The 55666-nt window shown below is 37.0% G+C and overlaps 5 protein-coding genes across 7 annotated transcripts; all 5 read right to left on the bottom strand.

Annotated features, from left to right (window-relative positions):
- Positions 1-1363: 1363 nt before the first annotated feature.
- pde9ac (phosphodiesterase 9ac) lies at positions 1364-8469 on the bottom strand. Its single transcript, XM_060888593.1, has 16 exons — positions 8403-8469; positions 8270-8313; positions 8055-8109; positions 7870-7940; positions 7681-7768; positions 7490-7571; positions 7333-7407; positions 7137-7223; positions 6905-7009; positions 6718-6800; positions 6460-6616; positions 6224-6337; positions 5340-5444; positions 5121-5249; positions 4472-4567; positions 1364-2995 (listed from the first exon to the last, which is right to left on the bottom strand). Exons 1-16 carry the CDS (start codon positions 8465-8467, stop codon positions 2954-2956), a joined length of 1398 nt encoding a protein of 465 aa, XP_060744576.1. The 5' UTR covers positions 8468-8469; the 3' UTR covers positions 1364-2953.
- Positions 8470-15404: 6935 nt separating this feature from the next.
- On the bottom strand, positions 15405-27832 carry hepacama (hepatic and glial cell adhesion molecule a). Its single transcript, XM_060888594.1, has 7 exons — positions 27607-27832; positions 24646-24984; positions 23864-24145; positions 22012-22105; positions 21093-21157; positions 17867-17943; positions 15405-17733 (listed from the first exon to the last, which is right to left on the bottom strand). The coding sequence occupies exons 1-7, from the start codon at positions 27692-27694 to the stop codon at positions 17431-17433; spliced, it is 1248 nt and encodes a 415-aa protein (XP_060744577.1). The 5' UTR covers positions 27695-27832; the 3' UTR covers positions 15405-17430.
- Positions 27833-32998: 5166 nt separating this feature from the next.
- LOC132858055 (neurogranin-like) lies at positions 32999-39880 on the bottom strand. Of its 2 annotated transcripts, none has more exons than XM_060888227.1 (3): positions 39743-39880; positions 37268-37466; positions 32999-33898 (listed from the first exon to the last, which is right to left on the bottom strand). In XM_060888227.1, exons 1-3 carry the CDS (start codon positions 39755-39757, stop codon positions 33846-33848), a joined length of 267 nt encoding a protein of 88 aa, XP_060744210.1. In that variant the 5' UTR covers positions 39758-39880; the 3' UTR covers positions 32999-33845. The 2 variants fall into 2 exon arrangements, with proteins under 2 accessions (XP_060744210.1, XP_060744211.1); XM_060888228.1 differs by having other exon boundaries at positions 32999-33895.
- A 3021-nt stretch (positions 39881-42901) lies between these two features.
- Positions 42902-47543, bottom strand: LOC132858524 (otolith matrix protein OMM-64-like). Its single transcript, XM_060888908.1, has 6 exons — positions 47496-47543; positions 46799-46964; positions 45309-45379; positions 45162-45220; positions 42974-44426; positions 42902-42919 (listed from the first exon to the last, which is right to left on the bottom strand). The coding sequence occupies exons 2-6, from the start codon at positions 46950-46952 to the stop codon at positions 42902-42904; spliced, it is 1755 nt and encodes a 584-aa protein (XP_060744891.1). The 5' UTR covers positions 46953-46964; positions 47496-47543.
- Positions 47544-49950: 2407 nt separating this feature from the next.
- LOC132858021 (uncharacterized) lies at positions 49951-53463 on the bottom strand. 2 transcript variants are annotated; one of them, XM_060888183.1, is made up of 8 exons: positions 53332-53463; positions 52916-53236; positions 52798-52839; positions 52426-52707; positions 52201-52345; positions 50580-50626; positions 50389-50501; positions 49951-50281 (listed from the first exon to the last, which is right to left on the bottom strand). In XM_060888183.1, exons 1-8 carry the CDS (start codon positions 53384-53386, stop codon positions 50132-50134), a joined length of 1155 nt encoding a protein of 384 aa, XP_060744166.1. In that variant the 5' UTR covers positions 53387-53463; the 3' UTR covers positions 49951-50131. The 2 variants fall into 2 exon arrangements, with proteins under 2 accessions (XP_060744166.1, XP_060744167.1); XM_060888184.1 differs by lacking the exon at positions 49951-50281 and having other exon boundaries at positions 50389-50497.
- Between the last annotated feature and the right edge of the window lie 2203 nt (positions 53464-55666).

Genomic DNA, 55666 nt, shown 5'->3' with positions numbered 1-55666 from the left:
TGCTAACCTGATAATAAACTATCAAAATGTTCATATTTTACTATTTCTTTGTTTGAAATGTATCTAGATAAGAGTGTACAAGGATTTCAATGTATATAACAAGTAATTTGTATTTCGCTGGTGATGTAGTGATGATTAACATCACTAGGTGATGTACATAACAAAGGTGCTGATTATAGAAGGCACCTTTGGATGATCCACCACAGAATGCACCACACACACATGAAAAATCTATCCTATTGCACATGCACTTTTCTCCATAACAAGCAAAGCAAAGGCTTCACAAAGCTAGGTTTATTTATGGTTGTTTCTGTGGGAATGGTTGCTGATTTTATCATGAAGAGAAAACATAAGAATGCATCTGTGATGAAAAGTGTCAAAGACACAGCAATGCCCTATACAGTATCTGTACATGTGTCAGTGCAATAACCTGACAGACCTATTTTTTTCTCCTCACACCTGTAATCAACAAGGTAAACTTTTCACCATTTTATTTTGTATAATAGGGCAGGAAGTGCATGGTTGTATGCTGTTGTAGAACTAAAGGTGAAGCTACACTCATCATTACTGCCCCATTTGTGCTTCAAGCTGAAACCTGTCCTTACTTTTTAAAGTTTCTGGTAATAACACAGAAAGAGCCACATGATGCCAATAAAACATCTTTCATTGCAACACTAATTCACTCCAATAATTGCTACCCTCTGCATGTCGCCATGTTGGCTAAGAAGTACTTTTCAACAAGTGACAGTTTCACCAGTTTACACAGCCTAGAGCTACAGAAATAGATTAAGCTCAGTGCTCCCTGTATAGTGTTAAGCCTATTTTAATATACTGCTCACCTTCTGTAAGGTATTGGAGCCTATTGCCTGAGAAATAGTACTCACTATGTATTCAGACATTGCACTCAATTTACTGAATCTCGGGCAAATTAGCAACTAATGACAATTCTTCAAATGTTATCTACATATATTCTTACTAGCTTTTAAAGTCTCAGTAAAGCTATGTAGCTAGCATATCATCATTAGCACAAGTTTTAAACTCTAGATCAAAGTGACAAATAAAAACAAAAACTAAATTCAAGTACAAATCAGTGACTTACTTGTTCAGTAGGGAAAACATAAAAGATCCAAAAGATCGTTGTTACATGCTTTGGACTAACACTGCTGGCATACAACATACACATAAAAATGTTTCTGTTTGTTCCGATTGTTACCAATTTCTACCAAACACCACTGATATATGTCCTGATTGGGAATTACAGGTACCGGACTTTTTATTTAATGAAAACCATAAACAATGTCGTTTTGAATTATGTCTCAAATTACACATCGAAAATAACATTAAAATAATAACTGTTGAACGGAATAACATTGAACATCTCATTACATTGAAAAGTCAGTTCTTGATGTTGATGGGATGAAAGTGGCAAGCAAAAGGATCTGAGCAGTGTTCCTGGTATGAAGAGTGTAGAAACAGAAGTGGTCCAACAAAGGACAACCGGTGAACCAATGACAGATTCATGGGCACCTAAGGTTTCCTGATATGCTTGAGGAGTGAAAGCTAGAATATATGGTCTGATATAATGCTGGCAATGACAGAGAGTTTTCAGAACCCACGCTGCAAATGAGGCTGCATGTGTTGCAAACCAATTAGATTAACCATGCTGACCCTTGTCTTATGCCAGAAAACACCTACACAATATTAGGCAGGTGGTTTTAATGTTTTGGCCATTCAATGTATATGTACTTATAAGGAAATTTAATTGGTATATTACTGTGAAGTTTTTAAATGACTGCACTCAAATTAGTGGCTATTTAAGCGGGTATGATCAATAGAGACAGGAGAAATTGGGTGAGATCAACTTTGGGCCATGATGAATAAATAAACGCATGAATAATTTCAGCCTGAATGAAGTTTGGGTATCTTATAGGTTATTAGCAGGAATCTAGAGATTTAGTTCTGAGGGGTAAGGGCCAACACTGAAGAGGCCACGTGTGTTTGTCTGGTGTTAGACCAAGGCAAAGTGAATGCAGGGTCTTCTTCTGGAACATACAGTAGTATACTCATACGTCAGTATATGAACAAAAGCACAGCCTTTTTCAAGTAGAACTGAAGGAAAGACTCATTAGTGAGACTTTATTGTGCTATCAAGTAGGAGTCAACTAAAAAAAATCAGTATGACAGTAAGTAATGAAAGAAAACAGTAAGCATGTTTTAACCTCCTAAGACCTGAGCTTTTTAGATGCAGTGATGTCCACGTATGTCCACGCAGGTCGTAGGAGGTTAAATACAGATTATTATTTTGGATTTAAAACAAATGCAGTACAATCTAAACATAAATCTTCCATTGCAAACCCATATAATTATAATGAGTGCATCACTCAATGCCTTTTTGTTGATTTTTTTTTTTTATTCTCACGCTCAGTGATCATTTATATGCAACACCGTTATGGATTCTATTCTGTAATCACTAGTAAAACTAGGAAATTCAGACATCTTGTTAGGTGTTATTACACTGCTCCACAGCTTCTAGGAATTAGTACATTAAGCATTATATTATCAATTTCGCAGCTATTAAGAAGCACTTTTCAATAGGTGTACATTAAGCTGTAGCCTTGATTGTGCCTTCAGTCTGGCCTCGTTTAAAACATTAATCTCTAATGAAATCATACAATATAATAAATTTAATTTGTAACCTCTAACAGATGTCCCAGTGCAACACTGCAATACTAAAAAGCTTAAGACCTCACAAAAAAATGGAAGAAGAGGAAAAACCTAGCAGACCAAAAGGCTACTAGTCTATCTGTTTGCAGCTATGTTGAGAGAACCCTTGTCCTGGTTCCACACGCCTGAGTCGGTCAGATGTCTCTTTGGATTCAGCACAGGGAGAAACCATCTTGAACACCACTTCAGCTTCAGGGAAGACCGATGAATGGAGCATCTTATTAAAATCTTATACCGGCGCTCTGTGTAAGCGGGCCAGAAAACAAGATCCCTGGGAGGAAAAGAAAAAAAAGAAAATACACAGTAAAACAACCTTGTTCTGACATGATTTTCAGCTCTGCAAAGCTCTGCAAAACAGCCAGTCCTTAGGAAAAGGATTCAAGCTTGGTAGTATGTTAGTGTAGCTGAAGCAGAGAAGTGGAACCGGCTAGTTCAGAATACACGGAGGAAAAGTATAACGGCATACAGGAAGATCAGAGTAGATCAGTAGATCATCTTGCTCACTTTGTCACAGCAGAAAGTTGCTTATAATTAAAGACATTTAAAGTATACCAAAATTATTCTTCTAGCATTATTTGCTAAAAAATATATATTTCATCCCAAAGCAGTATGCTGTCACAAGGTGAAGCTTGATTTAGTAGTATATAGAATGTTGAGCATATTGGGTGCTGTTGACTAGAGAGGAAATGGAAAGCACTCAGCACACAAGCTACTTACACAGTGTCACTGAGCTCGCCCCAAAGCTTATTTCTTCTTTCCTCCTAATGACATATTTTCTGTTTTTTTCTTCTGTGCCTCATTGAACAAAAAACACACTTTTATGTTAGCACGTGCTGAGCAATATGGCACCAGGCAGCTAACCAGCACTTTCTAATGAGGATCAGCTACAAATGCCCTTTTCAGCAAACCTATTTCCAGTGTAACTATAACTTCACACTAGCAAGTGGTAGCTTCTAAAGTGAAATAGGAAAAGACCATTTAAATAATGTCCTAAATATTGTTAAATTTTGTGCAATTTTTGATTTACATGTTACATGATACATATTACAGGTTTTGTACTAGCATTGTTGGCAGATTGGCAAAGCAAGCAAAATTTACAAGCTAAGAACATATACCAGACTTAAACAGTAGTAGCTTATAACACTAAATAGTTAAACACAACTTAAATAATGTGCTAATTAGTGATAAAGTTAGTTGTTTGAATTGCATGTTACATGCTAGGATTTGAATTAGCATTATTGGACGATTAGCAAATCCAACTAACTGTAGAAGATGCGCACACACAATAGAGGTAAAAACAATATGGGCTAAACCTTTCCAAGCTTTATTTATTTATTTATTTATTTATTTGTTTGTTTGTTTTGCAATGTCTCAATATACATTTAATTATACTTTGAGAGTTATTTGGAATTAATTAAAAGAAATCTCAGGTCTGGTCTGAGGAATGATTTGTGTTTGCTGTAATAATTTACATAAAATTGATAAAATGTTTGATCGCTTGCTCCTTTGTTGCTTGCTAGTGGGAACACAAGGTAAATGTGCATGATGCTGTATGTGAACCAGTCAAAACGGAAACAAACATAACATATCCTTGGAAATCTTAGCTTATATTGTGAGATCAGATAGAATGTGATTATTCAGTACCGAATTTTTTAATATGAAGACCATAAACCATCATGAGTATGCATGTTAATAATAAAAATATGAACTGAATGGATATATATACATGAAGCCGTGGAGAGTCTACCTCAGTCATGGCATCATCGATCTGCTTGAGCTCCTCATAATGATCTCGGGAGTCTCTCAAAGGTTGTACCATGATCTCCTCGATCTGCGGGAACAGCTAAACAGACATGAGACCCAGAGTTAGAGCCACAGTGTCGTTTATTGAAACAAATGACTTCAATCTTGAATGTAATCAAAATGATTGAGTAGATCCTATTTCAAGAAATAAAAATTTAATCTTTATTATTAAATAAAAATTTAATCTTCTAAACTTCTAGATATATTTCACTAATTTTAAACTTCTTTTTTCTGAGATTATTTATTTCAATTTATTATTATTATTATTATTTTTAAAAGAAGCAAATAATCTGGCAATAGAATAAGAACACTAAAAATAATAAAATATGCCCAAAATAGGATTAATAATTTTATATTTTGTTTATTGTAATCTTTTGAGTAAATTAAAGATATTATTACTTGCTAAGATGTCATTTTTTTACAGTGTACCTAGAATGCTGATATTAAAAATATAATACAATTTTTTTATTTGAAGGCAAAATTCACAGTTGTGCCAAGACAAACATCCACTTGAAGTGACTGGAAAATATTATCAACTGAGTTCAAGAGCTATATCTGAGTTAAACATACACCAATAAGACACTGGTTCATACCTTCATGACTGTTTCAAACATGGGGATGAGGACAAATTTAATAAATCCAATCTGAGCTGTGGGTTTGGTCACTTTGTCTCGGTCCATAAACGGAGCGACGGGTAGACCCTCAGACTTCTCTCTGTCACTCTGAGCATAAATATGAATGCGTGACTCTATGTGTGGAGCAACTCAATTAATAAAAGCACCATACAGTGCAGGAGAAAACGTTGTGCTGACCTGCATGAAATATTCCTCCAGCAGACAGTCTACCCATGGCTCTGCAACTTCTGTGGGCCTGACTTCATTGGAAATGTCACAGCATTTGATCAGGACCATCTTCAGCTACACACACACACACACACACACACACACAAGAGAAACAAAGAGGAATATCTTGGACTGGGTCATCAGTTCTGTACCTTTAATCAGGTTCCATGCAAGAAAGACAAAAAAAGGCACTCATCACACTGGGCCATATTTGGAGTTGAGTGAAGCATGAGAAACTTAAACTGAAATTGTGTGCAAACAGAATTGGCCCAAAGGTGAAACAGGTATGTTTCAGTTATCCTACGGTATATTCACACTTGAAGCAGAAAATATACTGAGGGTCTGATGTTGGTCTTGAGAAGCTTGACTTATTGTTATTATTATTATTATTATTATTATTATTATTATTATTATTATTATTATTATTATTATTATTATCTTCTGCATACTACTGTAGTGTCTAGTATTTCCATATAGTAGCAAACAATAACGTAGGTGAACCGCAAACTGCAACATTTCTAAACTGATAAATAATTAACCTTAGCCATAACTATATTGACCAAGAGTTTAGAACACATGACACTGGACACTCCTTTTAGAAATTAATGTCACTTCAGAGAACATATCAATAATTCACCATATCATTTGGACTAAATAAAAAATGTTCCAGTGAATGAGCTGTTATTATAGAAATGATAACATATTATTATAACATATAACTTAATATAAATCTGTGATTCAAGATGCATCCACCTGAAAAATCTTTTGGACTTATGGCTATCTTTATTACTTTAACTCTGGATGTGGCTGTCACACATAAAGTGAATTTACATTCTGTGAAATTGAGTACATACACAGGTTACATGTTCCTCATTGGTGAAGTCAAAATTGTCCACTTTGTGCTTGAAAGAGTCCAGGATCTCTCCATGCCTGGCCATATCAGTAGCTAAAATCAGTGTGATGATTGCCTATAGGTGAAAGGTTAAAGAATTACAGTGCATTGTATACCTTCTTATTTGAAATGAGTCACTCCCTCACAGAACTCTGTAACTCACAGTTTCTTACAGAAACTGCACCTGCATGGACCAACCTGACGGATCTGTTTAAAAGCCTCAGAGTCCACGTTAGCAAAAATGTTGCACTCGGGCAAAGCCAGGATCTGAAAGGCCACGGCACAGTGGTGGTTCTCCAGAGGAGAGATGTCATTGTAACGTACGGCTAGCTCGGTGCGTGCATTTATCTGATACCTGAAAGAAAATTGGATGTTGTTTACACTCCACCAACTTGCTCTATTCATTTATATTAATGTAGTAATTTTGAGGTTTAAATGGCTTTTAAAGCTAAATACGTGTTATTGTAGCCAGGATGGTCCAAGTCATGACATACTGCAGCAGTCATTAAAATGCCCAAGTCCGTCAGTGTGAGTTTTTCCTGTTGAGCAAAAACAGCCACACATGCACACATACACAAACAACATGTTTATGTGCTTCTATCAAAGTGCAGCTGTCAAACCTTTAGTAAGCAAGAGTTCACACCTGAAGGTTGCAGAGGTGAATCATGCCATACATCATCTGGCTCACACAGAAGCAATGACGGAAGTTATGGAAAGGGTTGCTACGGTAATTCTCTTGAATAGCAAGCTGGGAAAATATGTACATTAACATTATAAACTCTATTCATTTTTCCCTATAACTTCACCTTTATAGACTCAATAACTAGAATTTTAACCATTTAGCATTTTAAAATGGCTTTAAATCTTTTTCTTACCAGCCAGCGTTTGAGAGTAATGGGGTTCATGTTGAACTCCTTCACCAAGCCTAAATCATGGTACATATATTCCAAGCAACTGAGCATCTGAAAAACAAAGCAAAACTCACACTGCTATCAAATTGCTAAACATAGATGCGTAGATACCAAGAAAATGTCATACCAAAACATTTACTTTCCACCGAAGCATACTTACCTCATTATGCTCCCAGTGCCAGACATCAAAAGTAGGCTTCTTCAGAGCTTCAATCGTCTCCTGAGAGAGTGTGTACTAAGGAGAAAGAAAATAAATGGTGTGATGATGTTTTTTCTTTTCTTCTAAAAACCAATTCAAATCATTTTTTTCAAAGCACCTTTGGATAGCTGGGCACATCACGTCGTGGAGTTAATTTCTTTCCATCGTCCGAGAAGTTGTACTTACACGGGCAATTCACTCTAATGAAGGAAAAGGTAATGTTATGCAATGTGTAACTGTTGATTTACAAAACATTTTAGTTTGACTGAATGACTGTAATTAAGAGTGAATGAGTCCCCAACTCCTTACCTTCCCCCTCCTCTGGAAGTCATCTCATCTCTCAGCTTCTTCAAGTCGTTCTTGCACTTTTCAATCTCTACAACCTTCAGGCCCTCCACTATGAGATATAAAACAGAGCAAAACTATATCATGAATATCACAATTGAAATACATCACACTCTTAATTTCTCATACAAAACAGATGCACAGAACACCTACGCTCCACTCGCTTCTCCAACATAGCCAGCCTATTGGTCACTTCAGTTTTCAGTTCATTGATCTTGAAGGCCCTAAAGAATGAGAAACTCTTTTCAGACACATGGTCCAAGAAATTGTCAGTGCACTGCATTTGAAATGTGAAAGAGTGCTGGTTCAGTCTCTGGGAAAACAAACACTGGCCTTACCTGCTGAACTGCTCCGCCACCTGCGATAACACGTTCTGAAACATGTCTTCTTTCTCTGCACAGGGAAACATACAAACCGTAAATCACATGCTTACCTAAATTACCTGCAAAATATAGACTGAGGAAACAGTCATCAGTCATAATAAATGTCAGTGGTAAAGATGGAAAGAGTCATAACAGTGTTGGAAAGTACAATGTGTTTTACTGTTTGTTACCTCCCAGCTGACCGGTGGAGAGGGGAACAACTTTATATAAGGAACTGGATGGGAAGAAATTATGCAAAATAATTAGTTACAATTACAAATACAATTTATGACAATTTAGTAACACGATAAATAATTGAGTTACTTGGGCGAGTTGGTGGGCATGGTGGGGTCGATAGATACCAGAGCGCCCTCAGGGTCCACCAACATTATAGCTGTGGTCCTGTGGAAAGAGATAATGTCTCTAAAACTTAGCACCCCTGAGCCACCATCCATTCCATGCATCCATCTATTCATTTTCTATACACAGGGAACCTGGAGTCTATCATAGTGGACTCAGGGCAGAAGGAGGGGGACACCATGGGTGCAGTCCCAACCCATCACAAGGCACAATCATGCACTTACACATAACAGACAATTTAGAGATGCCAATCAGCATAAAGTATATTTATACTGTAGTTATACTGCATGAGAACACTGGAGTTCTGGACAGGATGGAAGCAGCAATCAATCCCACAACTCTGGAGGTAAATGCTTGAACATGGAAACCACTAAAGCATCAGGACACCTCTATAAATATTCTGTTTTTTTAGGTAAATATATAGGATGTCATTTAAGGGTTGGATTTTGTCCTTTTCAATTAAACCCTTACCGCTCAAGTATGCCTTAAAAATTTTGGTTTTCAATAGTTTACTAAGGCCTACATCATAATGTGTGAACAGCATTCTATAATGTCTCGCTTAATATGTAATTTGTGCATTCTAGTGCTTAAAAACATGTCTCTAATTAACCGTATAGACAATAATAAGGTAATTATAATCTATAATGTTCTAGAAAATATAAATAAAAGTCTTCTTAATACAGTATATTATTTATGATCAGTGAAGTGTTTGATGGGAAACAGTGGTTAGCACAGATGCCTTACACCTCTAAGGTTGAAGGGTCAGTTCCCTTTGGAGTGCTCTGTGTACTTCAGATCTTCCTGCAGTCCATAGACGTGTGCTGTAGGTTGATTGGCATCTCTAAATTGTCCATACTGTGTGGATGAGTGTGTGTGTGTGATTTTGCCCTGTGGTTGGTTGGCACCCTAACCATGGTGTCCCATGGGATGAGCTCCAGCTACCCTGTGAGCCTTTGTAGGAAAGGCATTACATCGGACGGATGGATAGATGAATGGATGGATGGATAGAAGTGCTTTTGACATTTTTACTTCATTATTGTTAATAATAGTTAATCATTTTATGACCATTTAATGCAGATGCAGAATTAGCATAAGAAAATAATTATATAACTTTAAAGATTCCGCTGTCGTTTAGAAGTGTCTACATGCTATGTCAACATGATACTAACACAAGCGACTAACCTGGAGATGTTGGAAGAGGAGCACAAAAGCTCTTTAATGTCACATGGACTGCAGTGACGACTAAACAACACCTAGAAAAAAAAAATCTGTGATGCAGAATTTACAGTGGTAAAACCTTAAAATATCAATTATCTATGCGCTGATTCATACAAATGAGATTATATTAACTGAACAAAATCATTTAACTATTAAAAATGCGCTTTATTAAGCCGATGAGATTGTGTACAAGGATGTTAATAAATATATATCAGGGACGATAAACAGGTCGTTTCGTTCGGATTATAGGTACCAGCTTGGAGTAATGGTCTACAGGTGTATAAGACAGCTCACTCAGCTCCAGTCTCCAGCACTTCCTAATCTAGAGTGGACACATGTCACATCCAGCTCCCACTTGGCCCTTCTGCTGCATGCGTTTCACCCAGAAGTAAGCCGTGAGCACATGATCATCATTCATATCAATTATATGAACAATTGTTTCACAATATGTGAGTACAATTACACATGGCCATGTTTTCGTAACATGTGACTCTGCTGTAGAGAGCATGCAATGCTGTGTGTGTGTGTGCGTGAGAGAGAGAGAGAGAGAGAGAGAGAGAGAGGAATAGTAGTGGAATAGTAGTGTAAATTGTTCCCTCTCTTTATTACAATCATTTACTCCTCATAAAATATTTCCTCAGGGGAATATACCTGAGAAGTGCTGACAGTGGCGGTGCAAGTTGAACGTGTTAGTTGCAGGTGTCGCTGCAGCCTAGTATGCCACTGACACCTGTGGATCAACTTTATTTTTAACCTCAACTCATTGCTATTCCTGTACATGCTCTTGACTACTACTCCCCGTCTCCTCTTAACTGATGATAAATCAGCTGCTCGATGACCTATTTATTAAAAACAGACATTGTTTTAACTGCATGTGTTTTTATATCTAAACAGGGCATGCTGTTTTTTTACAGTACAAAATGTTAAGCAGATGCAAAGCACATGATTTGCAATTATGTGGGACAGATGAGGGTTAAGGGCCTGGGGTGGAGAAGCACCCAGGAAGTGGTGGGAGATAAACTAAAACCCTTATATCACTCTAATACTCAGCCTAATAGTTCATTCAACTTAATCGAATATTATTTGAATTTTTAGGTATTGTGTGGACTTTTGTATAACCTCTTACAATGGTATCCAGTATAGTAGATTTCTTTTTTTATTTTAATATTTTTTAATAATATTTTTTTTAATTAAAATTCTAAATGAAAATAATAATGTACATTTTTTTAAACAAAATAAAAAAAATTGTCATGTGTTTTGTTTTGGTTCTATTATTTTTTGTATTTTTTTTTTTTATTTAACCAAACTTAAATACAGAAAGCAATAAAATGTCCAGACTACACTAGATTCTGCTTTGAAATGCTTTTACTAGTCCTTTATAATTTTCTATATAATAACAATGATAACAATTGATACTTTGAATGGAATTTGTCAAAAGTTGTATATGCTTCATAGTTTTCCTAAACAAAGTTTTTCTTTTGCTTGTCATGTTAAAGAACTACTTTATGATAATTTTACCCATTTGTACCTTGAAATTGCCTTATTCTCTTTGCAAATACTTGTACTCGTGTTTATGTCTACAGAAAATAAAGAAAATTGCCAACAGAATAAATAGGCTTAAAGGTCTTATATTTGGAATATAATAAAATCACCTAATAAAAATACAGTAAATAATTTGATCTTTTATTCAAGAAATAATCATTTTCACGGTCACTTTTTTTTGCAGTGTGGGTGTCTATGTAGTATGTGTTTGCTCATTAACCACTATTAATCATATTGTATACTGATGTTTTAGTCCATATTTGTAAACTCTGTACCGTTATCTTCACCGTTAAATCCCAGAGAATAATATAAAAATAATTTAATAAAAAAAAAAAAAAATTCACTAACTGTTGTACTGTGCATTAGTTTGTGTGTGTGTTGGTGTGTGTGTGTATGTCCAATAAATTACGCATGTCAGCATCAGTGGTATCGGAGCTATAACATACACAGGAATGCACTACTGACCTTCTGTACTTTGCCATCCACGTCCAGGTAGATGGTTTTGGGGGAGTAGGATGAAGAGCCTGATCCCATGCTGTCACTGTAGGATGTGTTCAAGCTGAAACGATCTCCCAAGGTTTATGCAGCCCCTCACTCTTCCAGGTACTATGCATGGAGGGGAAAGTGAAAGGGGGAGACGAAGAGGGATCGTAGGATTTTTAATGTAATTGCAGCTCTCCACCGTTGCCAGGGGACTGTTACTACACAGAGAAAGTGGGCTGCTCTTGTCTCGCTCTCATATCTTCAGCTGCTATTGTATTAGCTTTTATACATATTGCTGCAAATGATGTCAGCCGATCCGACAACTTATGCTGGGCGGGTGTATTTTGGCTTGGGTGAAAAAGCATCGACAGCTTTATGCATGCGTCAGGGCTGTGATAAACTGATTACAAAAAAACTTTTCAGATAAATCATTAAAATTAGGCAGTATGTCTATGAGATGTCATTGAAGTGAATAAAAGGTCTTAAAAGCAATCCAAAGGATGTTTTTGTGGTCTGCTAAAAAAAAAAAAAAAAAAAAAATTGCTGATCTCGTTAAAATTCTGCACAATATCTATAATTGTTTGTGTACCTCGGATTTTCACTCGGTCTACCCATCATTGATCATACATACACTAGTATTGCACTGAACTGTGTCTCTGTATTGGCTAGCAGTTCCCCAGAACCCGAATGGCAGATGATTTTGTCAGATCTGAATAAGCAAGACAAGACACTGTTATACCATTTCATACCAATTCCTCTTTAAAACATCTTTTGTAATCAGAATCAATCAAAAATGTGTCCAAAAACAGCCAATAATGAAGAATAAAGTTGTAATTGCATATGGCTGAATCATTAACAACCTCATGTGAACAGAATCAGAGTGTCAGCAGTCGAGGCAAGAGTGAGCCTGCTCAACAGCCTTGCTCTAATTAACCTCCTTCCCGGGGGTCACACACATCCTTCTCACCTCTCCATTCACCAAATCTACTTTTCTCCTCCCTAAACCATGCAATGCACACATATATAGATCGGTCTGCTGTTTCAATGCACAGTACGAGAGGAAAACAATTAGGATATGCAAATTGGTCACCAGAAACCAATGTGAAACCAAGATTTTTTTTTTTAAATAATACATCTCTGTTTGTATCTCAACAGGGTTGCCAGTCTCTGCAGAATTACACAGTGGACACTAATATATAGATAAGCTGGAAAAGCTTATGCAATCCTCCACATTAAACATTCACACTTTGGTTAATCAAGGATGCAAGAGGCTGCAATTAATGAGGAGACAAAGGCGAGGCGTCCAGTCACATTTGAATGATAAGAGGTGTTCAGGTGGAGATCTGAGAGAAAGACAATGTCCTGATAATGGAGACTGCCTGTGTGTGACTCAGATGAAGCCAGTAATATGGAAAACTCCTCTCCTGGGCTCCTTTTATCTTCTCCAATCTCTGATCATATTCCTATCCTTTTTTTTCTTTACTACAATTGTAGAGCTTGAAAAGTGTCCTCGAAGATTTATTGACTAAACATAAAAACATGTATTGTCAACAGACACGGCTTTGTACTTTAAATGTTTGAATGGTCTTATGATCACATTAGAAGAGGAAAGTGCTTCTTAATTAACAATGAGGTCAAGTTTAAAATGTTTTTATAGCTGCCTAATAAAACAGAATCCTGAGATGACATGTTCATACATCATTCATTGTTAGTGCTATAATAAAAAGCCCAATTAATTAAGGCTATTTAAAAATAATCAGAAATCAATTCAGTACCATAAGTCACATGAACAGGCTGCATAGCTGATAGGATTTGATTTGGCTCTATATTTATGCTGGAATACTCTGGCACACACTGGATTTGACAAAATTATCTCATTTCCTTCCAGGGAGCCTGATTAGAGCTATTATCAACACTCTACAGCAGCATTTAAGGCCATGGAAAAACACTCAGTAAGCTTAACTACGCTCCCATGAAGAGTTCTTAACCCATAAATAACAACTTTGAGCCTTTTAGGAGCCATTATTGTCAAATACAATCAAAGATGGCTATAGTCTAAAAGTACACTAAAGAAAAAGTATGGTTACTTCATACAAAGCAAGTGCTTTAATAAATTTAAATGTTGCGGTCATGCAAACGAACAGAAGGATAACAGAAATTAATGAAACTAAATTAATTTACATGGATACTTACCAATAAAGTACACAACAATTAATACAGCGAATATCATTTCATGGTGCACTAAAAACTGAATGATATTATTAGAGATTTAATCAATTTAATTCAATTTAATTCAAATCCTTTCTGGAAAATGTTAGATTAAATAATCAGTCAAACCATATCGAGACTTCACTTAATGTGATGAAAAGATTCAAAGAATTCTTTCACATCCTCAAAGGTATAGACTAAGTATCAGACTGTAATCTGGTAGTGAAGGGTTTGATAAGATTATTCCTTGCTTTAAAAAAATGCTCTGATGGTTTTTGCTGGTTTAGGTGGTCTCCCATAATGGTAGAATGACTGGTGTGTTGGCCAATGGGGTTCCCAGCATTATTTAGCTGGATGGTTAAAAGGCTGAATTTCTACATCAACTTGACCTTCTGGGGGCACGGTGGCTTAGTGGTTAGCACGTTCGCCTCACACCTCCAGGGTTGGGGGTTCGATTCCCACCTCCGCCTTGTGTGTGTGGAGTTTGCATGTTCTCCCCGTGCCTCCCCGTGCCCTGCGATGGGTTGCCACTCTGTCCAGAGTGTATCCTGCCTTGATGCCCGATGACGCCTGTGAGGCACAGGCTCCCCGTGACCCGAGGTAGTTTGGATAAAGCGGTAGAAAGTGAGTGAGTGAGTGAGAACTTGACCTTCTCATGATGTATCATCCATGCATCTTAGTAAAGAAATTTTGGGAGACTACCGTTTCATAAAGACAACTCTGTCACCATCTACTGGTCAAAGTGTAGTATTGTAGATTAGCTGAAACATAATGAGTAGTAATGAACAGAAATAAATTAAATAATTTGTAAATTAAATTAAATTAGTATATTAGATTATTTATTACTGAAATTAAATTGAAATGAAACAAATTTAATGTCAATTGCAGTAGTTCATACATTCCTACTTGTAACCACAAATCTACCTTTACTTAAAGATATCTTATTGCACTTGTAAAATATTATTTCTTATTCTGCTAAGTTTAATGTGATAGTTTTCTATCCATATATGCTTTATCTCTGGATCTATTGGGAATTTATTTGCTTGTGCAACAAACACATTTACATAACTTTGCTAAATGATTAATAAAAGAGGCCAGCGTTAGATGTCGGGCACAAAACGACAGGATGATAAGTAAGAATTTGGCCGAGTTTTGTTTTCAGAGCAGCTACACAAACACCCTCTAGTGTGAAAATACACCACACTTCAAGAACATACTGTTATGTGGAATTGCTGAGGGCAGCCACTGTGAAAAGTGAAACCCATCCAGACACAGAATGACTCACCAGACAATATTACTTTCCTTTACCAAGTTTGCAGTCATTATATAAGACTGGTTAATTAATTATTGAGCATAATTTAAAAGTATGGAAAAGAAATATCAGCTAAGGTCAAATGAGTTTTGTGGCTCGTTTCATTGAGGAGCTACTACTGAATATTAAAGCAAAACATCATAATCCAAAAAATTTCATGTTTTATTTATTGAAAACTGTCCAGTCCACTATCCATCGTTTATTGCTATGTTAGGTGTCTGATATTGCTTTAAGAATTGAAAAGTGAATGTGCTCCATTTAACATGCCCTGAAGTAGAAACATAGAAATAAATGTTCAAGAAGTACAGGTATGGTGACTTTGAACTGACATAAAGCCATTTCACAACATGTACCCCACATATAATCTGATATTTCTGACTTCTATGATACATTTAGTTTTTGTTACCAATGATATACAATATGTGTGGTAGCCTGGGAAAACCTGTGGCTAAAAGTGAACAAAAGAAAATGTGTTTTGCTTCAGCTTTACATTTTTCCATTACATTGGGTAAGAAGTTAATTTTACAAACACTGATGTAAAAAACAGTCAGTCCGCATAACCATATTTTCTAAGTATGATATACTTAGCCAAGTGACTAAAATGCAAAGGTTATGAGTTGAATGTCATGCTTTTTCAGTGATAGGTTTTATACAGATGCTTTTCTGGATGTGGCATTCAGATTATATAAATCATCTGCTTATACACTATGTGATAAAGTAAAGTATGTTGAACATCACACCCACATGTGGGTTTTCCTTTAACTGTTGCCACAATGTTGGAAGCAATTGCAGCATTACAGGATTACAGGTTCTCCTCATTGTGAATAAGAGGCCCAAACAAAGCAAGCTCCATGAAGACATGGTTTACCGAGATTGGAGTTGAAGAACTCGAGTGGAATGTAAGAGAGCCCTGACTCTGTCTCAAACATCCACTGAGCACCTCTGGGATCAACTGGAACACCAAATGCACCCCAGCCCTCCTCATCTGACATCAGTACCTGAACTCACTAATGAAATCACTTTTGTCTGAATGTTCACAAATCCTCCCAAACACGTTCCATAATCTACAACAAAAATGAGTGTGGTGGCTACATATATTTCACACTTCCATGTTGCCAGATTTATCTTGAGTAGAAGTGTCCAGGACAGGGGTTTTTAATAATCTATTTTTTTAATGAAATTTGCTGTGCTTTCCATTATCCTCCATGCAAACGAAATAATTTTGTGGATTTTAAAGGAATCCAAATTAATAATCATATTTATGCACTTAATATTTTTTTCAAATGGCATTCCCTAGTTTATTTTAGTCTATTTACAGACATATAATGGTTGTATTAAACAAGCAGACAGTGGTGTTGGATTAACTCTTCTTTGTGTTGCTATATGTCATGCCAGATAAATGGGCTTTCCACCCTGTATTCGTACAGTAACTTATATTTGATTTCTGAATGCTGGTTGTTGGGGGGGCACGGAGGCTTAGTAGTTAGCACGTTCGCTTCACACCTCCAGGGCCGGAGTTCGATTCCCGCCTCCACCTTGTGTGTGTGGAGTTTGCATGTTCTCCCCGTGCCTCGGGGGTTTCCTCCGGGTACTCCGGTTTCCTCCCCCGGTCCAAAGACATGCATGGTAGGTTGATTGGCATCTCTGGAAAATTGTCCCTAGTGTGTGATTGCGTGAGTGAATGAGTGTGTGTGTGTGTGCCCTGCGATGGGTTTGCACTCCGTCCAGGGTGTATCCTGCCTTGATGCCCGATGACGTCTGAGATAGGCACAGGCTCCCCGTGACCCAAGGAAGTTCGGATAAGCGGTAGAAGATGAATGAATGAATGAATGAATGCTGGTTATTACTATATAAAATCCATGAATAACTCAACTCACTCTGAATGTCCTAATTTTATCAGGTTGTATGATAGATACATGGTATAGTGAAATAAACATAAGCATAATAAATTCAGATACAGACAGTCAGAATGTCTGCAGTGGAGTCTGATAGAAACAGAAAATGAAATATTTTCTTTTTTCACTTTAGGGGATAGATTTAAAATGTTAGCACTTTACTTTTGGTAGAGTTACATACAAGTGATAAACAAGCTTTAGAAGAGAAAATTTGTATGGTAGAAACTCAGTATATGAAGTTTTCCCAGACCGCTACACCTTAACATACACATTCAGACATTTCCTTTTTCTTTATATATTTGTTTGTCTCTAATATTGTGCTATGATTTGATGGCTAAATGTGACTGTGAATGCTAGACTCGTGTACAGTCGACTGTTCCTCTGTCTGTGATGGGGTGGGGCTTGCAGCTGATGGGAGGGGCTTTCGCGGTAAGCTTCGCAGGTGTGGTGAGGGTGCCATGGGCATGGCAGAGGTTGGGGTTGGGGGAGGAGAGGGGACAGGGGTACGAGGGTATCTTCTTCCTGAGTAGGTATATGCTTCTGGAGAGGAGAATGTGCTAGGATAGCAAGGTGGACTGTGTGGATTCAAAGGGTGGATGTAGCTACATGGGTCCTCGTCTTGGTCTTCAGAAAAGTCCTGCAGTTGTATTAGAAAATAGTAGAATGCAATCAACTAAGCTAAAGGGAGTCACACAGCTATTCTAACATTTGTAAACAATAAACTGTAAAGCAACTCTGCTTTAATGATTCAGGAAGATATTTTTACTTACTGTTTCCTTCAGAACGTATAATCCACCTGGGCCTTTTCGGTTATGGTAGCTTCTCCCTGGCACAATATCAACTGAAACTACAAAGTATGGATATGTATTATTAGTGTACTGATAATGTTTATTTGGTAATACTGTGACGATGACATAAATCCTTATTTCAGTAACACTTATATGAACAACCAGGCTGCCTTACACTCAGACTTAGTGTTTGTGAGTGTTAGTGTTTACTCACTTTACATTAAAAGGTAATAAGGTAGTCTTTACTTCAGAAAAAAGCAATTATTTATTACAATATACTGTAAATACCCAGGTACAGCTTCAAATTCTTCAATTCAAGTTAAGGTGAAAAATTATAATCTGTTAAATTTAACTAGGAAAGCAAAAGTACTAGAAAGTTAAGGAAAAGAGTAAAAAGTCTGCCTGAAACCAACCCAGGAACGTAAAAAAAAACTTTGGCTAAGGCTAACTACCAACAGCTTTATAGATAAAACTGTAGCTAGCATACAAATTAGTTGAATGCTAATAGCAAACCTTGCAAACTCCACTGATTAATTAAAAGTTAACTAGTGAGAAATGCAGTAGAAGATTATATGTATAGTACTTTATGTTACGTTCCACTTCTGGGTGCAGTTTGCTAAGCTACCAAAGGTATTATGATGTAAACCTGATATACTGTATAGTGTCAGTAGCACACATAAAACATAAGGTTCTAAGACCTGAGACTGTAGACTCATCGCTAGCCTGTAGCGTGCTGTAGCTATATTCCACCATTATTTATTTAGTAAAAACACAATTGCAAGTGCGATATTGCTTTTATAAACTTCCATAAACAAATGAATATGGAGTAATTGATATTTCAGACACAAAATTTCCAAATGTTTATTTTTGCTCAGTTAGCGGAAACCTGAAGAAGTAACACTCACTTTATAGCATGTCGGCTAGCTAGCTCATGTTGAATTGTATATTCTCATTAAGGATGCTTCAGGTAAAATTAGCATCCCTTTTTAAGTAATCAGTTAAAACTGGGAAGTGGAATTTTATATAGTGAATACAGATGAGTGGTTTGTATTTGTAATTTAAAGTTGTACTATTTGATTAATATTTATTACAGTGTACTGAATTAGTTATCCATCCATCCATCCATCTTCTACCGCTTATCCGGGGCCGGGTCGCGGGGGCAGCAGTCTGAGCAGGGACACCCAGACTTCCCTCTCCCCAGACACTTCCTCCAGCTCCTCCGGGGGAATACCGAGGCGTTCCCAGGCCAGCCGAGAGACATAGTCCCTCCAGCGTGTCCTAGGTCTTCCCCGGGGCCTCCTCCCGGTTGGACATGCCCGGAACACCTCCCCAGGGAGGCGTCCAGGAGGCATCCGGAACAGATGCCCGAGCCACCTCAGCTGACTCCTCTCGATGTGGAGGAGCAGCGGCTCTACTCTGAGCTCCTCCCGAGTGACCGAGCTCCTCACCCTATCTCTAAGGGAGCGCCCAGCCACCCTGCGGAGGAAACTCATTTCGGCCGCCTGTATCCGGGATCTTGTCCTTTCGGTCATGACCCAAAGCTCATGACCATAGGTAAGGGTAGGAACGTAGATCGACTGGTAAATAGAGAGCTTCGCCTTGCGGCTCAGCTCTTTCTTCACCACAACAGACCGGTATATCGACCGCATCACTGCAGAAGATACACCGATCCGCCTGCCGATCTCCCGCTCCATCCTTCCCTCACTCGTGAACAAGACCCCAAGATACTTAAACTCCTCCACTTGAGGCAGGAGCTTTTCACCAACCCGAAGGGGACAAGCCACCCTTTTCCGGCTGAGAACCATGGCCTCGGACTTGGAGGTGCTGATTCTCATCCCTGCCGTTTCACACTCGGCTGCAAACCGTCCCAGTGCACGCTGAAGGTCCTGATTTGAAGAAGCCAACAGGACAACATCATCTGCAAAAAGCAGAGACGAAATCCCGTGGTCCCCAAACCGGACTCCCTCCGGCCCCTGACTGCGCCTAGAAATCCTGTCCATATAAATAATGAACAGGACCGGTGACAAAGGGCAGCCCTGCCGGAGTCCAACATGCACCGGGAACAAGTCTGACTTACTGCCGGCAATGCGAACCAAACTCCTGCTCCGGTCATATAGGGACCGAACAGCCCTTAGCAGAGGGCCCCGGACCCCATACTCCCAGAGCACCCCCCACAGATCACCACGAGGGACACAGTCGAATGCCTTCTCCAGATCCACAAAGCACATGTGGACTGGTTGGGCAAACTCCCATGAACCCTCCAGCAACCTGGTGAGGGTATAGAGATGGTCCAGTGTTCCACGACCGGGACGAAACCCACATTGTTCCTCCTGAATCCGAGGTTCGACTATCGGCCGAATTCTCCTCTCCAGTACCCTGGCATAGACTTTTCCGGGGAGGCTGAGGAATGTGATCCCCCTGTAGTTGGAACACACCCTCCAGGCCCCCTTCTTAAACAGAGGGACCACCACCCCAGTCTGCCAGTCCAGAGGCACTGTCCCCAGCCGCCACGCGATGTTGCAGAGGCGTGTCAACCAAGACAGCCCCACAACATCCAGAGACTTGAGGTACTCAGGGCGGATCTCATCCACCCCCGGTGCCTTGCCACTGAGGAGCTTCTCAACCACCTCAGTGACCTCAGCTTGGGGGATCGATGAGTCCTCAACTGAGCCCTCTGCCTCTGCTTCCTCAGTGGAAGACATGTCGTTGGATGGATGGATGGATGGATGGATAGTTTAAATGTTGTTTTATATATTTTTTAGATTATATATATTTTTAAGTTTAAATCCTTTTTTTTTTTTTGCTATGTGAGACAACCTTAAAGCCTATGATAATATAATTAAATACTGTACGTATGCCTGATGCATGTCACATCATTACTTCATTACTATTATGTAAATATCTAAACCAGTTTATGGCACATTATGATAAAAAGCAATATTTATGAGAGCACAAACCTGTCAGATTTTGCCTTTATAGATGTAGGTTAAGGCTAGTTGTCATTAATGATCTATGTAAGATACATGTAGCTTTATAAAGTATATTATTATAAAGTGTTAATTCTTTAGATGAATGAAAATATAAATAAATGCATTACTCCTGAAATTCTACCACTTACCTTGCCATCATATACATGATATTTAGAATTAACTTGCCTATAAAATAGAATGAATTAAAAATAAAAAAGATTGAAATCTTGAGACGTTACCTTCATGATTGCCATTGCTCTGCTCTACATTCTGCCTGCTCTGCATAAGAGGCTGTTGCCTTTTTCTGTAAAATCAGATGAAGAGATGAGCTTTGTGAATAGCAAATTAACAAATAATAGATCACATGTCTGCTGCAGTGGTGTAGATAGAAGGTTCAGCAAATTTATAATATGGTTAATATTTATATTCATTATTATTAGACATAACTGTTCATATTAGATATTCTGTTTCTAGGTTGTATCGAGTGACCCCTGTCTATTAAAGGCATCTCACTTTTTAAGTCCATAAGTAGTGATATTTATAGTATTAGTAAGTCACTATATACATAAAATGAACATTTAGGTTATAATAATAACAACTTTTTTGATAATGCTGTTGAGTATTTACATCTTGTGAACTCTGAAGTAATACTGTGAATTTCAGGATTAATAGTAAAAAAAATATTGCCACAGGGTGTGTTTAGGGAGAATTTAGCTTAACCCAAATTATAGGCTTGTATGTAACACAGCACAATTTGACCTTTGAAGCCAGCCCCATAAAAAATGTTGCTTTGAGATCTTATTTACTGATCTACAAAAAGGGTCTGTTGAGAAACTTGCAGGAGTTTGATCTATTCATGAATAGAATCCAGTTACATTTTTACCAATATGTATATTCTATTTCTATTTGCAATATACCCTTAATTAGGGTTTATATTTAAAATTGGATGGGCAAGAAAAGAAAATATAAAATGTCTCAGAATGACAAATTATCATTCCGTAACATTCACTGTCAATCATCATTAACATTTTTTGTTACCCTTCCACACATAATGCCAATAATCTTTAATAATCCTGAATACACTGTATGTGAACCTTTTAGTAAAGTGTGATTTCAGGCTTATTATAACCAAAGTATTGACTGAGGAAGTGAGATTACTTTTTGGAAGGCTTCCAGCAGGCACACACCGTCACCAAGGTTATGAGCAAAAAAATTCCACCAGTGGATAGGATGATATAGAGAGAGCTTCGTTCTGCAGAAAAAAAGAAAACACCAGGAAGACCAATGTTGTCATGGTGCTGTTCTGTCGCACTGAAAAACATGTGCCACTGTTCGTCCATCTCTTTCCACCTACATGCATGCAGCACTACCGTAAAATGATTTTACTGCTCAAATGAAACAAAGTGTGAACTCTTTAAATTGTGCTCCAAAGAAACAAGTTTAAATGAGGCTCCGAGCTCAAACTGAGACGACAGACTGGATTTGTTTAGAAGATTTGTTAGAGTGGAAATGAATAGTGGTGCTTGTGTTTTTTTTAAAGGGCAGTCAGGTGAAGAGAGAATGCAGAACCCCACTGGGTTGTTGCTGTGTCTTAAATGTGTGGTAGTGTATAAGGAGGAGGAGGAGGAACAAGAGGGGGAAGAAGAGGAGGTAGTGGTGGAAGGAGAGGCAACAGTAAGTAAACTAAGTTTCACTATTTTGTATACAAAATTTTCACCTGGCATGAAATTATTATTATTTTTTTACAGCATTAGTATATAATGAATTTAATTTAGTTAAACCTAAACTGAGAGGGGCACGGTGGCTTAGTGGTTAGCACGTTCGCCTCACACCTCCAGGGTTGGGGGTTCGATTCCCGCCTCCGCCTTGTGTGTGTGGAGTTTGCATGTTCTCCCCGTGCCTCGGGGGTTTCCTCCGGGTACTCTGGTTTCCTCCCCCGGTCCAAAGACATGCATGGTAGGTTGATTGGCATCTCTGGAAAATTGTCCGTAGTGTGTGATTGCGTGAGTGAATGAGAGTGTGTGTGTGCCCTGCGATGGGTTGGCACTCCGTCCAGGGTGTATCCTGCCTTGATGCCCGATGACGCCTGAGATCATCAGCACAGGCTCCCCGTGACCCGAGGTAGTTCGGATAAGCGGTAGAAGATAAATGAATGAATGAATGAATAAACCTAAACTGTATCCTTTCTATCAGTGCTATATGGATAATTGTGAATAATAAATAATTTTGACTCTGTTTCTCAAAATCTATCAAAACTCTATCACTCATTCCTAGAATTTTATTCATATGGGTTTAATTCAATGGTTCACTATACACCTCAAAACTCTGCTCATCCACCCTCACTCATTCATGGTTAATTTTGCTCTATTAAACTCAAGCTTGACTTTTGCCATTTTTAAAATTCAAGCTCACAAACTCTGGATGATAACATTATGGATTGTATTGGGACACAACAGATAGGGTCACTGTTTTTCTGTTCGACTTAGGTAGCAATGTACATTTCAAAGAAAATCAAAGAAAATGTTAAGCTCTAAATTTGTATAATTCTTGCTTTCAGAATTCAACATCCTACATAGTAACAGATCAAAATGCATAGTTACCAGTAAGCAAGGAGTTTCTAAACTGCACACTTATGATGTATAAAATAAATGAATCAGCAGTAGCAGCCGAATCATCAGCATCTACAGATGTGTCTAGTTGCTCGCTGTACAGATATAACAGCCTCACCTAAGAAACTATGCACTTAAAATGCACTCACAAACAAAACAAAAACTTAAACAAAAGCAATGCTAGCAAACTGTAAATATTCCTGGGTTTATTCTAAGACATCTTAGAATCTTTATTGCAAAAGTTCAACACCTCAAGTAAGTCTTCCATTAAAGGTGAGTTTTGAGTCGGTTTGTTTTCTTCCATTTGTTAAGTACCGAGAAATATGTCAGAGCTATTCTCCTTGGAAAAAGACACAGATTAGACAGAGATTAGGTTGGGGGAAAAAAAGGATTGCACCTACTGTAGACAGTGAGTCTGATAGGTGTGCTCTTCATGTTGCTGATGGGATTCTCTACAGTGCATGTGTAGACATCATCATCTGATATTAGAACCCTGGAGATAGTCAGAACTTTCTGGTCTTGTGACAGAAGCAGACGTGAGTCATTGGTCAGAGGCTTCCCGCCCTTCAGCCAGCCATAAATAGGCTTTGTGCCCCTTTCATGAGTGCAGTTAAGTGTAAAGTGCTCAGTAAGCTCCAGCACAGAGGAAGCCACCAGGTGCACATATGGCCTGGATACAGGTACTAAAAAAGAAAAACACAAAAATTCAGAATTTCCTTTTTTTTTAATGTGGATTTGTTGCATAATGTTTCCATTTAATAGGAATAATTCTGAGCAACTTATTTCAGTTTCAGTAACAAGTAAGTGTTTCAGTTTTTTCTTCTTGCTTTCCTGCTAAACAAAGAAAGCATTTGCTAAATCGTAAAAACCTTATTTTTATTTAGAAAAAAATCCCAATCCTAAATTTTCAATCTGTTCTCAGACATTTGGACCCTAATAAGCATCTCAGAATTCTATTGTGTCAGCCAGGAATCTGCAGTGGACACAAGCCCAAATAAAATTGGGTCATTGGATACCATTAGGAAAACACTGCTTGGTTCTTTCTTCTTCAAATTTCAAACTTCAATCTGTTAGGTTCAAACAGAAATGGAATGAATCTCCAGAGCTATGCACTAGTGTGTTTATGCTGGAGCTGTAAATGGCAATCTAAATGCTGTAAGGAAACCCTCCTGCCCCTGCCTACCGTCTACAGTGAGGTTCATGTGTTTCTCCCCGGTAAAGGTGTCATCAGTGATGGAGATCTCTACTTCATAAGCACCCTCATCTGACAGCTGCAGGTAGTTGAGCAGGAGTGAGCCATTTTCGAAGAGCATGATGCGGCCGCGGTACTCGCTCCGCAAGTTCCCAATGATATCAGTGCCGATAGACTGTACCACAGTGACAGGTTTGTCCCTCTTCAGCTGCCACTTGATGACAGGCCTGTCAGAGCTGGTGCTGGTGTAGCTGACGGAGAGCAGGGCCGAGCCACCTAAGGTGCCTCTTACGATAGAGGATGGGCAGGTGATGTTCACGCCACTGACAACTTTATGTAAACACAAAACATGACACAACGGTGACCTTAATGAATTTATAATCTACTATGTTTAACAATAAACTTCCATTATTTTCTATTTATAGATAAAATTTGGTCAAAGAATAAAACTTCACAAATATCTACTTAATCGTTTGGGCCTTTTTTGTGTATCTTTTCCATACACAATCAAACTCCAATCAGCAATATTTATGACCAAACTAAAAAATTGAAGAAAATCTAAGATGAAAATTCAGTAGAACTTTATAGATCTGCAAAGTGCTGTCATAACTTTAGGCTATACCCTAACCTTGAATACTGCATAAGATTTAAGGTTTTTGATTTGGTGCAATACCTACAGCACAAGATGTTGGCTCATCATGGATACACAAAACAAGCAAACACCACAGAGACACAAACAATTAACTATATGACATGCAAAATGAGTAAATAAGTGATAGCTACTATAGTATTTTTGGATGAAAAAAGCTCTGATGAAAAATGGAAAGTTGTTATTCATTTAGATTGGAATCTTAACATTTTTGCTCTTCTACTATACATGTAATTACTTTGATAAATAAATATGTATGTATGAATCTTGAAATACTGTCAAATAAAATATCTCTTTCTATCAATTATACATGTAAATATTGTCAATAATGTAAATATTATATACACCAAATGATATTTATGAATATATATATTTTTATAATAATACTTATGATTATTAATATAATATTTATTAATATTTATGATGTATGAAGTTTCCACAACATATTAAATATTAGGCTTGAAATACATAATATGGCCACATATGGTGTCTAATGACCACAGCATATTAATTGATTTCCTTCAGATATTTATACATTAGATGTGTTATATATGTAAATATAAAACTGATAACATGAAAACCATCTGCCTAATATTGTGTTGATCCCCTTGTGCCTCTCATACAGCTCTGACCTATCAAGGCATGGACTTTGCAAGACCTCTGAAGGTGTGCTGTGATGTCAGGTACCAAGTTGTGAAGTGGGATCTTTATGGAGCATACTTTTTTGTCCAGCACATTCCATAGATGCTTGATTGGATTGAGATCTGGGGAATTTCAAGGGCAAAGTCAATGCCTTGACTCGCTGTCATGTTCCTAAATAATTCCTGAAGAATTTTTGCAGTTTTCAGAATGACAGAGGCCACTGAGATTAGAGAATACTGTTGCCATGAATGGTACATGGTTTGCCACAATAATTGGAAAGGTGTTATGTATCAAATTAACATCCACACGAATATCAGGACCCAATGTTTCCCAGCAGAACATTGACCATATCATTACACTACTTCACCTGTCAGTGGTGTTGATGTTATGGCTGATCGGTGTGCATTTTATCAATTTCTCTGCAACTTTCTCAGCCTATTGTTGCACAGAATTGCATTGCACCTACAACTGCACATATTTGCATTTTATTCCAAATATAGTTCATACTGTTACTGCTATCCACCTTTCATTTCCTTTATACATTTTTATTATTGCTCTTCTATTTCTTATACAAAATTTTGGTTTATAAAATTCTATTTTATGTCTTGGAAAGTCAAAAAAGCATTTTGCTAGTATTTTAATTCGTAATTTGATCATTCATCTCAAAGTATATACTAATGAGTTCTGAATATTTATTCCTGGCTATACTTTATTAAAAAAAAAACACTCCCTTTCACCTTAGCGACTTATTAGATTAGACAAATTAGATTGAATAAAGCTTTTTTGAGAATTCAGGGGCAAATCTTAGGTCTGCCATGTTGGCTAAATACTCTCCAGGCTTCCTGAGTTGCTGAACCATTATTATTCTGTAGCAAAGCCATCTGAATATTCCAGCAGGTTCAAAGGCTGTTCCTCTACTCAGTTGTAGCAGGACTATGTAGTGCGATTCAGCATGGCATGTCTTCATCGCCTTGGTAACAGGCCTCAGCGTTCACGGCTTGCCAAGACGAGTTAACAAAGGCCAGGATTGTAGGCCTATCCTCATCCTCTGTGGGCCAGCTGGGTGATAGCCAGGCTCTTATGTGATTGGTGGCTACCAGACAGTGGCTGCTCAGTGATTTTGCTAATCAACACACAGCACAATGACACAAAAGTAGTGCTTGGAGCCAGGCTTCGACTGCTACATGTTCTGCTGCATGAAACAACCTCCTATTTCCTAATGTCTTTCTCCATCTAATCTACAATATGCTACAATCTCTTACAAACTCACAACATGAAACCAACCCTTACTCAGGGGGAACTAATAAAATAAAATACAAATAATGCTTTTGCAGCTGATTTAATTATGGAGGAAATTATATCAATAATTACATAGCATTGTTTTTAAGTGTTTCGACTGAAGTAAGAAATTATTCAACTAAGCCAAGGAACGCATATCAAATTCATGACCTAAAAGTTTTCATCTGTTAAGATTTTAAATCATCTGCACAATATTAAAAAATATGTAAATAATGTAAAAACATAAGAACCCAACAATTCCACAATTACCTATGCAGCATTGCATACGTATTTAAACACTTTTTTTATTACTTATTTCTTTTTTCTTTTCTCTGCAGTTTTAACCCTGGGACACATGACACAGCAGGTATTTCTTTACTTACCTGCCAGGAAATAGGTGAAGATACACAGTTTCTGGAAAAGTGATAAAACTCCTGCCTCTTTGGAGGAAGCCTGCATCTCCGCCTTCATCTTGGGAGTAGCATTAGGTTTCTCTCCCCCGCACTCAGCATGGTTTGGCCACTCCAGGCACGTCTCCGTGAACACACAACACTTCCTGCCAGACTGGACGCTGCCTGCTCTGAACCCCACTCCCAGGACCCCTCAATGAACAGCTCTCTGTTTCTCTCTCTCTCTCTCTCTCTCTCTCTCTCTCTCTCTCTCTCTTTCTGTGTGCCTAAGTTTCTGCCCAGTGCACATCTATTTTCAGGGGTGCCTCTGTGTGTGTCCTTATCCAGTGGTGTCTATTGTATTTCCCCATAAGTCTATTGTTCTGTCACAGGTTGAACTTATATCACTGTATTTTCTCTCTAAAACAGACTTTGATTACATTGCTGCTATTTTTTTTAACTTTCTAGACAATTTAATTCATAGTCCTACTGATATAACTGCTATTTTTTTAATGTCTCACAAAAACCCTGAAATAAATGACACGAAACTGATTTACAGTCTTTATTGTAAATAAGGTCCTTGATGAGATTCTGCAGGGCAGGAACTTAGCTGCTCTTGTAGAACATAAAAGCCACATAAAAGAAAGCTCTTGGGTTCTCATGTGAGCTCGTCAGAACAAGAGCACAAAATGAATAGACTTGCTGTTGCTGAAAAACATTCGCCCTCCAACCGAGCCCCAGTCTGCCCAGCCTTCTGAAACACTGCTCAAACCCTTTAAAATGGCAACGTTTCGTTTCATTTTCTTAGTGAAAATTAAATGTCTAGCCCCTTGGATGTCCAGCTTGGGTAGGTGAAATAAAGATTTCGGTGAGCCTTAATCATTTTAGATTTCTTTTTGTGTGATATAGATCTACATGATATCCAAGCTTTGAATAAAGCATAATTCTCTCATCAAGACTAACACTCCTAGTCTTAACAGAAAGATGATGTCATGGTGCTGAAATCATTCTCTCTAAAAATGCCTGAGTCTAAGAAATATTGTTTAGTTTGATAGTATGATCATTTGAATAACACCTCTGGAAATTCGCAGCATGTCATGTAATGAAATTTAGGCTCCTCTGAGAATACAAGGATGTGTATATTAGAAAGAATGAGTGTTAGACAGACAAAGAGCAAAGCCAGAAAATCCCCTTTTCTGTTGCATGACTCCTCTGTTTGAGCTAATCAAAGCTTTTATGGGGATCTAAGAGTGCCCTTTAATACCCTTATATATACAGGCTTTGGCTTTTGTAGCCTTTTCAGAAGGATAAAATCCCCACTGGGATGCTCATCTTCTGAAGTTCTCAATCAAGTAAAATCATAAAAATGGGTAAGGAAGAAGGTCAGCAGAGCATGAGAAGAGTGCAAGGGCTTTATGGAGCATGTAGAACTACCACCTTGAAAAAACTGCTCAAGATGTTTGTGGAAATTAGTCTCTTTATCCACCTTGTTTGTGTTAACCAAGTCACAATGGATAGATTATTATTATTATTATTATTATTATTATTATTATTATTATTATTATTATTATTATTATTATTATTATTTTGCATAGTAATGGTAAAGTAAGGTAAGTTAAGGTAACATACTTTTTAATGAATACAATACAAGCACATTTTGTGTGGCAACGAAGTATTAAGAATAAACTAGAACGTACATTTCCTGAAGAAAATGTGAATGTTGCTTGCACGTGGCAAGTTCCCCTCATCGTGCTGAGTGTTTTGATATGTCACATGTCCATGTTGTGCTAAATTTTGATTTTCACGTGACATCACGTGACCTCACGTGATGTGACCAGAATACACGTGAGGCAGTTCCCCTCATTGTGCTGAGTGTTTTGATATGTCACATGTCCATGTTGTGCAAATTTTTTATTTTCATGTGAAATCACGTGACGTCACGTGACTTCATCAAATTACACGTGAGGAAGTTCCCCTCATTGTTCTGAGGGTTTTGATATGTTACATGTCCATGTTGTAAAAAGTTTTTTGATTTTGCATATTTTGGGGGCGGGGCTGCGGCACAACCGGAAGGCCAGTCGGAACACCAATTTAATTTTAATTTTGTTCAGAGTATCACCCTAAAGGAGCTGGCTGAGTTTGGTGTAGACAGTTCAAAAGCTTGCCGAGTTATAAACCTCCAAAGTTTATAATGGGAGTCCATGGGAAAAAAAGGCCAAATTGAGACCCGGTACCGGAAGTACCGGTACTCGGATTGCTTAGAAAAGTCATAGCACACCTCTCCTCAATGAGCCGGTCAATTTGACACCTAATTCATGGATCTAGGACAAAAGCTGAGGGACAAGTTACGTGCCGAAGTTTTATCCGTAAGTGTATGCACAATAGTAAGAATGTTGCTTTGCAAGCACCATTAATAAACAGAGTATACTGTAAAATATATACAAAATTGCACATAAGTGTATTGCCTTGATTTTTGAAGTATAATATGTGCATGTAGAGAATTTATACTATCATATAGGCTTATTTGCATAAAAGTACTCAATTACAAACACAAGGCAAAGTACACTAGGTAACAAGTAAACTATTAAATTACTTTAAATGTAGTAATGCTCCATTTATGGTATAAAAGGTTTTCGATTATACTAAACACTAGAGTCTACTTATTTATTGTCCACACTAAATTATTTATTAATGTTTTAATGTGGGCAAGTTTACTAATTGAGTATAGAAAATGATCAAAATATATTTGAATTGTTAATTCTAGTCACTTTATTTTACTCTGTAAATTAACTAAAGGATTCTCTCAAATGTCTTCTTTACCTTTAATGGCTTTTAGGAGAAACAGGTGAAAAGGTGATATCTAAATTAAATGTAAACGAAACATTTCCTGTTAAATCTTTACATTTAAAAATCATCCGAGAACCTTAGAGAAAAACTCTTTAGTATAATATCCACAAATAAACATATATTAATACTTAAGTATATAATGATATATTGCTAACTCATTCTGTTAATTAACATTCTGTAACTGTTCATTAGCTCTTCACTTTAAGCATTACCTAACGATCTTTATATGATCATGCTGTATGAGGACTTTATATAGTGAAGTGTTACCATAACGTTTCTTTGAGGTTTCGCATCTGAGCTGACATTTTTTGTGAAAAGTCTCCAAATCTAGACTACATTCTAGTGTAGAGTTTGCGAGTCACTATTATGTCCACTAGAGGGTAAAAGACAAAATTAATAGAGACCATGTTCTGACTCGGTGACTCAGTGCTACACAGGCTATGCTGAGTTAATACAATACATTTTGGTCAAAAGGTGATTCAGTGTTCATTGCATTACAGCCCATGATTGCTGTTCATCATTCATATGTTCTCTGCAGGGATTACATGTGATCTCAGCATCTATAAATACAATGTGTTGCTGAGCGTAACAGGTTCGGTGTCAGACAGAGGTGTCAACAGCATTCTTGGGAAGCAGCGCAGTGCCCATAACAGCTTCAGAAGGAGTGTAAGAACAAGAGAAGGAAGAGCTGTCTTGCAGGCTTTGGGTTGCCATTGGCAACCTGCGATAATGCTGATGGCAGGCTCTAACTCCTGTAGCCGGTGACAGGATTCATTGTGAGGAGACGCTGCTATCTGCCTGGGCCCCATGCATGTGGGAGGCAGTGTGGGCGGCCGGCTAGCTCCACTGCTCATTTCTGCACCTTGGGAAGAAGCCAGCTTTAGCCATAAACATGACAAACATGACAATTACTGTGGGGTCTCTCATGGGTTGTCTTGAGTGAGAGAATTCGGGTTATTTTCTACGAGATGCTTTAGACTAAGGCATGATATGAAAAATCTGCCAGAGGATATAATTCGACACCACTATAGTGATAGAAATAATTTAATTTATCACAGTGTCCTACCATATTGACATACTTTCACACCCCTACTGTAGGCAAGTTTGTACTATAAAGTTCAAACTGCACTCCAGAGTCAGACTGGATCACAAATAGCCCAGAATACCACACAGCAAGATTCATCGGTTCAGGAAGTGTGACTCAGATGAGCCTGGTGCAATGTGACAGGACTGCTGTTTACAGGTACACCTGCAGATCCATATTTGTCATTCGGAAATAATGAAATGGTAGCAGAAGAGGTTTCTGCTCCAGCTCCCAGGTTGCTGTTTGTGTTGAGTTTCACATGTTCTCCCTGTGTGTCCGTGTGGGTTTCATTCTCCAGTTTCCTTCTACCTTCCAAAAACATGCAGGTGGCCTAGTTGCCCTAAATTGTCTCAAGGAATGAATGTGTACATGTTGTCCTGAGATGCACTGGAGATGCACACTATAGGCCCACAGTAGGAGGACCAGGATAATGCATCAGGTTGACAGAAGTGAATGAATGTATGAATCAATCAATGAATCAATCAACGAATCAATCAATCGAACAGCAAATGCCTTTAAATTTTATCATGATACACTTAAGAGTTGGTGCAAAAGCTTGAAGATTAAGGAAGAATGTGACTCTCGGGTGACTTTCACCATGCCGAATGGGCTGTTTTTAGTAGAAATCTTCTGTGATTTTTCATGCATGTCTCTGGGAAAAAAACACCCAGTGAGCATCAGTTTTGCAGGTGGAAACACCTTGCTTATGATATAGATCAGTAAAGATCCGGCCTTGTGGTTTGACTTGATATGAAGGTTAGGTAACTCAAAAAAACACTAATTTCTCCTCTGGTGAGCAGACATACATCACACGATGTACACCATGCTGAATTTGATGCAGATTTCAATAACAGATCAAGTTCTACTCCTGTCAGCCAAGAATAGGAATCTGAGGCTACAGAGGGAACAGGATCACAGAAATTGGAGAGGAGATGTAAAAAGACCATTTTTCAGTGATCCTAGAGTGCCATGTACTCTATAACAACACTGTACATTCAAATAAATTAATAAATATAAATTATCCATAACCACAGGTTCCACTACACAATGCATGTAACCTACATGCTGGACCTACTTGTAATTTTTTTCACGTTGCCCAAATGACCCAAATGAGAACAATGTATGCGATGGCTGTATATATTTTGATGTAAGTAATATTATTAGGCAGGTTAATGAAACTACTTCCTTCTGGGTAATGTTACATAAGAAGAAGAATTAAAGCCAGATGTTAACGATTCATTTAGTCATAATAAATGATTGCTCAGGTTTATTGGATTAGTTTCCTACTGGGAGAACCCAAAGATATCATGATGAGAGAGAAGTGTAGATTAATATTTCAGTTTCTGCCTCAAGTCTTTTATGCTGTCTTTCCATTCAGAGCTACAGCATCTCTTATGAAAAGCCATCAGAAGTCTAATGATCTGCAAACAGCACAAAATCATCTACACAGAAAACTACATTTCAGAGCTTTTTATTCAGTTTACTGTTGATGCTTTAATCCATTGTGTACATGCAAGATGATCTTTATAACCATTAATAAAACATACATTCCTAGTAAAATCAAAATTCTTAAACTCCTTGAAATACAGCAATTTGATTATTTAAAAAAAGAAGAAAGAACAGAAGGCCAGCCATGCTAACTGCCGTTTTGGAAGCTCTGATTTCTTTTTTTCATCTGATTCTACAGAGAAGTTAAATATTAAAGGGAGCAAAGCAAACATTTAACAGATTATAAAGCAGATTCATAACAGCAATAAATATAGAAAGCATTCAATAAATTATACACACGCACACTCGCGCACACACAATCAAACACACTCACAAATTCCTAAAGTATTTAAACATAATGACATAATGCATACTACAGTACGTAATAATAACCACCATGATAAGGCAAAACCTTCAAGCAAACAGCAAATACAAAAGACAGCTGTGATACATCATTTCAAGTCTAAAATATTACTGAGTCGAGCAGTACGTGTTAAACTCTTACGGGCATTCCTTGTCGCTTTCACACCAACATTTGGACTAGCACACAATCAGGAAGAATACAAATGCACCAAGTTCATGCCCAGTGAGATGCAAATGCATGCTGGTTTGGGACAGTTATTTCTTGTTAGACTGGATTAGAAGCGGGAAGAAGAAAGAAAAAAAGAGAAATAGGTAAAGAGAAATAGAGATTGAATGAATAATTAAGAAGGAGCGATCATAATTTAGACGAGAGATCCAACCTACAACTACTGCTTGTCTCTAAATAAAAAGGTATGTCTCCAGGAACTGCTGTCCCCAGAGTGAAGAATCCTCACTGCTCTGGCACAGACGTCTCATCTGTCTCTACTCCTTCTGATCCCCCTGCTGTCCAAAACACATAACAGATTTATCTAGATCTGTTGACAATATTGCAAACAGTTCCATTGTTGAGATATTGTTTACACACATTAATTGGTAATTAGTTCAAACATGCAACAGATTTAACAGTGTATTTATGTGTTTATTACATTCTTAATACCTCCAATATGCAAAATGCTTGTAATGTGGATTAACATTAATAAAGTGGATGCATGTATAAAAGATTAGAGCTAGAAAATGTATATTGTCTATATATTTTCTCTTAATATATATACACACATATTCACTATATAGTCATTAGTGAATTCTAAAGTGTGATGTATCCATAATTGCATTGATCTGATTCTGTCTCTGTTATGTAGTAATGTAGAGACAGAAATATTATTTCCTCACTACAAACAATCTCCCGTGTGATAAATTATGAATATTATATACAGTTTTTTTAAATATTACTACTTCTATGCCTTAATCATTATAATTTCTTAATATCCACATCTATCATTTTTAGGGCATAACTCCCACACCTAGCCAGATGCCGGTGTTTTTTTATTTTTTTTTTGTTCACACCACAGTTAAGACAGAACCCAGTTTCTCAGTTGTGCAGATGCACCTGAGTATAAAAATAACAGCTCCATTTATAAAATGCATAGCAACCAAGAACTGGGTTGATGTTGCTTGACAGAAAAAGGCCTAAATTCCCCCAGTCCTCTTCAGAGGTGGGGTACAGAGGACCGGCACAGCTGAAGGAGAGAAATCTAGGCCTGGTGATGTGAGAAGGACGCACTCACACTCGTTGCATGCCCCACTTTCCACCTAGAATGACCAGCATTCCTTAGTTTCTTCTTAGGCTGAACAAACCATACCGATATATTCAGGGACTTCATAAATGCAGAAAAACATAATCTTTGTAGGATATTTAATATTAATTTTAGACCCTTTATATGTGCTGGTTTTACTGCTAAATTAAAGTGATTTAAGCATTTCTGTTCAAGGCACACGGTTTGAGTCAGAAAAATTGTTGAAGTGTGTGAAGATGGGGTACTGATTTTGTTAGGACAGTATAGGACAGTGTAGGGGTAGTTGTATAAAAGAGGGGTGCTTAGGATTAATATGGCTGTAGCATTGTTTTAAATCATGCAATCAAATGCATTGTATAAGAAAAGAGAACATTTGTATAGAGTAAGAGATATTTTCATACACAGTTATGGAAAAACAGCGGAGGTTTCAGACACCCACAGTCACAATTAGATTTGTGCCTCTAAAACCAAGACAAGATTACCATACTGCAGGTGTAAGGTTTCTCTCTGTCGTTCCATTAGTTTTAGTGTTCTTTTTTACCCTCCTAATTTTTTTTCTCTCCCTAATACCCACCTACTAGCCAGCCATCACATGACAGCTACAAAGCAAGGAACATGGACAACTCTGTCCTTATTTATAATCTCCACAAACTTCAAGAAATTGTTAATGAGTCCAGAATTTGATTCCTTGCTCTTCTACCTACATAAGTGTGTCACTTTACTGAATAGTTTTGACTAGTTACTGAATAATATGCTTTAAAATGGCTGCATGGTCAGAAAATTCTAGTAGTTTCATGTAGCTCTGGTACTTTGAACTCTAGGGTATATGTGCATGCTTGCCAAAGCATCCCAACAAAGTCACATTGTGATATGCGCCACAGTATTTGCAAGAAAAAAAAACATCTTTTTAACCCAACCCATATAGCCATCTTTTTCTCTCTTCTTGAACCAGTGCCATTTGCAAATGACAAGTGTCCTTTGTGGTTATCCAGATTTACTAAAACTTCAATTATGTTTTAGAACTTGTTCTATATGAAGTTCTAGTTCAGCTACAGTATAATACAGTTACTACCAGGAGCAGTATGAAACACCTGGATAATATATAGCAAGACTTTAATTTGGAGCAGAAATAATTTATCCTAGAAAGATATCCTGAAATAACCACCAAATTCATATTACCTGAAGAAGTGATGTTAACCTTCTAGAATCTAGAGAAACAGAAGCGTCATACAAGTAGCAGCAACTTGCAGTGCATTTTCATGAAGAGGACACAATCCTTGTACAGTACAGACTTGGCACCTAGTATATCCAACTGGGATATCCATTGGAATACCCAAAGTCTTTCCTACATGGAAAATGAACATTTGGTATGAGGCTTGAATGGCTGCCATCTGGTATAAATAATACCACAGGGCATGTACCAGACTCAGCAAGGAATACTCTACAGGATCAGCTTCAGTGAATGCTGTAAGGTCAACTGACTGATTCACAAACTTGGCTGACATAGCATTGGAAAACGAGATTCAACCACTAGGTCATTTCACAGTCAGCTGGCATGCAAGACGCTGTCTAGCAGTCCCTGAAAGAAGATTAAGTTAAGATACTTGGAATAAGGCAATACAATGGGTCTACCTGATTAAAATAATGACATTCTCAAAACTCTAGTTTAGGCCATAAAAGGCCTTTACAGTATGGTTCTTGCTTTCAGAAGCATCTCCCTGACTTCTGGGTAGGTCTTTGGTTGGCAATTCAGTATGAGGGGCATCATACTGTTTGGGACAGCAGACCCAACAAACAAACAACCATGGTATTGTCAATCATCTTGACAATTGTCAAACAAGCATGACACTTGTAGCCTAGTTACAAAAGACTATAAAATGTGGAAAGAATCTCTGCAAAAAGTACATGATTCTGTCGAGGATAACTGATGTCCAACCACACTAGTAACAAAGGTCTACTAGTTGACTAGATGGCAGAGAACATATAATACTGTATAATAAAGGATAATATTTTGAGGGGAAAGGTCACCTGTACAGCAAGAGTGGTAAATGCCACATACAGAAAATGCGTAGAACTAAACAGTTTATGCACAGAGAGATAATGAAGCAGACGGTGTGGAGAAGTAATGATAACGGATGCAACGGAGATCCAAATGTGCTCTGAATGTACAAGAAAGGGCACTAACTGTGGTAAATGTTAATGAGAAGAGGCTACACACAGCTTTGGAATAAAGGTTACCGACAGTGGTTACAAGCTGCTAAACAGATCCATATCATGTACTACACTACCACTTAACTTTTTTGGGATTATTTTACATGTGTGAATGTACACATAAGAAGGTATCCAGATGTTTCATACCAGTTTTGGCAATAAAGCCAGTTCTGTATAGATTTCACAAGTCAATATAATTCTTCAGTTCACTTCTAATTTCACCTAAATCTAAAATCTGAAAGTCCATCTTATTTTAAGTTCTGGTACGTGTCTTTGGGGGTAAGAAAAAAACTTTGAAGTGTGTGAACTACATAGCTTATCCTGGTCCTCAGTCTACAGGCTACAGACACTGGGGACAGTCACTGACCTGCGTCCCCCTGGCTTCCGTTGAGCGTCTCACCAGTGCTGCTCACCTCCTCCCCGGGTTTATCACCGGGTTTCAACTTCTTCCGGGTCATATGGCCACGGAACCCAGCCTGAATCTTGGCGGCTGCCTTGTTGGCCTCTGGGTCATCCAGGGGGATGTCCATGATGTCCTCTTCCTCCTGCGGCTGGCTGCTCTCCTCCTGTTACCATAATAACCAAGAACAAGTTCAGTAACCAAGGGTCCATTTCCATTGATAATTTTATGCTTATCCTCACCTAACAATGATCTTTGTTGAATTTAGCTCAGCTTAGTGTGCTATCCCTACCCAGTGTGTATTGGCTTCAATATAAAATAATTTCTTAAAAGTATTTCTACTTGCAGAAATAAATATCAATACACAGTAAAAGGAAGCTCTAATTATGGAACTATTAAAAGAACTCAGAAAAGTAATTAAGGCCCTGAACATTTCATCATTTACAGAAAGACAATTATAATTACTTAACCTTTCCAGAGCTAAAAACATGTCATGCATGATATAATTTCTCCTGAGAAGGAGGACATGCAGCTGTCCTTGTTTTGCAGGTTTTGTGTTGGTGGGATTTATCTATACAGATATAAATGCTTATGAGTCTTGAATTTGTGAGCCCATGCCTTCTCCCACTATGCATCTGTAAAGCCGGTAAGCATAGAATGAGTGACAGGGCTGAAACAGCCTCTGGGTGGGTGAAGCATGGAGCCACCCACTGAACTAAAAATTAATCAACTCCTTTTCATTTTGTTCAACATTTTTTGACATTTTTATCCCACCTTATGGACAAAGGCAGGGGTGTTATGCATTCTTGAATTCTTAAATAAGAATTTGTGTTGTTTGCCAGTGCTCATGTAATCTTCCTTAGCCTTTCCAAATGATTTATTTAAGTTAAATATAGTGTAGACTAGAGATCCTAGAGAGACTAGAGCATGGACATACTCCTGTTTGCAAATCCAGAGTTGATCAAATAAGCAGCTTGAGTGTAATATAAAGAAATTTGTACTTTTTAATAAGTGTTTTAACCAGTTTTAACCACTACCGTGCGTTTTGGCAACTAAAAGGTACATCACAATATCCCTATTCTTGTAAATATAATTCTTTGGGCTATATTAATGAACTAGTGGCATTAAATATGTAACTTTATTTTACCGTTTAAAAGGCAAAATCAACAGAGCTTCCAGATTGCATCAGCCTTAAATCATACAGATGGTGTTGGTGATCTGGATTCAAAAATCCTTGAAAATGTGTTATCTTTGTTTTTAGTCTATGCGAATTTTATATTTGAAACCCTAGGCCAGGGCTGTAATATCATTACATCACAAAACATCATCACAAAACATCATTATTACTAATATTCCAACATCCAATTCTAACACAAATTCCTACTACAATATGTAAGCCTGTTAACGAACACTGTGTGTTGTTAATAAATCAATCATATTGTATTAATTGTCAAAAAAAAAAAAAAAAAAGTGTAAATCCCTGGAAATGCGGGCATTGAATATTTAACCCAGAAATCTCACTTTAAGAGTTTGAAAATCTTTTTTTCAAGGGCTAGGGCTGGACATTATGGACAAAAAATAGCACCTAAAAATTATTACTGGAATAAATCTTGTAGGGTTTAAACCTATGAACCTAAGCCTTCAGTTAGTGATTGTGGGGTTTTTTTTTTTTGTTTTTTTTTCCCCATCCATCCACCCACAGCAGAAAAATATTTTATAAATTAAATATGACTCCTAATTTGCAGAATATCTCATATTGCAAATGCCTTGGTTCATAAAAAAAAATAAAAAATCAAGACAACTTCAGTGTTTATATTTTGTACTTCAGAAATAGGCAACTGCGTCTTCTTTTAGCAAATCACGCAATATTTCAAAAACGTTTCACTAATCAATACTCTGACACAATCTGACCACCAGGGGTCACTTTAACATTTCGAAACACTAAACCTTGAGTAAATCGTCCAAAACGTTATATAGCCATTTTTTTTGGTTCAATCGCTACATAACACTGAATTGATCGCAAAAAAAAAAAAGAAAGAAAAAAGATTGATTTCCAAACTAAAAAGGCTTTGTGCTACAATAGAGTTTTGCAGCGACCTCTAGAGGACGAATGTGGAAGTGAATTCAGGAAAATCATATTAAAGTGGAAAATAATACAAAATTGTTTTCAAGTAGTACTAAATATGCTAACGTTCTTTTGCACTATTTCTCACTAAAGGAATATGTTGAAGCATGAAGCACATACGGTCATGAACAAAAGCAATGCATTTTCCATTTTAAAGCTGGTGTGTTTGATAAGTTGCACGAAATAATGTGCAAGTGCATGCGGTCACGGTTATCTTTTCACTCAGGCTGTTCGGAGAAAACTTAAATAAGTTATATTAATACGCTGTTACAGATCACCCATCAATAGTGGTGTATAAAAGGCAGACATGTACTTACGCAGTGGCAGTCCATGCTGACAAAATGTGTTCTTTACTGGACTAATAGACGAGAAAGGTGATGATAGAGAGATTGGAGCGCACGCGCCTCTCACCAAGCTCTGCTTATTATTCTCCAGCTGGAGTGGGTGGAAAGCAGGAGCGGGGGAGAGAGAGGAGAGTGAGGGAGGAAATAAAGGAGGGGGGGTGAGAGAGTGAGAGAGAGAGGGGGGGGGGATAAAGGAGAGAGAGAGAGAGAGAGAGAGAGAGAGAGAGAGAGAGAGAAGGGGGAATAAAGGAGAGAGAGAGAAAGAGAGAGAGAGGGAATAAAGGAGAGAGAGAGAATAAAGGAGAGACAGAGAGAGAGAAATAGAGAGAGATGGAATAAAGGAGAGAGAGAGAGAGAGAGCGAGAGTGAGAGAATAAAGGAGAGAGAGAGCTGTCTAAGATGTCTAAGATGTCTCACTAGCACTACAGTATATTATCTCACCTATTATCACTCTGACTCAACTGACATGACTTTTCAGTGGAAAATGATAAATGTCACATAGAAAAAAGGTGCAGACAAACCTAAAATAAAAAGTATCAAAACACTACGCATAAAAATCCCTTATGTTTCATGTTAACAATAGAAAAAAAAACAGCTTGTATACTTTTGACAGAACCTCAGGGTTATGTCATCAGGAGATTAATGCTACAAGTAGAGCCATCCTTGGTGATCAGATCTGAAGGAACACCTCTTGTAATGACCACCAAGAAAGGTACAACAGAGACTAAGCATTCCCAGCTTGATTTGGTGTTACCAGGTTCCACCCCTGGTGCCAGGCATGGGGCTTTTGTGCGGAGATAAGCATATAGTGACCGTGCTACATACGCAACCTGGTTGTGCTCAGCCTGAATCTTGGGGATGTGGAGCCATCTTATGGGCCAAACAACCAAGATGAAGGTTTGGAGTCATCGGCAATGTCAATATGATGGTGAGGTTGTGATAGACAGTCTTAGATGGATTAGACTCTTGGAATGAAACAAAATAACTGCAAAGCATAAAGTGATGCAGAGCAGTAAATAACACCCTACATAACACCCCTGGAGTGTTTTTTTTTTTCTTTTTCTCACTAATCGCACAACCCCGCTGTGAAGTCTGCAGGTCTGGGATGAATGTTTTTCAATGGATGGGGTGTTTCAATAAGATGAAACAGATGCCTGTAGTTCACAATGCCAACTTTTCACATGAATGAAAATGAAGCATATACTACAAAAGAAAACTGAAATGTTTTTGTTATTTCCTTAATAATTCTGTATTAGTAATGTAATATAGTGTGTTTTTGGTCAACTAGCAATTTGTTTATTAAAAGCAGCAAACCTTTAATGTCTTTGAAATTAAATATCTGCTATATTCATGCATTGCTGGTTGTCATATTAGATGGAAGGGATCAAATGTAATATCTATAAATAACAGTAAAACTATTACAGCTGAGCAGTGTGGGCTTAGTCCTTCTTCTTGGATTTGTATATAATCCAAAATCAATTTGGAGTGTAACTGTACAATTGTGAAAGTGTTTTACGTGCACCATCTCAATCGCTAATGCTGTGTTACAGACATGTTAGTGAAGCAAGAAATATCAATCCAAAAGGAGATCAATAGTGCCAGCATTAGATGTATCCTGCGTTTCCATATGGTGTGTTTGTCATATCCTGCTGATGTGGGTTTATGCCAGAAAATGCTCTCTCTGGTCCATCAATAAAACCCCTTCTATATTTGTTCTATACCCTTCCATTGCGCATGTAATCTCTGGATGATAGAAATAATGTTTTATAGTAAATCCTGTATAGTAAAGAACTCTCAGGAGTCAAACCCAGTTGTGAAAATCAGACACATGTGTCATGCTATGGTGATGCTTTGAGACATTCCTCTAAGGAGGCATTGGTAACATCTGTACATTGTAATTGTCCCACTGCAAAACAGGATGGGAAACCATTGCTATAGGTCTTATGTCAGGATAAGTGTAGCTTAATCCATTAACAAAGCCTACGCGAATGAACTTAATTCCCAGACAAAATTCTCGACTTGCTTTCCATTGCCTAGAGGCACTAAAAAACTGCTTATCATCCAGCTTTTCTTTGGCAGGACCATGCAGTACTTCATATTTTAAAAAAGATCCTACCATGTTCTAAAAAATGCTGAAAACCTGGCCTGCATGTCTAGACGCTCGAAAGATATTCCTCCTCTGACCCGTATGCAGTCTGCCAAGATGCAGCACCAAATCCATCCAACCCAAAAACACTAGAGCATTACACATTTTCCCTACTGCCATCCTCTAACCAGATTAACTTCTTGGGGGGGGAATAAACAATAAGGTAAAAATATCTCAATATTTTGATATTTGTTTAGGATTTTTTCGAACATTACAGAAGACAAGAACACTGTACTTCTGTATACAAGAAAAGTAAAAGTTGCTGGATGTAATATATACATGACCTCCTTGTAAAGGAGACTGAGTGAGCACACTGAACAAATCTAATTACCCCCTGAAGACATTCTAGTTGGCTTTCCATAACAGATTTTTATTTTTGCTTTTCTTAAAGAGGTAAAAAAAGAGGTATTAATAAGGTATTTTTGAAAAAGGAAAAGAAAAATATCTATCTATCTATCTATCTATCTATCTATCTATCTATCTATCTATCTATCTATCTCCCTATTATATATATATATATATATATATATATATATATATATATATATATATATATATATATATATATATATATGAAAGAGCATCTATCTATCTTGAGCTAGAGGAGAGAAAATATGGTACTAATGTTTCCATGGCAACACATAAATCCTTCTTCACCAAACTTCCTTCTAGAACAATTGTATAGAAAAGAACCATTTTTTCTTTAGAAAAGAACCAAGTCTTTAAATCCCTGAAACGAGACTCTCCATTGTGTCTCATATCTCTAATGACAGTATTGTAGCATTGAGTGATTGGAAACCTGTGTCTCTGAATGATGCAGTCTGTTACCCAGAAACCAAACTATTTCAGGGGTATATTCAATCACCTATCTCTCGAGACCAGAACAGAGGCACCTCGCTGTTGATCAGACATGTCCTTGAAGTTTTTATTTTTAAAATATCAGCTTGGGACAAAAATTGGAACAGCCTATATCCAGGATAAGGTCATCACTTATCCTGGATTCTCTGTTTGCCAAAACACACTCCAAATTCAGATAAAACACTATTTCTACATCTTACCTGTTGGTCCACCTCCTTGTTCTCACTTTCAAGTATGGATTCATGGATGTTGTTGTCCTGTTGTTCAGACTGGTTATAATCTGTTGCTAGCTCAGGTTCCTCTGTGAGCATGTGGAAATCTGTAGCAGATTGTTTATAGTTGACCTCCATGTCCTGCTCGGTTTCCTCAGATGTTTTAGATTCATGAGTGAATATACTAAAAAACAAATTGTCTTCCTGTGTCTCAGGTGCATTCAAACTATTATTTCCTTTATCAATTTCACTGGTTTCCTCAACCTCATTTACATCCTGCTGAAATGGTCTGGCGTCATCTTTGTTCATGTCCTCATCTGAAATGCCAATGGGATTAAGGTTACTGTCCTCCAGGCCTTCCATATCCCCCACAGTGATCATTTTAGGTATATCTTGTGGGTAAGTGTCATCATCTGTCTGATCTTCCTGCATAACATCTCTGTCATCAGTGGCAGGAGTGACATCAGTGAAACTTTCACAATTGTTATTTTCCTCCTGGACTTCAGACGCTACATTCACCATGTCCTCCAGTCCTGGTGTATCCTTGTTCTTCCTGTCTGCTAGACTACCTTTTTCTAGAATGAATGATGATTCACTCATAGCATCAGCTGCCAAAATGTCATTTGCTTGCTCATTTTCATCAAAAGTTTTCACTTCTTCTGACAGACTGATACTTTCAGCTCCTTCGTTTAGATGATGCGGATCAACATTAAGAATCTCTGGGCTAGCATCATCAAACAAAGTGTTAGTCATTTCACCGACACCCTCAGAAAGATGACCAGTCTCTTCTATTTTGTCTTCTTTAACAGGAGAAGCAACAGTTATTTCATTATAAGAAATGTCATTTATTACTTTATCAACATCCTGTTCAACATATAAAGTAGTCTCAATACCAGGCTGAGTGCATTCTTCATGGGAATCTAGGACACCTTGTTCGACTAGGACAGGGTCTGGACTTTCTGAATGTGGAATAAAACCTGCATCAGTCTGCATTCTGTCTTCGCTGTCCTCTGTGTGCTCTTCCTCCTGCAAAGTAGACTGCAGTCCTTCAGCACACACATCTATATCTGCGAGACCACGATATGATGACAGCGTTACAGGATCGAGATCTTTTTCTGCTGTTTCATTTGCTTCACTGATGCTGGCAGCCTCCTGTATATTTTGAATCGTTTGTTCCTCAGCCATTTCCATAGTTTTAAGCTCTTCAGCACATATGTCAACATCTGCAGTTCTCCTGTATGAAAACTCCAGGTTAAGCTCAGAATCAGTCTCTCCTGATTCTTCTTCAGATTCATTTAGCTCATTGTTTGGCTGTAGATCTGATAGATCCACAATGCCTTTAGAGGAATCAAGGGTCTCAGGTGAAGGGGAGGAGTCCTGTGCAGGCTGGGTAATTTTGTCTTCGATATTTTCAACCGAATCGGCTTGAAAATCTCGGTCTCTGGAGGGTGACATTTAAATATAAGGACAATTAAGTAGCAATTAAGAATAATTCAAAATGAAGGCTTAGTTAAAACAGGAGCTCAAACAAGCATCACAATGATAATTCATTACTAATCCTGAATAGTAGGTGTGGAGGTTTGTTTTGGTGCTGTAATTATCTTTAGTCTTTTAACTAGCAACTGAAAATCTGTCTTGATTAAGGTGAAAAAGAACTGCTGTGGTTCAAAATGATGTCAAAGCTAAATATACTACACTTCAGTTAAAGCCATGAAAAACATGCATCTATCCATTGACGTTCTTGTCATACAAAAGGTCATAGGGGACCTGGAGAATATACTGAATGGACAACCTGATCATTTGGCAACCAATAACACATACGTTAACACACCCATTCACACACTGTGGACAATTTAGAGATGCCAAACAGCCTAAAATGCATGTCTTTGGAATAGGGAGGAAACTTGGGGCACACAGAGGAAACCCGCAAAAGCACAGGAAGAACATGCAAACTGGGTAAAAATCCCAACTCCAATAGATTAGAGGCAAACATTTTAACCTCTAAGCTATCAGACCCTGTTTGTCTATGAAACACAGAAACACTCAAAAAAGTAAAATCCGGATTCATCTCAAATTTTATTTCCTATATTTTGGCCATGTTATAAAATCAGGAAAAACTGGATCTGAACTAACTGATGCTGCCTTTCTTGTCAAGTCGTGGAGAAATCTGACTCACTCATATACAGAGTTTCCAGTTTCTTTAGCTGGGCTGCACTTTTCCTGGTTTACTGTATCCTGTTCCAAAATAAAAAGACAAACTGAGAACAGTGCTAAATAATGATAAATAAATTGTTGAGGTTAATGCAAAATCTATTCAACCCACACTGAAGGTGTCATTGTTGGAAAACCTGTGCTGCGTCAGTGCACCCCCCTTTGCTGGATCAAGGCCATTTTCTGGAGAAAATAAATTACATAAAGCGCAAAACTTGTATAAAAAGACTTCAGGAAGTAATTCTAAAAGTAATAATGAAATAGTGCATATTATAGTTCAAATCACTTATGAAACAATTTTCCCCAAACAGGATTAAGAATTAAAAAAGTGCCATAGTGGTGCAGTGTTTGCAACCTCACAGCTCCAGAGTCTCTGGTGGAGTTCTCCAGTTTCATCCCACCCACTGACAACATGCCAGATTAGACTGGCTATGATAAATTGTTTGAGGTGAGAAGTGTTCCAGATCCACCTCAATCCTGATCAAGTACTGATTAAAGATAAACAACCGTATGATGAATAAAAAAAAGCAGATTTTCTATATGTTGTTTTTATATTGCATCATCAGTAACTTTAAAATCATTAAGAAGAAATATGCTATACTGAAAAACATGAACTTCTAAATGATACACTTATCTTCCACTTTATTAGGAACACATACACCTAAACACTATCATGTGACAGGATCACAATGCATAAAATCATGCAGATACAGGCCAAGATGTCAAGTCATGTTTTCAGTTCATCTTTAACTGTTCAGTTTCAGTGAGACCGGTGTGTCCATGATAGCCTCAGATTCCTTTTCATGGCTGAGTGGAACCTGATATGGTCTTCTGCTGTGGTAGCTTGTCCAACTCTGGGCTTGAAGTGTTGTGTATGCTGAGATGCTTTTCTATTCACCATGGTTGCTTATTTAAGTACTATAGACTTTCTGACATCTAAAATCAACCTGGTCATTCTCCTCTGATTTCTCTTATCTACAGAAGCCACATAATTAGCTGATTAGGTATTAACAGTGTCAATGTGCAGATGTTCCTAATAAAGTGGACATAGAGTGTAGATTAAACTTTGGGGAGGATGCACTACTCGATGTGCCCAACCCATCATTTGGGTCGAGTTTTACACTATATATTTAAAAAATGATTCATTTTCAGCTACAACGGAAATTTAATTTGCAATACGTTCCATTAAACACGTCAATAAAATCAACCTATTATTATAATTATGTGCGGGCTGCACTATAACTCACTCTTTTATACTTTTTTGTCATCATGTCTAAGTAGATATAAGGCAATACTCCCAACATAACACACACACACACACACACACACACACACACACACACACACACACACTTAGAGGATGTAATTTAGAGCCTACATGCCTGGAAGGTGGGAATAAACCTGGAGAACTTATAAGAAACCCAGAAAGAAATGTGAAGAACAGGCAAAACCCAAGCTCATAATCAAACCGGCGACTCTAGAGCTATGACATTTTCTTGTAACATAGCTGTCAAATAATTGTTTTAGAATTGAGAATGCAAAGTACCATGATGCGGTTTATAATGCTGAACAGACACACTACACACTACTGAAGAACATTACCCTCTCTTTTCTGAAGAAGTGCTGTAAAGTATTGTGCAGCGAAGGTAGGGATGTCTTCAGGCTGATCTCTCAGTACCTCTCTGGTTAGTCCCTCTAGGATGCTGGCAAACCCAGTAGGAACTCTCATGGTAGTGTTCAAGAAAGGCACAGCCATTTCTCAAATGAACTGCTTCCCCAAAATAGAATAAGAACAATATAAAAACAGCCAAGAAACATATATAATGCTTTATAGTTTCCAGTTAACATAGTCAATATTGAAAAAAACAAAAAAAAAACAAAAACAAAACCTGGATTATTTGTGAGATCCCTGCATAAACCTAAGGCCCAATTTCACTGTAACTTCATAAAAAGTTCATGTGATTCACGGATGATCTTCGTGCTGTGATGATTGTGAAATTCAGGCTATGACACTGAAGAAATGTTGATTTTTTTTTTATTATACACAATACATTGATCAATCAGTCCTATATGCAGTAACAAGGTTGCGATGTAGAAGTATGTAGATATATTTTGACACAACTCTCTAACGTTCTTTAAACTAGCGCCTGAAAACTACATTCATTATGTCTTTAAAAAAAAGAATGCAAACATACCATTACTATTTAACATATTGTAGATATGACCAAACACATGGAACACAAGCATGTCTTAATCTCTGATAATACCATATTAATATATAATATTCATTAAGCCTTACCGTTCCGTTTCTAACTTCTACTTGTTTTCAGGTGTTGCTAGGCAACCGACTGCGACTACGGAAAGCAAAGAAGGACTAAGCAAAAACCGGCGCGTGTTTAAAGCTTTGGATATCGGTATTCAGACAATTTTATATTATTATTATTATTATTATTATTATTATTATTATTATTATTATTATTATTATTATTATTAATATATATATATATATATTTTACATTTTTTTTATTCATATTTATTTATTTTTATTCTTAAAGTCTTGCGACCCCTTAACTGTAGACATGTCACAGTCCTCCTCAATTCTACGGGAAGTGTAAAACAAAATAACAAATCCGAAAACAAAATAATAAATCCGAAATTTGTTGATTTGAACGTGTTATTTTGTTTTGCACTTCCCGGCCACCGTACAGTACAGACCTATGGTGCTGTGGCTATTTACTGGAGTGAAACAACCTTTTAATCCAGAATCCTCCACACATTGATATTTGTTTTATAATAATTAAAATTAAAAGAAAAAGTTTGGATTAACCGCCCCTAATTATGTGACAAAAAGTCAGTCAATTAATTATATATAGTATGTTTTTTTTTAATAATAGGACATTAGCATGATCATACCCACTATGGTAGGAGAACTACATTATAGAAATTCACTTTAAGACCAAAGGTTTGTAGATACCTGATCATCACACTCAAATGTTATTATTAGGTGTTCACAACCGTTTGGCCGTATAGTGTATAGTGCTCAATATAATGCAAAATAAATTGCATAAAAATACATTCCTGTGTGTTCCTGTGTTTCCAAGTGTTTCTAGCCCTTTGTCTTTCTCCCCCTTAAATAAACCTGCTTTCCCTGACATGTTTCCTCAAAACCTGGCTAAAGTAAGTGTATATAGGTGATGAGTAATAAGTGGGTAGTAAAAAGATTTGGTGGTAAAATAAATCACTTTCGCTTTCAGAGAAACCAAGACTTTTGAGAGAAAATGAGAGAGAGAGAGAGAGAGAGAGAGAGAGAGAGAATTAAATGGAGTAAAAATATTTGCCTTACTTTTCACAGATTACAGTTTAGTAGGAGAATTATATTATAGTAATTCACTGTAAGACCAAAGGTTTGTAGATACCTGACCATCACACTCAAATGTCAAATGCGATCATAAGGGACTTCATGATCGCTCTGGCTGTCTAACAGAAGGAAAGTAGAACTTCAATTGTGTTGTAAAAGTTTTGTTAAAGGTTCACTTACTTTCAAATAAAACTCACCTTGTACTATAGGTCTGTGGACACCTGCTTTCCCTGACATGTTTCCTCAAAACCTGGCTAAAGTAACTTGTGTGTTTTTTTCCATGACTGCCTTGTATATAGGTGATAAGTAATAAGTGGGTAGTAAAAAGATTTGGTGGTAAAGTAAATCACTTTCGCTTTCAGAGAAACCAAGACTTTTGAGAGAAAATGAGAGAGAGAGAGAGAGAGAGAGAGAGAGAGAGAGAGAGAGAATTATTCATTCATTCATTCATTCATTCATTTTCTACTGCTTATCCGAACTACTTCGGGTCACGGGGAGCCTGTGCCTATCTCAGGCATCACTGGGCATCAAGGCAGGATACACCCTAGACGGAGTGCCAACCCATCGCAGGGCGCACACACACACACACTCACGCAATCACACACTAGGGGCAATTTTCCAGAGATGCCAATCAACCTACCATGCATGCCTTTGGACCGGGGGAGGAAACCGGAGTACCTGGAGGAAACCCCCGAGGCACAGGGAGAACATGCAAACTCCACACACACAAGGCGGAGGCGGGAATCGAACCCCGACCCTGGAGGTGTGAGGCGAACGTGCTAACCACTAAGCCACCGTGCCCCCCAGAGAGAGAATTAAATGGAGTAAAAATATTTGCCTTACTTTTTATAGATTACAGTTTAGTAGGAGAATTATATTATAATAATTCACTGTAAGACCAAAGGTTTGTAGATACCTGACCATCACACTCAAATGTTATTATTCCCCAAACTTTTGCCACAAACTTGGAAACACTGTCACATATTATGTATTTGCATGCTGTAAGATTACAATTTTTCTTTACCTGGGAGACTGAGCAGCCCAGGCCTCCTCATCCAAAATCAGTACCTGATATCACTAAAGAACTTTTTAGAAATCTCAAACACACTCCAAAAACTAGTGGAAAGCCTTCCCAAAGGAGTGGAGGTTATTATAACAGCAAGGGGGATAAATCTGGAATGGGATGTTCAACAAGGACATGGGTGTGATAGTCAGGTGTCCACAACTGTTTGGCCGTATAGTGTATACTGCTCAATATAATACAAAATAAATTACAGAAATTAAATTCATTTTAAAATACTACTACTACTACTCATAATAATAATAATAATAATAATAATAATAATAATAATAATAATAATAATAATAATAATAACAATAATAATAATAATAATAATTGCAATAAGTACTAAATATTTTATTGAATGCATTCGTGATTACACACAAAATGTACATTTTACAATTTAAAATGTATGTGAAAAGAAGGAAAGCACAAGCAAGCAGCATAGTTTTTTATAAATGTTAAAAAAATGTCATTCATTTTCATTTACATGCAAAAAAGCTTGTATGTATTTAAACTAATTAAGTGCATCTGTGGAGTATGTAATGACGGCATATTCAGAGGTTGTGCTTAGTTTCCTGCTGACCTCTCTGGGATGAACGTGTAGTCTGTCAGCAGAGTGACAAACCTGTAAATGAGAGACGCCCGTGGCCTCCTCCCTCCATCTCTGCACACACAGAAACACAGCAGTTTTTTACTTCACATGTTCTAAAGCCAGCGGTGAATCATATTTTCACATTTACTATTGACTAAAAGTAATGAAGCTGCTCTTACAAGTCTATGATCTCGTGGAGTTTGGCCATGGAGTCCTGTGAGCTCTGGAATACTGGACCCTCTTACAGAAATCACAATGTCAGCATAAGGGACTTCATGATCGCTCTGGCTGTCTAACAGAAGGAAAGTAGAACTTCAATTGTGTTGTAAAAGTTTTCTTAAGGGTTCACTTACTTTCAAATAAAACTCACCTTGTACTATAGGTCTGTGGATCATTCTGTCATTTTTGCTTCTTGTACTATAAAAAGTTAAGATACACATAGTTAGTAGATAATTGTGTGGTGGTCTCTGAAAACTTTTCAAATGGTAAAAATGTTACATTTTTAACTATATATAATTTTGAGAACTGTGTAATCTTTGAGAATTTCTTAACATGAAATTTTTTTTCCATTCATGTATTTCAATCTCAAGTAAAATTATATTATTTTAAAATCTGGCTACCTCCAAAAGTGAAAAGAGAGAATTTCACAAGTTTTATTTTCAATTTCACTGAAAAACACCACAGCGACCACTTCGAATCTAATCAAGGCAAGTGAGTTTTCACTTAGAACAAAATGTTGTTTCTCTAGGAACACAGTACAACTCTACATATAAGTAAACTATATAATGTGCAATACACAAACGATAGAGAGGAGTGAAGTTAAATGAACATGAGCATTAAACTGGAAACTACTGTGTAGTATAACAGCAATAATTATACAGTAGCAGCAATCATGGAAGCAAAACATAGGAAAAATATATTTATATTTTTTGTCCATAGGAAAAATATATTTATAAAATCATGAAAAGCAAAATTACTGCCCAATTTGAATAAACTATAAGGCTGTAATAGAAAATGAGTTTTATTATCGGCTTTAATTTTGTTCCTTAAAAATTAGCTTTAGCTTTTAGTTTTATTAATAGCACTAACATTAGTTTCTGTCTCACCACCTGAGGTCCAAGTCAATAACATTTAAAACTCTAATTAACTGACCTCTGTTCATGTGTAGAAAACACATCACTTCAGTCAGTTCTGTTTCTGTTTCTTTTGAGTCAATTCTGTTTTTTTAATTACTTTTTATTAGCTCAATAAAAATGTCAAACTGTACCGACTGTCATATGTACATGATGTGTAAGTTACGATGATGATGATGATGATGATGATATGATGATGTGACGCTTATGCTGATTTGTTTTTCAGCTTAAGCTGATATAAACTGATATATTATCCAACCTGATCTATACACTAAGGCAAGGTTAATTCAATAAAAATAATTATGTTTTGTAAAACCTGGTAAAACGTTTGTAAAACTTTGTGTGTTAAAATTTTCCGTGCAGATATCCGTATTATCATTAGCAGAAAAAAAATAAAATTTTAATTTTACATTTATTTTAATTCTAATATTATTATTTTTTTTTGCTGAGTCCTTGTCTCTTTGTTTTTTGGCTCTTGTTTATACACATGTTTGTGTTCCTGTGTTTCCAAGTGTTTCTAGCCCTTTGTCTTTCTCCCCCTTAAATAAACCCCCTTTACGTTATCCCTGCATTTGGGTCTGTTTTTTATCTGTTAAGGCACCTGCTTTCCCTGACATGTTTCCTCAAAACCTGGCTACAATAACTTGTGTGTTTTTTCCAATGACTGCCTTGTATATAGGTCAAAGTAATAAGTGGGTAGTAAAAAGATATGGTGGAAAAATAAATTACTTTCGCTTTCAGAGAAACAAGACGTTTGAGAGAAAATGAGACAGAGAGACAGAGAGAGAGAGAGAGAGAGAGAGAGAGAGAGAGAGAGAGAATTAAATGCAGTAAAAATGGTTCAAATATTTGCCTTACTTTTCATAGATTACAGTTGTTGAATCCTCTGCAACCAACATATCCTTCCCTCTCTTTTTGTAGCACAGATATATCAGTAAAAATAGTAGCATCACTGCTACACACAATGCACCTGCTGCTAATGGCCTGATCCATCCAAATTCATCTGTTTGGAAATTCACTTATTTTTAGAGTTCTTTACATACACGTTTTAGTCAATTATTAGTTAGAATGATAACAACTTACCTTTTCTAATGACATCCACCACTACACTAATCCTCTGGCTGGTACAGAGCTGCTTTGTGTGACATGTGTACGTTCCTTCATCATCTTCTGTAATTTCGTTCCATTCTATCAGTGGCCCAGAGATGTCGTCTGTGTGATTTGCATCATCCCTCATCCACTGGCTTTCACATAGGTGATTGGTAGAAAGACATTCTAGATTTAGTTTGTCTCCCACTGGCACTTGGATGGAATATGAAGATATGTTTAACTTCTTTTGATTTTGGTAAATCTCCACTTTTATGCCTGCATCAGAAACAGAAGAAAGCAGAATTGAGTAGCTTGGATAATGTTGCGAGTCTTCATGACATGAGCAATTCATTTTTCTTGACTTACCGAGAGATACTTCACGAGGGATGACTGGTCCTGAGGTGGTATCTACAACAAACATGATCATGAATAAACACCAAATACACACAAACAGCACATGTAAATCAGAATACAACGTCCTTACCTTGGATTTGAAGTGAAACGAGCCGTTCCAGCAAACGAGGGATGCCTTGATAATCAGTCTTTATGGAGTAACACGAGTAATTATACTGGGTCTGTTCTAGGGTCAGATTAAGTGTTTTAAAACTCACAATACACATGTCTTCACTCATGTTTTTTTCGCTTACAGACCACGAACAGGTGCCACATTCTGGCGTTTTTTCAAATTCCCAAGAACCGCGAATGAAGCCAGAGGAGCAGTTGTAGGTGCAGTCTAAAGTAAGTGGTTCTCCTAATCTAGCTTTAATAACATCAGGGATTTTGTTATTCCTTCTACACGCAGCATCTGAGAAAGAAAGATAAATACATTAGCAGGCAGAGAATAAATTATGACTTATATCCTGATTGACTAGCCACTAAAAGACAGCAATAAGAAAATACCTTTGATTCCAAAATGTAGAAGCAACAAACCCACATGAGGCAGAAACAGAAACATGGTACAAATGCAAGGATATGATATTTTCTATTTGTGTAAAAGCTCAAAAAAAGGAAATAATGGAATATACAAATGATTTGTTGTGCTCCTCCTTTTGTGGTTTAACAAGTTCGTTTAACAAAAACTACTGCCTCCAGGATATACTACGTAACAGCAGCTGAAGAACTGCGGTTCACAGAGTTAAGAAGAAAACAAAATACAATCGCTTTGGTGCTATATTTAAGTCTGGTGTTTAAATATTTGTACTTGAGTTTTTTTTTTTTTTTTTTTACCTGCTCCTTTTGACTTTTACACTTAATGCAAAAAAAATTGTATATTTTTTCATTTTGCTTTCATTTTGCTTTTTTTTTTAATTTATTTTATTTTTTTTTTCATTTTCTCACACCCAACTTCATTAAACTTTTCTGTAATCATATATTATTCAAAGTGATCTTTTATCTAAACTTAACAACTGCAACAAAATGTCACAGGAAAAACAAGACCAGTATACTGTATCACTGTATCATCAGAGATATTATCATGCTAGCTACAATAACATTTGAGAAATTATTAATAGAGCTATAAAAATAAAGCTTTAGCTAATGTTTTCCCATATTTACAAAAATTAAAAGGGCTTTCATTTAGCATTGGTAGGTAAATCAGTGGATGATTTAGAACAGATATTTTTCAAAATTCACCAGAGTATTTATTTATTTATATATTGTTTACATGAGTAAAGCATTTGGCATATTATTTATCATTTCTTGTGCTTTATTATAAGTTTTCTTATTATAAAAATTGTGCCTGAACTTAATGAGTAAAATATAGTTTTGCTGACATTACAATATTTTAATCGATAAAGGAATAATTAATCTAAACTCTTTAAAATGTAAAATAAATCCAATTAATTATTTTATATTATTATTATTATTATTATTATTATTATTATTATTATTATTATTATTATTATTATTATTATTATTATTCCAAGTTCCATATTCCTAAAATAATCTTCTAGTTAACAGTTAGAATAATTCTATATAATACATTAGTTTTTTTTTTATCTACATGGACCATTTTTCTTTTTTGTACATATGATTCTTTATATTATTTATTGCTTCCAGTTAAAACAAACAAAGAAACAAACAAATAATTGTAAGAATTATATATTTAGTAGAGCAAGACATGAAAATGTTTCCCTGACACAAGTATATTTAGCTGTCCTGTCATAATTAATCACAGTGTCTTCCTTTGCAGTTTGATAATCATTTTACTGACTGTATGTGGTCATTGGAGTAGAAGCTTGGGTTGGTGCAGTTTGCAGAAGCAGAGACGAGCCAAGTTGCACCACGATACATTGCTTTGCCATCTGTTAGTGGTTAAAAAAAAAATGAAAGAAAACAGGAAACATCCTACCTATACTTTCCCACAAAGCAAGCTCTCAGTGTAACTTATGCTTCTTTTCATTGTTTCTTTTCATTTCTGTTTTTTTTGTGCATAAAAAGAAAATTCAATTGAAATCATTTCCAGTTTTTATTGTTTTTTCCCCCTTACACATTGTTTCATTATAATTCATTGTATTTCATATTATGCTGTATCATTTGTACATATGTGCTAAGCCATCTATTTGAATCTGTAAAAATATAAAACCTGCAGCATCCAACCTTTGGTCAGCAGACTGAAATGGCAGTCATTCTAGATGTGCCCTCGTCCACCTCCACTCCCAGTGAGTGCCTGAATGGCTGCTGGAGGAATCGAGTTACATGGTTTGTATTTCACTTTCAATTATTGAGGCCTCTGTGTTTTCTGATAAACCCAGTGAGTCTTCATCCAGCAGAAAATGTCCAGATGGTACAAGTGGAGAACAAGGTGTTTGGATGCTGTTCATCATGTACCGATGGTTTTCTCTCCTTCTCTTCTGCCAAGTGTGGAATAAACACCTGAGGATACACAATATCCTCGTGTCAGGTAAGCACTAACAACATAGGTATTGAACAATTCATTAATATAACTCTATAATATTTAGCATGTGTCATAGATGTTTCAACAATGTATAATTATTTTTATGAAACAGGAGCAGACATAAGGGCTGATACTCTTGACTGTATAAGCCGCTGTAATCTAACTAATGCCACACTGTGTCCTGAAGGATACTACTTTTCATCAGGGGTTTGCTTTGAATGCCCTGCAGGAAAATAGTAAGTATGAAATGAATTGAATGCATTAATGTTATAAATTGAATGCATGAATGTTATGAATTGAATGAATGCTGATTTATGTTAACACTGTCATCTGTTATAT

Source organism: Tachysurus vachellii, chromosome 15, assembly GCF_030014155.1.
Source record: "Tachysurus vachellii isolate PV-2020 chromosome 15, HZAU_Pvac_v1, whole genome shotgun sequence".
NCBI classification, from domain to species: Eukaryota; Metazoa; Chordata; class Actinopteri; order Siluriformes; family Bagridae; genus Tachysurus; species Tachysurus vachellii.
This window is presented reverse-complemented; position numbering and strand designations above follow the sequence as displayed.

Coding starts and splice junctions, on each gene's coding strand:
- hepacama (XM_060888594.1), bottom strand. CDS start 27,694: ATGAAGGCGGAGATGCAGGCTTCCTCCAAAGAGGCAGGAGTTTTATCA. Junction 24,985..27,606: donor CTTCACCTATTTCCTGGCAG/GTAAGTAAAGAA, acceptor GTTTACATAAAG/TTGTCAGTGGCGTGAACATC. Junction 24,146..24,645: donor CATGAACCTCACTGTAGACG/GTAGGCAGGGGC, acceptor TTTCTTTTTTAG/TACCTGTATCCAGGCCATAT.
- LOC132858524 (XM_060888908.1), bottom strand. CDS start 46,952: ATGGCTGTGCCTTTCTTGAACACTACCATGAGAGTTCCTACTGGGTTT. Junction 45,380..46,798: donor ACTTCTTCAGAAAAGAGAGG/GTAATGTTCTTC, acceptor TATTTTCTCCAG/AAAATGGCCTTGATCCAGCA. Junction 45,221..45,308: donor CCAACAATGACACCTTCAGT/GTGGGTTGAATA, acceptor ATTTTGGAACAG/GATACAGTAAACCAGGAAAA.
- LOC132858021 (XM_060888183.1), bottom strand. CDS start 53,386: ATGTTTCTGTTTCTGCCTCATGTGGGTTTGTTGCTTCTACATTTTGGA. Junction 50,627..52,200: donor ACAACTGTAATCTATGAAAA/GTAAGGCAAATA, acceptor AACTTTTTATAG/TACAAGAAGCAAAAATGACA. Junction 50,282..50,388: donor CTCCACGAGATCATAGACTT/GTAAGAGCAGCT, acceptor CTGTGTGTGCAG/AGATGGAGGGAGGAGGCCAC.
- pde9ac (XM_060888593.1), bottom strand. CDS start 8,467: ATGTTGGTGGACCCTGAGGGCGCTCTGGTATCTATCGACCCCACCATG. Junction 6,801..6,904: donor TTCACCTCTGCAACCTTCAG/GTGTGAACTCTT, acceptor TTTGCTCAACAG/GAAAAACTCACACTGACGGA. Junction 5,250..5,339: donor TGGAGGAATATTTCATGCAG/GTCAGCACAACG, acceptor ATTTATGCTCAG/AGTGACAGAGAGAAGTCTGA.
- LOC132858055 (XM_060888227.1), bottom strand. Junction 33,899..37,267: donor CGGAAGCCAGGGGGACGCAG/GTCAGTGACTGT, acceptor TGTTTTGGACAG/CAGGGGGATCAGAAGGAGTA.